The following is a 70,015-nucleotide window of genomic DNA, read 5'->3' on the forward strand; positions in this document are numbered from 1 at the left end:
TGGGACAGGGAGGCCATCAGGCAGATACCTCCACATTAATGGGGACATAAAAGGTAAAGGTAAAGGACCCCTGACAGTTAAGTCCAGTCGTGAAAGACTCTGGGGTTGTGGTGCTCATCTCTCTTTACTGGCCGAGGGAGCAGACGTTTGTCCGCAGACAGTTTTTCTGGGTCATGTGGCCAGCATGACTAAGCCGCTTCTGGCGAAACCAGAGCAGTGTACAGAAACACCGTTTACCTTCCCGCCGGAGCGGTACCTATTTATCTACTTGCACTTGACATGCTTTCAAACTGCTAGGTTGGCAGGAGCTGGGACTGAGCAACGAGCTCACCCCGTCGCTGGGGATTCGAACCGCCGACCTTCTGATCAGCTAGCCCTAGGCTCAGTGGTTTAGACCACAGCGCCACCCTACAGGGACGTAAAGGTAAAGGTACCCCTGACCATTAGGTCCAGTTGAGGACGACTCTGGGGTTGCGACCCTCATCTCGCTTTACTGGCTGAGGGAGCCGGCGTACAACTTCCAGGTCATGTGGCCAGCATGACTAAGCCGCTTCTGGCGAACCAGAGCAGCGCACAGAAACGCCATTTACCTTCTCGCCGGAGCGGTACCTATTTATCTACTTGCACTTGATGCTCTTTTGAACTGCTAGGTGGGCAGGAGCTGGGACCAAACAACGGGGATTCAAACTGCCGACCTTCTGATCAGCAAGCCCTAGGCTCAGTGGTGGACAAACCCTAAGAGTCAATGAGAGAGGAAAGGGGGGAGTCTTGCCATCTTGGATTTGGCCTCCTCAGACAGCAAAATGCCCTGGGCCAGTCCTGTCTAAATCTCCACAGCTCAAATTGTTATTGCCCTTTGCTGCGGGGTGGGGGTGGAAAATGCTATCTTGATATCTTAACCTGTTTGTCCCCGCCCCCCCCCCCCGAGTCTTATTAACAGTTGGGAAAGCTAAACCTGCCTCTCCAGCACTGCTGCCCCATTAAAAATGGAATATACTCACCCAAGACTCTTTTAAAGTTGAATTTAAAAACTTGGTCGATCTGATTACTGGTATTGTTAGTTGCACACACAGTAGGAATTGCGTTATTTATGGGCATGAAGAGGTATTTGTGGAAAGAATTGTTCTTAGAATAGGGCCTACTTGAACCTGTCTGTGACAGAGAGCTGGATAAACTATATGTCTCCCTGATCCAGCCTATCAGAGGGAGGGGTGTTGAGTGTACTTTTGCCCAACTAGTGTACTCACCCTGGTTTTAATACCCCTGCATATTCATATCTGCATAGTATTTCTGAATATAACATAAAATCCAGTGTGTGGGAGCAAAAAAAAAAAAAAAAGATTTTGGCTCACATGCTTTAGATTTTACTCTCATAAGCTTTTTGCCAGACATTATACTTCTACAGGGACATGCAGGGATGTTGGGAGAAAAGTCAAGTACGCACGCTCTGATCCGGCAATGGGCTGGATCAGAAGAGAGGTATCATTCAATCCGATCTAAAGAATGTGGACTTTCTAGTTCATTGTCATCTCCTCAGGAGATGGTATGGAAAGAAAAAGGTTGGCTCAAATAATTCAAATACCGAGCAAGCCAACAAAATCACGGGGGTGTTTAGCAAGGAATTAGCTGGTGTGTCCTTTTCTCAGACCAGTGGCAAGCTTCACGAAGCAGTCTTTGACCAGAGGGTATTAAGACATTTTGTAATATCTTGTTTACTTACAAATGTACAAACAGAGGATGTACCCAGAGATGGAGTAACTCTTTTGAAAGCAGTATCACTTCTCCAAAATCAACAACATGCCATCACAACTCCCCAAAACTGCTTCTTGCCAGTCAGCTGCAAAAACCAGCCTGCAATCCTGTCCACACTTACCTGTGGACATAATTAATGAGATTTATTTCTAAATTCACTGGACTCAGTGGGACTTATTTCCAAGAACACGTGTTAGATTTGTGCTTCCAAATAGCCTACACTCCAAAATATCCCTCTCTAACCTTTCACCCAAGTGGCTGGTGTTTATCCAATGAGCATCTTCCAAACCATCAATGCACTACAGAAGCCTAGAAAAAGAGTGGCCTCACTTTGTAGCACCATTAACAACATTAAGGGGATGATTGTGGGCGGGCACAAGAAACAACACCCATCTCAGAATCAGCAGACACAGCAGTGTTTTTTAGAACAGAAGCGATTTGATTCTGTTTCAGATAAATAGTGGCCTAATCAGAAAACATGCATCACCTTCCTCGATGCCACTACCAAACCCACCACCCTCCCCTGGCTTGAGGGTTTTTTTTCATGGGAGCTCTGGTGTGGGTATTAGCAGTGAGAGTTCCAGTAAGCAGTCTGTATTTAACTGCCCCCATGCAAAATGACACAGCAATTGCTTCATTTTATTTTCATTTCCCCTTTTCTTCTTCCTAGCAGTAACCGTTTATTTTTCTGTGGGTGGGAAGAGAGACTCCAGAAGCTGCAGGGAGGAACCAATGTTTGTGTGTGTGCCATAAAACCACATTTTTGGGACACGGCCACACGTATTTCCATATGGTTGCACTTTTCAATTTTCTTCATGAAAGTCTAGCCTGACAATGCTTGCAGTGGAACTCAAAAGTCAGCATAACTATGAATGCTAGTTGTTCCTAATAAAACACCACTGTGCTGACTGCATTGCAAGGGTGGCTCACTTGTGGCTCTCCATGATGTTGGACTGCTAGATCCTATTGATCCTAGCCAGCATGGCCAATGAGCAGAGGTGATGGGAGTTGTAGTTCAGCAACATCTGGAGGGCACCAGGTTCTCTATCCCTGCACTGAAGCTTCACATAGAATTTCCAGATTGTACCTATCATAGAATCATAGAATTGTGCAGTTGGAAGAATTTCAACTAAAGCATCCATGACAGATGACCATCCAACCTCTGCTTAAAAACCTCTGAGGAGAGCCCACAACCTCCTGAGGGAGTCCATTCCACTGTCGAACAGCTCTTACTCTCATAAAGTTCTTCCTGTTTACTCAGAATCTCCTTCCTTTAAACTTGAATACATTGTTCGAATCCTACTTTCTGGAGTAGGAAAAACAAGCTTGCTTCATCTTCCTTATGAAAGCCCTTTAGATATTTGAAGATGGCAATTAGATCTCCTCTCAGACTCCTCTTTTCCAGGCTAAACCTACCCAGCCCCCTCAACCATTCCTTAAAAAGCTTGGTTTCCAGACCCTTGATCACCTTGGTCATCCTTGTCTATACACGTTCCAGCTTGTCAATATCCTTTTTTTGTCAATATCCTTCTTAAATTGTGGCACCCAGAACTGGACACAGTACTTCAGGTGTGGTCTCACAAAGGTAGAATAGAGCAGTGCTGTACACTTACTTCCCTTGATTGGGACACTGTACTTCTGTTGATGCAGAATATTACTAGCTTTCTTTGGCGCTGCATCACACTGTTGACTCAAGTTAAGCATGTGGTCTGCTAAGACTCCTAGATCCTATTCACATGCCCTACTGGCAGGTCAGGTGTCCCCCATCTTATATTTGTGCAGCTGGTATAAAATACCTCTTGCATTTCATGACCATGTGGCCTCACTGTTTAATTTTTTTACTCTAAACCCCAGTTGCTGCAGCCCCTATAACAGTATCTGTACAAAACTGCTAACAATAAAATCGTTGGTCTTCAAACGAAACTCTATGTTGTTTTTCCTGAAACAGCTGGTCCAATGGCTACCTGTAGATATCGCTAAAGCTAGGGGCATAGTTATCTTTTGAATCCCTTCCCCTGCAACTGTCAGTCCTGCTTTGCCAGTGCTGTACAATCTTATCTAGGATCAGCAGTCCTGGTTCAGTTTGTTCTCATTTGCTAGAAGGAAGCAGAGGAATTATTAACTACAGTCAGAAGGCAACATGGGGAGCATTCAGGGGGGAAACCTTGGTTGTGGCTACCATAGCAGAGAAAATTTGATCGGTTATCTTTTTCCATTAACCCTTTTTGGGTGCCATTTTTATGGTTTCTTGCCAGGATTTCCTTTTTCTTAAAGACACTAGGCATTCTAGCCATGCCCACCACATCTTCATAAATTGCTTGTGATTCAGATCAGGTATGCAAGTCTTTAAAGCATTTCCCTACAATGTATTTCTTTCGCTTTACTATTTGATGGGCTATGCTTCCTTTTTATACATGCCACAGTTTAGTTTCCCTTTTGTTCTGATGATAGTATGCTGATAATTGTTCACAGCTTTTGAGTTCATTTTTTAGGAGAAAGCGGGGCACAACTGCTTAAAGCAAACGAGTTTCCCCCTCCAAAGAAACGTCTCACTTTTTGCATTTAGCTTCCACCGCAACCCCCTTTTAAATACTGCAATCCCGTACATACTTGACAGTAAGTCTGACTGTTATCCAGTGGGGCTTACTTCAAAAGAAGCATGCGCAGGAGCAAAAACTTCTCTGTCCCCAAAATGAGCTCTTCCCCACCCTTCTTGAAAGAAAGAACAGCTTTAATGGCTCTGCTATGCGCGTGCGCTGCACTACCCTCGAAAAGCAGGATTTAAACAGCCCCAGCCCCATCATGCTTTGCATTAAATGCCGACGGAAGAGTAGACCCGGAGGCCTACGCCCCATGGCAATTACTACAACTCCCAGGAGGCCCTAGTGCAGAAAGTTTCTCATTGGCCTCAGTCCTCGTTCAAGAGAATAGGCAGAGGTTGATTTTCAAAGAGTTGCAGGCAGCAGCAAATTACAAAAAGAATCACTATCGACAGTGCTGTGGGCGTGGGGTGGGGAAATAATCACATGTAAGGGCAAAATATGATACAAGATAAAAGGTGACGTTTGCAGAAAGGGAAGGTTGGCAGTTGTATATACATTTTTATTAAATATTTCTGTTTTACAATTTAGAATACGCATTTAAACATCTTTAAAATATCAATGACTTCCCTTCTCTTTCCATGGTTCATTTTGCATATCATAAATCTCTGCATATTTTACAAAAACTAAACCATTTGGTATTCCATTATTACATTCATCATAAGGGAAGGGTGGCAGTTTGAAAGGGCAGTTCGCTTCTCGCCATCGGAAGATTAGTGGCCTAACTCAGAGAGAGTTTAATCCCGCATAAGTAGGACAGTCATCAGCAGCTCGCTCAAGCGAAATGAGCCGTGGCAGATAAAATGGACAATATCCCAATTCCCTCTTTTTGCTGGAACCCATATGGAAAGCACACGCGAACTTCCACTTAGCGCCGCAGTAATGACGGACGCACTCAAGAAACGTCACTGAAGCAATTCCCTACCACTGGCAACGGGGCAAGGCTTGCCGGGGTTTAGCATCCGGGAACTCGAGCAGGCAGTTCCCATTATGCCAGCAACAGTATGCGGGGATGTGCGGTAGAGCTTTCCTCGACGCGCAAACAGCAGAACGTATGTATGGCTTGACGCGTGTTCAGAATATGTTTAGTGCGTGCACCCGGGGCACGTGTGCGCACGCCGCTTATTCAGGCGCGCCTGCAGCAAATGTGATTCAAGGATACAGTAAGATCGCGCACTGTCAGGCCGCAAGGCATGTTGGGATTTTGTCCTCTGTTCGGTGGTGCCCGGCCGTGGTGCATGCCGGGAGCCTGGTTCTAAGCGGGGATTGTTATCTTTAGCTCTGGTGCAGCATGAGTGTCTGAAACCTAAATAAATGAGGAACAAAAAGAAGCCAATGTGATAGTAGATGGCCAATTAGTCTCAGATTTAACAAATGATTTATGCTGTTTCTTCAAAACAACAGATTTCTGCCAGCAAATAGTATTGAAAGTGGGATTGTGTATGACAGTCCACCAAAATCATCATGAATGAAGGACAGTTGGAGGGGCTCTTGAGTTAACATGGAATCATTCCCAACACATTATTCTGCATTCTACTGCAGAATAGAATCCCTTCATCTATAAACGTGTTTAGGGGGAAAACCCTGTTTTTTTACCACTCCGCTTTGCATAATTTCCCATATTAAGAGCTATTATTATCTTGATAGGTGCTGTTCATTGAGGTCACCCCAAGCACATTTGTTCTGTATCCTATGTGTAAGTGCCTCCCAACTCTACAATTCTATGGTTCTAGGGATAAACCTCTTCTGCAATCCTGAAAAAAACAGGTCCACATTTGTGACAGACAGTCAACAAGCCCTCAATCCCATTCACCCCTCCTCCCAACTCTTAAGGAAATCTATTAGCTTTGCTATATGTTGAAGAGCAGAATTTCCACAGAATGAAATAGTACAGTCAAGATAAAGCACAACATAGGAAATCAATTTTTGAGTTAATTTTTCTTTTCTTTTTTATTCCTTTCAGTAACATGGCTTTGGTATCAGCCGATTCCCGCATCGCTGAGCTCTTGGGAGAATTGCACCAGCTTATCAAGCAGACACAGGTAACATGGTAGCTTTCCTGGAATCTGAAGCGATAGGAAGTGAGTTGGGTCAGATAAAGAGAGTCTTCTTTGCTTGTGGATGTCCAGCACAGGAGAAGAAAGGGCCTCTCCAGCAGTTTCTTGGGATGGAAGGAACATGGTAATTGGTGGCTGCCATTTTGTTTTGATGCTGTGTCAAGCGTCTGTATCCTGGTGGAGGGACAGAATCTTGGTTTGAGTGTGGCAGGTTGGGTGAATATGGTCTGTGTATTAAAGTAGGTACTCTGTATGGCTGGTAAAGTAACCCATAAGCTCTTTCCTTCCTAGGAGGAACGATCAAGAAGTGAACACAACCTAGTCAACATCCAGAAAACGCACGAGAGAATGCAGACAGAAAACAAGAGTGAGTTGCGACTCCACTCCACTTTAAAACATCTGCTTTATACTCTCCAAGACCTCAGTTCTTTCCTGGTTTTTCTATTTTAGATACCACTAGACCAAAGGGCTAGGGATGAGGGAAGAATTGTGGGAGACTGAAACCTTGGCCTCCTGTTTACTTTCTCATCTCCCTGTCTGCCTCCCTCTCAGTTTCTCCATATTATCGGACCAAATTACGTGGCCTCTATACAACAGCCAAGGCTGATGCTGAAGCAGAATGCAAGTGAGTGCAGCTCAGTGTTATGTTTTAGTGGGGGTACTTTGGCTCCCTTAAGAAATTCCCATTGACTCTTGCGTGGGGTTTCTGCCTCCTTTTCTAGCATCCTGCGCAAGGACTTGGACAAGATTGCTGAAATTAAATCTCTTCTGGAAGAACGCCGCATAGGTGAGTGCTGCAAGGTCCCAAGAAGGCAAGATCAGTTGTATTGGGTGAATAGCTTTAGAGCTCTGGAGCAAACAGCTTCAAACCATCCCAGCGTAAGCCAACAACATTTTAACTAGCCAAGGGAGCAGGAGAAATAGAGGGCCGGCGGTATATGGCTTTCCAAGCTATTTCGTGGGCAACCTTTGGGTGAGTTTGATTTCCCTGAGCGGTGGTGTGGTTGAAATAAGTCAGCTGAGGGCCCTCTCCTCTCTCCAGGAAGGAAATGGGGAAGCCAGGGGCTAAAACAAAGGCATCTTGTCAGCCATTGTGAGAAAAAGATGCTGGACTAGATGGGCCATTGGCCTGATCCAGCAGGCTCTTAAGAGCTTCCTGGACACTAACCAAGCCCTCCTTGTGGTTTCCCTCTCCTCTTAACAGCTGCCAAGATTGCCGGCCTCTACAACGACTCGGAGCCGCCACGCAAAACCATGCGCCGCGGTGTGCTGATGACGCTCCTTCAGCAGTCAGCCATGACTCTTCCCTTGTGGATTGGGAAACCTGGAGAGAAGTGATTATTCAGGGGGCGCATGGTGGGTGCTGGGGACCTCTCCTGTGTGTTTATCCTTCAGCCCTCCTTACAGCCCCTTCTCTCTCCCTCTCCGCTGCAGACCTCCCCCTCTCTGTGGTGCCATCCCTGCCTCTAGCGACTACGTGGCCAAGCCAGGCGACAAAGTGGCTGCTCGTGTCAAGACGGTCGATGGAGACGAGCAGTGGATCTTGGCTGAGGCCGTGAGCTACAACCACGCTACCAACAAGTGAGTGTGTCTGGTAGATCTGGGGCTACAGGACTGTGCTAGAAGGCAGTCTGGGGTTCCATGTCCTTCAGTCAAAGGTAGCATTCAGTGTGATAACTCAAAAGCATGCAAGAATAGGTGTGTGAAAATGACTTTCTAACAGAGAAGATTGTGACTTCAGTAGCTGAATGAGATAAAATAAATTATCTAGGCATTCTGTATAACCTAATCAAAACAAAATATAAAATCAAAAAATCCTTCCAGTAGCACCTTAGATACCAACAACAAACTTAGTTGGTCTCTAAGGTGCTACTGGAAGGATTTTTTGATTTTATATTTTGTTTTGGCTACACGGCTACCTACCTGTAACTGTATAACCTAGGAGACCTTACCACAAAACCTGTGTTGCATTCATCGTGTTAGGTGCAGAAACATTTTCTAAAGAAGGTGGATCCTAACTTTCCCATGGACACTGCTTGGTGTCCATGGGAAAGTTGGAATCCACCTTCCATTTCCTTGTACAGCCATATGGTTTTGCTTACATTGAATTCTCACTTGCTGTGTTCTCTTCCCCAGGTATGAGGTGGATGACATTGACGAAGAAGGAAAAGAGTAAGTGAAGAAAATACTCTTGAAGGGGATGAGGGAATGTCAGATTTGCCCCCCTTAATCTCTGCTTCTTCTCTCCAGGCGCCACACCTTGAGCCGCCGCCGCATCATCCCCCTGCCCCAGTGGAAGGCCAACCCTGAAACAGACCCTGAGGCCTTGTTTCAGAAAGATCAGCTGGTCCTGGCCTTGTACCCACAAACTACCTGTTTCTACCGAGCACTTATCCACACTCCTCCACAGCGGGTAAGGAAGAAGCCACAGGACAGAGCAGCTGAGACTCCGACTCTTTCTCTCCCATTGGTCTTGCACTGTCTCCTTCAGGCCACCATAAAAACCACCTTGCCTGAACGAGACCCAAAAGTCCATTTAGCCTGGCATTCTGCTTCTGACAGAAATCAGCCTGAAAAACCCGTCTATCCCTTGATAGCCATCTCCAGCGGTTTGTTGTCAACATCTGGCTCTGAACATGAAAGTTTTGCTTCTTCTTGCTCTGACTAATAGCCACGGATAATAGGCCTACTGCCCATGAATTTTGTCTAAACTGTTTCGGAAGCCATCTAACATGCTTCCCACATATAAAGCTGCCTTATATGGTGTCAGTTCATTGTTCCATCTAAGCCGAGCAACGCCTGCTCTGACTGACAGCCGCTTTCTGCCAGAGGTCTTTCTGTTCTACTGCTATCCAAGCATTTGAAATGGAGATACTGGGGGACTGAGCTTAGGATCTTCTGCATGCAAACAGTGAGCACTGCTGCAGCTATAATGGTCTCATTTGGATGCAGGGCTAAACTATGGTTTGGCATTGTGTCCTAACCTCGTTACACTGTGGTTAGTCTTACTGAAACAAGCACTCTTCAAACCATGGTTGAATCCCACAGCCATTGCAAGGAGGAGAAAAGAGAGCTCGCCGGGGCTTGTTCGTGAAACACTGAACTGGAGTTCTACCCTGTTTCTCCTAAAATAAGACATAGCCATAAAATAAGCCATAGCAAGATTTCTATGCATTTGTGAAATATAAGCCGTTCCCCAAAAATAAGCCATAGTGACGCGGCACCTCCCATTAAAACAGCCTGGAGAGGCGTGGCTATGCAGCGTACCGATGCGACGCGGTTAAAATAAGACATCCCCTGAAAATAAGCCATACTGTGTTTTGTTGAGCGAAAAAAAATATAAGACGGTGTCTTATTTTAGGAGAAACACGGTAGTTGCATCCAAATGAACAGAATGCATGTGTTGCTATCATCTAGCACTTCCCCAATGTGGGGCTTCATCCTGTGTCCCCCCCTGCTTCCCACCGTGGGTCTTTGTGCCTGTGATTCTGTGAATCACAAGTGGTGGAAGATCCTGGGGCAGGGAATAAGCCCACTTTGACCAAGTCATCCTACAAAGTAGTTGATTAACATTGTTCTTAAAGTGAATTTCCTCTGGAATTAATCTGTTGAGGTCATGGGACCTGGGGCCTTTCCCTTCCGTGGGATAATGCATAACTTTCTCCTCTGCCGTCCCCGCCCCCCTCTCTCTCAGCCGCAGGACGATTACTCTGTGCTGTTTGAAGACACCAGCTATGCAGACGGCTACTCTCCGCCCCTCAATGTGGCTCAGCGCTATGTAGTGGCATGCAAAGAAACCAAGAAGAAGTGACAGCGCCCTCTGGTGGATGCCGGTGGCGTGGCATGGCGAGGGACCAGATCTCTCAAATGGACTGTTACAATTGCAGAAACTGATAGGTGCAGGAGGCAGGTTTCTTAATCCAGAGTAATATAGATCCCATGTCCTCTAACCACAACAGCACACTGCAGAGGGATGGAAATGTTTTACGTGAATTTTGTACTTGTGGGAATTACGGCAGAGCGTTTGACTTGTGGGCAAGCTTGGGCTTCAGACCAAATGGATCCAAGGCGTTGGATGATGAGCAGGGAGACCCCCAGCCATTGAAGCTCATTTGGTGTCCTTGGGCAACTCAGCATCTCAGCCTGGCCTATAATAATTTTTATAATAATAAAAATAATTTTATTACTGGTATTTATACCCTGCCCATCTGGCTGGGTTTCCCCAGCCACTCTGGGCGGCTATATCAGTGTTGGGAAACACAAAAAGAGAGGGTGAGGAAAGAGCCATGTTTGCTGCCCCAAATAAAAATGCCATTCACAAAATGATGGGTCTTGCAAGCCCAACAACATCAGTGTGGCTGGCTTTGGATTCAGAGCTTGGGATTGTGAGGGTTTTCTCTTCGTGGGGAGTGGGATATTAACATTTTCAGGCCTGGTGTCTTTACCAGCTTAAAATGCACCTAAGTCATTCTTGATTTGGTTCAAAACTGGTTTGGTGGGAAGCTCATCAAAATTTAGCAATTAATAAAGAACAGCAGGATAGTTGTGAACTGTGGCTGACGTCCTGTGTGGATGCTTTCCAGACCAGCGGTTGTGGTACACAGGATACAGACTGAGCAAGAGAGTGCCCACAGCCTCAGTCTCTCTCTGAGGCCCCACCCCTCTCCATCACCCGATTCCTTTCAGCCATAAAAGGCCCTTGTTCATCTCATTTTTGGCCTCTCCTGTGTGGCTGTGAACTTTGCCAGTAAATTTTAAGCTTGTTAAAAATTCATTTAATCTTTACAGGGTTTGCTGATTAACACTGTTAAACAGATCCGCCCAGCCACCGATAAAAACGCTGCCAAGACTTGAGTAGGGTTTTATACCTTTGCCTCAAGTTTGGTTCTTTCGCATTTTGTCGAATAAACAAGGTATTGTTACGAGTTTGTGGGTGCCGTACTCCTTTAATCCCTGGAATCCGGCAAGTGTTAAAACCTAATCCAGCCAGACTAGTCTGCAAAGGCAGGGGCTGTGGGAGATGCAATTGGGTGGAGCCCCTCCCTCAACTTGTGAGAAGGAATAAAAGTCAGAGTTGAGAGGAGTTAAATGTGAGCTAGAAGTTTTATGCAAAAGCGGCATCCTGGAACAGCAGAGAGCACCATCCAAGATCTCTGCTTGAATCCAAGGCTGTGGCTATAGCAGAAACAAGATGCTTTGAACCCCTCCATTGTAGGCTCAGGCTGTATATACCGTATGTGTAAATAAGCCATATAACACAAAGACACCACAGTCTCCCCAGAGCCTGATTTCAAAAGGAAACACGAACCCAGGGTAAGTGCCTGGAATCTTCAACCACTCAGAGATTGGGGTGGCACAAACACACTTCTGAGTTGAAGTACTTTCAAGTTCCCACCACAGCTCCAGTGACCATAAGATGATCCTCTAGGCTCCATCCCTCCTCAAGTCAAAAACTCCAGTAGTTCCTACCCCACTGAGCAAGCATTTTTAAAAATCGTGTTGGCCAATCCATTTGCTGGCGGAGGCCTCTGGCTATCTAGATTCTGGATTTCTCTATATTCTGCTGCTGGATGATTCAAGCTTCTTTTAGAGAGAGTCTGTCATACCCAAAGATGCTTATGTATGACAATTCTACAAGAGAGAGCGATGCAAATCCTACGTTTGCTAGTTGGTTCAGCATTTGAAAAATGTAAATGCTTTTTTTTTTTTTTTAAGGAAAGCAGCTTTCTTGCCCTTAAGGCTTAAAAAGTATTGTTGTGCACAGCCTCAGTCTTCAAGCAGTGCAAGATTCCAGACCAACCCTCTCCTCTCAACAAGGTTCTTCCAGGCGGCTGAAAAATCGCTCGTGAGAAATTTCGGCTCAGCTCTACTTTGCAACATCAAATTGTTTTCGAAATTGCCAAACCAAAGCCAGCCCAGGGGAGATTGTGTTGCTATTGTCTCCCTCTGGGTTCTTGAAGAAATGTGTGTGTGTGTGTGTGTGTGTGTGTGTGTGTGTGTGTGTGTCTCAAGATAAATAAATTGTCCAGTAGCACCTTAGAGACCAACTAAGTTTGTTCTGGGTTGTGTGTGTGTGTGTGTGTGTGTCTCAGTCTCACCCCCACCCTGATTTTCTACCAGGATCTGCTTCAGTCTGTCAACACTTAACGGGAGCCAAGAAAAGACAGCAGGCAAGAAACGCAAACAACCGCACCCCAAACTGCGAGTAGCTCTGCAGCAGGAGAGGGACAGAATAGGCTTGTGGAACCATCTTGTCTCTAGGGTGGCTGAGGGTTGGAGCATTTGGGATAGGGGAAGAAATTCACATTATCAGTTCACATTATCGGGTGAATCCACCTTATTTGCCCTTTCCAAAGCAATGAGCAAAGAGAGACAGCTGTCCTTCACACTTCTTTGAATTTTAGTGTGCAGTTCTCCAGCCAAGTCGTGTGTACAAAAATGCACATATGTCAGAATAACTCTAAAATCCATTTTATCTGGGAAAGTAGAAATATTGGGGAAAATATGTGTTGCAAAAATATTGGGGAAAATTCTGTTCGAAGAGGTGAAATTCACACTAAAATACCATACTAATTAATCTTCCTTTTTTTAAAAAAAATTGCAAGCTAATCTGGAGGACTGAATTTAAGAATGAGAAACTGAGCGGAACTGAAATTGAGGGATTTGCCCATCAAAGGATGTCCTTCCCCCTTCTGGAAGGATTGTCTGGTCCAAGTTGGATTCAAAAGATAAATAACCTTCAGAAGGGAAAGCAGAGCAGCATCAGAAGCCTTGAAGTGTCCCATCAACAGTTAACACCTGTGGAGTAAACAAAGGAGTCCCATAGCAGGTCACCTGGTCAAAAGCCACTTCCAAGCTGTTGCCATTTTTAGGTGGGCTTCAACTGCAGATTGGTAAATTCAGGCTGTGCAATTCAAGTGGATTTGGCGCTCTTATGTAACAACCTCCCTCAGAAAACAAATTAAGAAACTCAAGAGCAAAGTCAGCAAAGTGACAGGAAACCGCACTGGATAACAATTGCCTGATGCAATGTCCTATTAATTTCCCTGCAAACAAGTCAGAATCAATGCTCAATACTCTTTATAAGCACCCTGCAAACTTTGTGCAAAGAAATTAGGAGGGATACTCAACAGGTCGCCTGGAAGTGGCCATAGTGTTTTGGTGAGATGTGTTTCGTTTATATCTAAAATTACAGTGGTACCTCAGTTTATGAACTTAATCCGTTCCGGAAGTCAGTTCTTAAACCAAAACCGTTCTTAAACTGAGGCATGCTTTCCCTAATGAGGCCTCCCGCCGCCAGTGCCCTTCCACCATTCGGCTTCTGTTCTTAGACTGAGGTAAAGTTCGCAAACTGGGACACTACTTTCAGTTTTGTGGAGTTTGTAAATGGAATCGTTCGTAAACAGGCCTGTTCTTAAACTGAGGTATCACTGTATAGTAATCCTCCTTAAGATTGCATCAATGCCTATAAATTGTTGTTTAGTCGTTTAGTCATGTCCGGCTCTTCGTGACCCCAGGGACCAGAGCACACCAGGCACTCCTGTCTTCCACTGTTTCCTGCAGTTTGGTCAGACTCACATTGGTAGCTTCGAGAACACTGTCCAACCATCTCGTCCTCTGTCATCCCTTTCTCCTTGTGCCCTCAATCTTTCCCAACATCAGGGTCTTTTCCAGGGAGTCTTCTCTTCTCATGAGGTGGCCAAAGTACTGGAGCCTCAACTTCAGGATATGCCCTTCCAGTGAGCACTCAGGGCTGATTTCTTTAAGGATGGATAAGTTTGATCTTTTTGCAGTCTCAAGAGTCTCCTCCAGCACCATAATTCAAAAGCATCAATTCTATGGCGATCAGTCTTCTTTATGGTCCAGCTCTCACTTCCATACATTACTACTGGGAAAACCATAGCTTTAACTATACGGTGATGTCTCTGCTTTTTAAGATGCTGTCTAGGTTTGTCATTGCTTTTCTCCCAAGAAGCAGGCGTCTTTTAATTTAATGACTGCTATCACCATCTGCAGTGATCATGGAACCGAAGAAGGTAAAATCTCTCACTGCCTCCATTTCTTCCCCTTCTGTTTGCCAGGAGGTGATGGGACCAGTGGCCATGATCTTAGTTTTTTTGATGTTGAGCTTCAGACCATATTTTGCGCTTTCCTCTTTCACCCTCATTAAAAGGTTCTTTAATTCCTCCTCACTTTCTGCCATCAAGGTTGTGTCATCAGCATATCTGAGGTTGTTGATATTTCTTCCGGTAATCTTAATTCCGGTTTAGGATTCATCCAGTCCAGCCTGATGAATTCTGCATATAAGTTAAATAAGCAGGGAGGCAATATACATCCTTGTCGTACTCCTTTCCCAATTTTGAACCAATCAGTTGTTCCAGGTGGATCATGTTTAGTCAAAACTCTCCACTATGACCTGTCCATCTTGGATGGCCCTGCACGGCATAGCTCAGGGGTAGGCAACCTAAGGCCCATGGGCTGGATGTGGCCCAATCGCCTTCTCAATCTGGCCCATGGACAGTCCAGGAATCAGCACGTTTTTACATGAGTAGAATGTGTCCTTTTATTTAAAATGCATCTCTGGGTTATTTGTGGAGCCTGCCTGGTGTTTTTACATGTGTGCTTTTATTTAAAATGCATCTCTGGGTTATTTGTGGGGCATAGGAATTCATTCTTTCCTCCCCCAAAAAATATAGTCCAGCCCACCACATGGTCTGAGCCTGAGGTACAGTGGACCGGCCCACGGCTGAGAAAGGTGGCTGACCCCTGGCATAGCTCATAGCTTCTCTGAGTTATTCAAGCCCCTTCGCCATGACAAGGCAGTGATCCAAATTTTACTCATGCCCGTGTCCTCTCTTGAAACGATGTGTTTCCTCTTTTCTGGCAATGCATAAACAGACACCTATTTGTCGCTCAATTCCAATCATGGACTGTTTTGCTGAAAGGAGGTGGCTGACAGCCAGACTGAAGCGGAAATTGAGGCTTCCCACTGGAACAATCTTTCTGAGACTTCTCGATTTACTCAGACTTTTTTTTTTAATGTCTTTTCTGGGCCTGTTTCCATGCTTCTGGTATGTTTGATTGCTGTCCTGTGAAATACGTTGCAGTGTTGTTTTTTTGGTTATTTTTATTTATTTGGATTGCAATCCTATAATCAGCAACTTGGCATTAAGTTCCACTGAACTCAATGGGATTTAAAACTTCTGAACAGAAGCAAGAGGTTGTGTTGTTGTTAACTATTCATTATAAACTGTCCCGGGAAGTGTTGAAACAGAAGGGTGGGGGTGGCATTCAGCGCTTTCCACCAAATAAATATATGATGAAGTAAGGCGTATTGCAAAAGCACAGTATATTTCAATGTCACCTAACCGCCTCTGTACTTGCAACAAGTTTATGACTTTAAAAAAAAAAAAAAACCCCATCACATGTTGAAGCACATCATTGTAATCCTCAAAGGGGAAAATCCAGTAATCCTCTGGTGAATTCTTTGCATCATCTGATGGGAAGGGTGAAGTATTAAGGTAGTTCCAACCAAATCCTCTCAGATCATGTGCTGAAAACCGTAGCTCTAAAACTTAGCAGAGGGCCAAAACAGGGTGTGAGATCAGTTGTTTCCCTACACGTACGCTTTGAAACAGCCTATTTGCCCCCCTCCTCAATTTTGACTGAAGCTATATCTCTGAGGGGAGCAGAGGGGAATAAGACAGTTGCAGTTCCTATCTGTGCTCCTCCTCACCCCCATTGTAGACCATAGAGGTCCATGGAAAATTGGGTAGGAACAGACTACCGGTAAATATTTCCTCCTCTGCCTGCCACTGCTTTGATCAAAACCCAAGACCATCCCATTGGCACCCACTTTATGAAAGTGTGTGGTGAGATCTCCTACATCAAATCTGTTCTTGCAGGTCCTCAGCTTCATCTGAAAGCCCACATCAAGTTCAATTCCAGCTCTGCAGTATACCGGTCTGCTAACTCATTTTCAACCTCCTAGCAGGATTCCACACACCCCTTCTCTCTCTCTCTCGCCCCCCCTCTCTCTCACACACCCCTTAAATTCCATTTCTCAATAATCAAGATCACAGCAGGGTGGCCATGTGTCCTACATTAGAGAGGGAACCCTCTATTTTTCTCTATTTGAATAGCTGCTGGGTCCAAGTCTGATGTAAATATTATTTATTTCATAACATTTACAAACCTTACTAATCCTTTGCTTTTTCTTTACAGGGCCATTTAGATGAATGCAACTGGTGTGCTGTTTCTGACTTTCTACACTAGTGTCTGTTTAATCCATAGCTTCCTTAAGTTTTCCCCACACTGAAGTTAATGGTTTAATTAGGGGGTTATGTTTTGCTGCCTGTGTACGTGTTTCAACAGCCTTTGAATAGTTTTGATGGAATACAATATTTAAAGTATTATTTAAAAAACTAAAAAGTTTGGCAATGCTTAGTGCTCTAAGGCTGTTTCAGTGTGAGGCGGTTAGTGCCGTTGGTGCTGGGTTTTGTTTCTTGTTACGCTCATTCCCCAAATGAAAGTAGGAAGAGCAGAAGGCAGGGAAATTCAGCTCATCGGACTCCTTTGCCCCTTGGGGTGCTCAGCAGTCCAATTTACAGAGCACCACCTACTTGGAGGAAACATAGGTTCTGGCTGGAAGGCTGCAGTTCTCTCAGGGTACGATGATAATTATTTCCAGATGAAACTGCACGTTCCAGATGTCTGGCTTCATGTGCTTTTTCTTGATTTTAGCCATCAGCTCAAAGATATACCTACGTACTTACCCTTGAAACTTTGCTTAGAGAAGGAAGGTCCCACAAAGCTCATTCGGCCTAACCCCCTGCTGATGCAGGAAATCATTTGCTAACACTCAATACTAATGTTGTTAAATTAATAAAGGACGAGAATGAGAAAGCTTTTCAATAAAGGTATTTATTATTGGTGGGAATACGAGATATGAGCAGAGTATAAACCTGATGATTTAGGACGTGTTTTTTTAAGTGCACATCGTGCACTTTGCTTAAGTAATGCAAAATATATGTCTTTGCTAAAATTCTATAAAAAGTGGGCTTCTTTGAGACCAGGTCGTTCTATTTTTAAAAAGCCTCTCCAGGGTCAAAGCAGGACATAGAGAGGAGAGAGAGAGAGAGAGAGAGAGGAAAAAAGAGAGACGTTCCTTTTGGAATGTAACAACCAGATTTTCTTGAACTCTTTCCCGCATCTGCTGTCTAGGAAGGGAGGTCAAGGATTCACAGCCTACTGAGCTATAAATTGAGCTGAACATTAGTTTGTGTTTGTTGTTCTAGACAGGCTGATAAGAATTGACAGCCCCAAAGCTACACAGTGGCTGGAAAAACTACATTGCAGCACTTTGGGAAACGGGCTGTTTCCTGAAGGGGTCATGAAGGCATCTTGGCTTGATCTTCATCTTCACAGCATCAAGGCACATGGTGGCATCTTCCAGAGACAACATGGGGTGTTCTCCTGGTGCCAAACAGTTTACAATCTAAAACAAACAATGGGGAGAGCAAGGGAGGGAATGATATGGGCAGATGCCATCGCACTCATATCCATACCATTTAAAAGGGCACTTGTTGCCCCAAAGAACTCTGGGAACTGTAGTTTAATCCTCTCAGAGCACTCTTGGTAAACTACAGTTCCCAGGACACTTGCGGGGGGGGGGAGTCATATGCTTTAAATGTTGGTGGGGATGTAGCTGTAGTTGAAGATTTGTTACAGTAGGGAATGAAGATTTATGAGGATATAACAAAGGCCCCAAAGGAAATATGGGTTTTGAAGGAAGGGGAAATAGTGCCAGCTCCAGATTTTGCAGGTACAATATATTTACAAGGCCCCCTCCTTGAATGAGCCCACCTGCTCATTTTCACGGCTGTTGCTGTTCTCCATTCACTAGTCCTCTTTCTCTGGGCGCTGCTCAAGCCACACAACTGCCCAGAGGGAGCAGGTAAGGGAGTGTAGCCTGCTGTCTCTCCTTGTTGGGGGAGCGGGTGGCGCTGTGGTGTAAACCACTGAGCCTCTTGGGCTTGCTGATTGGAAGGTCGGCAGTTCAAATCTGTGCAACGGGGTGAGCTCCCATTACTCTGTCCCAGCTTCTGCCACCCAAGCAATTTAAAAGCACACCAGTACAAGTAGATAAATAGGTACTGGTGTGGTGGGAAGGTAAACAGTGTTTCTGTGAGCTCTGGAGTCCTGTTGCTCCAGAAACGGTTTAGTCATGCTGGCCACGTGACCCAGAAAGCTGTGGACAAACACTGGCTCCCTTGGCCTGAAAGCGAGATGAGTACCACACCTCATAGTCGCCTTTGACTGGACTTAACTGTCCAGAGGTCCTTTAAAGGTAAAGGTAAAGGGACCCCTGACCATTAGGTCCAGTTGTGGATGACTCTGGGGTTGTAGTGCTCATCTCGCTCTATAGACCGAGGGAGCCGGCGTACAGCTTCCGGGTCATGTGGCCAGCATGACTAAGCTGCTTCTGATGAACCAGAGCAGCACATGGAAACGCCATTTACCTTCCCGCCAGAGCGGTACCTATTTATCTACTTGCACTTTGAAGTGCTTTCGAAATGTGAGGTTGGCAGGAGCAGGGACCGAGCAACAGGAGCTCACCCCGTCGCAGGGATTCGAACCGCTGACCTTCTGATCGGCAAGCCCTAGACACTGTGGTTTAACCCACAGCACCACCAGCGTCCCTCAGAGGTACTTTACCTTTTAACCTTCTCCTTGTTCCTGGCACTACTCACTTGCTAAGAGGGGACAACTGAATGGGCAGCAATGGCAAGGAGAAGCAGCACCAATGCAAGAGGCTCCAAGGAGTGGCAGTGAGCCCTTTGCTGGGGTATGACCCTCAGGAAGTACCCAACTATGTTGACCTCTGACACCAGGACTGAGATTTTGGGAATGGGTGAACCGATGAATCCTGAGGAAAATAGAAAGTGTTCTCTCTCTCTCTCTCTCTCTCTCTCTCTCTCTCTCACACACACACACACACACACACACACACACACACACGGCTCTGCTACACCAGTGCTACCGGTATTTTTCAGTGGGATTCAATCATATACCAACAAATACAGGTTGCACCATTATAGTTAATTAGGCAGTTTCGAACAACAAAACCACTTATCCAAAGATCAGACTTTTGCAATATGAAAAGTAATACAGAAATCCACTTTTTGTAGTAAGAAAAGTGATGGGAAGTGCAGAATAACACTTGGTTTGACACAGGATCGTCTAACCTCTCTGCAAACAAATCAGCACAAATGCTCAATAAACAGGTCTTCTGGAAGTGTCTACCTAAACACCAGCAGGGAACGTCAAGGCAGAGTTGTCCGCTAGGGAGAAAGCTAGCTAGTATTGTGCATGCTCAGGAGCATTTGTGGACATGGGAGAGAATCCAAGAATCACGGCTTCCATATTTTGTCTCTTTTCTATTAACTCACCTGAAGATCTGTTCGTCAGACAAGAAACCCCGTGGGAGGAATTGATATTAAGAATCTGAAGCAAAGGTAGTAGATTCCATAGAATGGGAATAAAAGGAGACTCACCCGAAAAGGGAAGTCAGAGAGATCAAATCTCTGTCCGGAAGTGCAGGGTCGTTCCTTCCATCTGCCTCTTGTAATCAGCATCAAAGCGCTCGTTTTGAGCCACTGTGAACTTGTTCTTCCAATCGCCAGTGATTCCTGGGTTGAAATGGGAGTCAAGACACTGGCAATTAAAGAGGGACAAGATAGACATGAACATTACTACCTAAAGACCTGTCAAATATGATGGATAAAAGAGGAATGGGGAGTTCCTGTTCCTGTCCTTTCCACCCCGTACTCCATGCAGCAACACGCAGTTGCAGATTCCACTTGTTTGGATTTTTAAAACAAAAAAATAAATAGGATTTTCAATAATAAATAAATACATAAGTAGAGGAAGTGATTTGTGATGATGTGATGACGATGACAGTGGTGATGCCCACTCCTTCAGCCCTATGATGCCTCAAGACCTCTTCTGAGCAATAGTATTGTTATGAGTTTGTGAGTGCCAGACACCTATAATCCTAGCAAGTATTAAAAGCTAATCAAACCAGGCTAGCTTCCTGATGAAGTAACCATCTGGCTGATGGATCATTAAGAGAACAAAGGAAAAGTGGTTTGTGCTAGACAGCAAATGGGCAGGCCCCTTCTCCAGCTCTTAGAGTTAGAAGGACAAAGCCTGAGATTGGGGGGCCGGATTTGCTGTGATGTGACCTGGAGGAAAAAGCTGCAGGCTGGAAAGGCAGAGAGAGAGAGTCATGGCTGATTTCTGCTTGAATCCAAGCCTGTGGCTGTGGTAGAAACAATACCCTTTTGAGGTAGCGATGCTGTGAACCCCTCCATCGCAGGCTCAGGTTGTATATACAGTGGTACCTCGGGTTGTGCACTTGATTCGTTCCAGGGTGCCATTTGCACCCCGAACAGTGTGCAACCCGGGTGGCGCTTCTGCACATGTGTGGACCGCATGGACATGCGAGAAGCGTCCGCGCTTCGTGTTGCACTTCCGGGTTAGCGGAGTACGCAACCTGAACGTACGCAACACGGAGCATGCGCAACCCGGGGTATTACTGTATGTGTAAATAAACCATATTTCATAAAGATACCACAGTCTCCGCTGTGCCTCATTTCCAAAAGGAAACACAGACCCTGGGTGAACCCCTGGGACCCCTGGAATCTCAGCTCTCTTCAGCCCATCCCTCCAGGTGTCAGTGCAGCTTACCTTTCCTCATGAAAGGGGAGATACTGTGGTCCATAATCGTGGCGGGGATGCTTGTGTAATTGACCATTTGGTTCTGGCGCATCTCTTTGAAGGAGGTGTGGTGAGCAATCTTCTCGACCAGGCGGTCATCAGGGGGCCTCTCCAGGAATTCCATTACTTTTCGGATCTCCCGTTGAGGATTCTATAAGATAAACAATGATCAGGGGTTGAAGCTGGGGGACTTGGGTTGGGAAAGGGAGGCAGGGGAGAAGGATGCAGTGTGCAGAATGGCAATGCCCAGGTGGACCTCCCGATCTCCCAACCTGGGAACCGTCATTTCGTCTGGTGCACCTCTTGAACGTGGCCAATGATGCTCCAGCCCTCTAGAGACCACAGTTCCTTCTGACACACTGCATGCATGCGTGATACATTCTATATGTGCTATGTTTACACTTCGAACATTTTGGTGGCTTTGTCTGAAAGGGTTATACTGGGAGGGGTGGGAACCTTGCCTCTTTCAAGTCTTCATAGAAAAGGTAGAGCATCTTATGTTCATTCCTCTTGTCCCACCAGCCTTTGACATGGTCATACCAGGATCCAAAAGAGACTGAGGAGAGAGGGATTATGGGCTTCCGTGAGAACCTTTCTAGAAACAAGGAAATTCTGGCCTCTGCTGGGTAAAGGCTGCAACTCAGTACTATAGCTCCCCCCCCCTTTTTTTTGGACTGCAACACCCATCTTCCCTGACCATTAGTCAGGACAGCTGGGGCTGATGGAAGTGGTAATCTAAAACACGGCACATTCTTCACACCCGTAAAGTTCAAGGTTCCATCTTCAGAACTGGGGAAAGTCTGACAGACACCTTGAAGACCTGCTGTCAGTCAGGTTATCATGATCTGACTCAATATAAGGGAGCTTCATCATTTGTTGATCTCATTCTACCGCTACCTGCCCAGAAGGAATGAGAAGCCAGAGGAGCAATGCCCGGATATGAACCCTCACACTCACAAGAAGAAGAGTTTGGATTTGATATCCCGCTTTTCACTACCCGAAGGAGTCTCAAACCGGCTAACATTCTCCTTTCCCTTCCTCCCCCACAACAAACACTCTGTGAGGTGAGTGGGGCTGAGAGACTTCAAAGAAGTGCGACTAGCCCAAGGTCACCCAGCAGCTGCATGTGGAGGAGCGGAGACACGAACCTGGTTCACCAGATTATGAGTCTACCACTCTTAACCACTACACCACACTGGCTCTCCATAAAGCTCCTCCACAAAGCTCCTCCAGATCAGGTAATATCTATGTAAAACACTTGCTCATGATTCCATACGGAATTTCATAATTTCTATATTGTCTGTATAGCAGGTGGGTCCAATAACATCTAGAAGATCACAAGTTTTCTGTCCTTGGCTTTCAGGGCCATTGTCCTTGCCTTCTGCCTCTGCCTCATCTCCCACAGTCCTTACTGTCTCCAGCCATAAACTTCTCCAGGAATTCGTCCCACGTTCCCGGATCAGGATGCACTTTTGCCATTTGGTAGAAGTAATAATACGAGACAGCCACGTCTTTGGCGTTTCTGGCCACGTAGATCATCTGTAGCGCAGAAAGTAGCATGCAGATTAAATGGATGATCGGCATAATTTATTCCGCTTCTGCCAGTCAGGCAGAAGGTCAAGGGGCAATGCAAAGGTTTTGAAACCGCTCCCCTTGGCCACTACAAAATGCTGCAAAACCCTTCCTTACCTCTGGTTTTTAAATTTTTACATTGCCCATAGATTTTCAAGCCTGTTTTCATATGGACTAGTAACTTAGATATTTTTTTAATAAAGTATTTACCGGTAAGTATCTTTCATATATAGACTAGAAACTTAGATTCGTTTTTTGAAAACAGTAACCTTCTTCTGCATAGAATACATAGCCCTGCTGGCAACTTTGTGATCCTCCTTTCAGATTAACCCTCCAGCCACTTTCTTCCACAGTGACCTCTTTCAGATCCCGCCCTTGCTAGAGTCAGGTGTCCACGCCCTCTCACCTTGCAATCCGTTTCCCAGAATGATTTTGGAAGCAATTGCACCGGAAGGTGTGTTTTAATTAGACACGGCCGAGGTGCTTTTCTGAGCAGATCAATGCCTGGAGGGAGGGAGGAAACAGAAGTCAATAGAGAGGCTTCTCCTCTCTCCATCTTTCACGAGCTGTCCCCACAGCATACCTTAGGGCGAGGGACTCCTGGATTGCTGGGCTTGTGGGGGTGTTTTTACCTTTGGGAACTCCTTCGACAGCAAACTCCAAGAAAGGGACTCGCTGGTAGATGGGTTCGTGGCTGCATTTCTCCACGTTGCCTTCTTTATAGATCAGGTCTATGACCTGGCTCACCCAGGTAGTTCCTGAAAGGGCATGAAGGGGTGTTTTGCATAAATTCTCGATTGCAGTGCAGTTAGGGAAACCCAAGGCTGAGTCTGCATACATTTAAAGCACATGCGAACTACGTTTCCCACTCCTCATATAATTCTGGGAGCTGTAGTTTGTTAAGGGTTTCTGGGCATTGTAACTTTGTAATGGGTCAATTACATTCACCAGAACTCTTTAAGGGGGCGGGGCAGTGCTTTAAACGTATGTATGCCCCCTGAGGGTACATATACAGTGGTACCTCAGTTTAAGAACAGTCCTATTTGGTTTACAAACTCCGCAAAACCGGAAGTATTGTCCCGGATTGAGAACTTTACCTTGGTCTAAGAAAGGAATCCAAATGGTGGAAGGGAACCGGCGGCGGGAGGCCTCATTAGGGAAAGCGTGCCTCGGTTTAAGAACAGTTTCGGTTTAAGAACGGACTTCCAGAGCAGATCAAGTTCGTAAACTGAGGTACCACTGTACACCATACACTCATGGCTGTAGCCAGGGTGGGGACAGCTGCCCTCCAAATCAAGTAAATAAATAGAAATACTTAACTAACTGACTAATTGCATCACAGATATCTTGGTTCTCCCCCCCCCAGCATAAAGCATGCCCCCCCACTAAAATAAATCCCATGCATACAGGTAAAGTACATATCCTCCCCCCCCAAAGAAGTCTGGGAACTGTGTGGTGGCAGATTGGCGCGGGGGGGGGGAGGGAGGAGGAGGAGTCCTGTTTTAACTATTTATTTGTGCTTTTATCTCATGTTTTAATCTTATGAACCGCCCAGAGATCTTATTATATAAATCTAATAAATAAAATAATTCTTGGTGTAAGGATTATTAGAGATATATTGCAACCGTAATATGGCACTCTGCGCGAGCCCAAAATTTGCCCCGGCTCTCCAATGGATCTCCTCTATTTTGTTGCCCCGCCTGCACAAACCTAAACCCAGCACTGACAACAACTGCACAGCCATGTCCCTGTTTTCACCAGGGAAATTACTTGCTTCCATCCCACCTCGACAACCGGCATATTTGTACAGCCACAAGTCTGCAAAGAACCTGGTCCCTTTTAAGCTGTCTTGGAATCCTTTGCTATTTGGAGGCCGTGTTAGACAGTGTACCATTTTTCACAGAAACCCAGAATTGTGGAGTTGGGAAGGGACCCAATGAGCCATTTCAGTACAAGACCCTGCAAATGCAGGCATCGCAACTTTCCTTCCCATTGAGTGGGACGCAGCCCAAGACATTAACTCACCAGACTTTGGATACGTGGAGATCAGCAAGTCCCCCGGATGAACTTGGAAGTCCTTCACCTCTTCCAAGACATCAGCAAACGTCTTGATCATGCCAACCCCCTGGACGTAAACCAGCGGCGGGCGCTCCGGCTCTGCATAGGGCTTCATCCTGGCAGAAAAAAGGGGGTTAAAGCGAAGTCGTGGGAAGCTTGCACCCTTGGGCAGAGTGAGTGCCCCCCCCCCAAATGCTGGACGGCGCCTCCCTCCCCCCGCATGCAAGGAAGGTGTACAATACATGAGTGGAATCTGAGCTTGAAATTCAACCAAACGTTATGCAACATACATCTGGCATGCATTACCTTCCCCTTTGATCGGAGTTGGCAGGGATTTCATTCTGAGGCTGGGCTGAATAATAGGATCAGATAATTGCAAGGAACTGGGATTTCACTGCGAGGGAACTGAAATGTCCGCTGAAGAAAAGGGAAAGTCTCACCCCATCCCTAATCCTTATTTGCCACCTGCAAGCAAATCAATTTGTCCTCTCTGTGCCCTTTTTCGACGGTCAGGGCGGACCAGGATTAAAAAAAACAGCCTCACAATCCCATCCCTTTCTACAACTCCTCCTGAGTTCAGTCGGTCTTTCTGCCTGGGAAATGGGTCGACGGGGATTGAAGCCTGCATGCAGGAAAATAAGACCCAGGCTCTCGCTCCCTCTCAGCCTTGAATACTAGTCGTCCACCAGGATACTAGACGGTCTTGTTCTGCCCTCATCATCCCAGGGAGACCAGGAGTCCTGCCTGCCTTGTGCCCTGACAGCTCCCCGCTCCTCCACTGCCCATAGTCCGGAGGCAGCTCAGCTTCCGCGGGTGTCGCTTACCTTGATCTTGAGGCGCTGGTGATGGTTCGGCGGCTGGCGCTGATTTGGGAGCTGAAGCGCTCCCGAATCCGGTTTGTGGGGCGTGGACCAGGAATGGGCGGAGAAGATTATTTCGGGGTGGGACAGTGGAGAGCTGGTGGCTTTGCCGAGGTGCCGCTGCGATCATCAAGGCAACCCTTCTGCTTCAGCAAAGAAGAGGGAAGGGTTTTCATTGTGAAACATTAAATATATATGGCAATCTTTGATGCTGGGAATTCCTACATCATCATCCCCCCCCCCAGAAAAAAAACACGAACCCAAAACAGTGCTGGCATCCCGACCAAGGCTTAAAGGTTGTGTTCAAGCACGGTGGATTAACGGAGTGCTGCCTCTTTAAGAGCGACCCAGACCCAGACCCCCAACTGCCCTCTCTTCGCTTAGCCCAAGAGAGAATATAGATCCCTCTTCCAGGTATCTGTTCGGAAGGCTGCCAGTGATCTTATGCAACAAACCTGTTAAGTAACCTGCCCCTTCAGAGTCACGGTTCAACAGCCAACATAGTTTGGGTTGGGCTTTCCCACTCATTTCTGTAGGAACGTTTATATATAATATAGCAGGGTTAAACTTTTCCTTATTTGAATTTACACAGCAGCAAGCGGATTGCTGACTAGTTTGAGTCCATTTAATAATTACGTCTTCTACCTTCCTGGGCTCCATAATCGCTGCAGATGGTGATGACAGCAGTCACGAAATTAAAAGACGCCTGCTTCTTGGGAGGAAAGCAATGACAAACCTAGACAGCATCTTAAAAAGCAGAGACATCACCTTGCCGACAAAAGGTCCGTATAGTTAAAGCTATGGTTTCCCCAGTAGTAATGTATGGAAGTGAGAGCTGGACCATCAAGAAGACTGATCGCCAAAGAATTGATGCTTTTGAATTATGGTGCTGGAGGAGACTCTTGAGAGTCCCATGGACTGCAAAAAGATCAAACTTATCCATCCTTAAAGAAATCAGCCCTGAGTGCTCACTGGAAGGGCAGATCCTGAAGTTGAGGCTCCAGTACTTTGGCCACCTCATGAGAAGAGAAGACTCCCTGGAAAAGACCCTGATGTTGGGAAAGATGGAGGGCACAAGGAGAAGGGGACGACAGAGGATGAGATGGTTGGAGTCGGACAGTGTTCTTGAAGCGACTGGCATGAGTTTGGCCAAACTGCTGGAGGCAGTGGAGGATAGGGGTGCCTGGCGTGCTCTGGTCCATGGGGTCACGAAGAGTCGGACACGACTAAATGACTGAACAACAACACCTTCCTGCCTTCTTGGTTGTTAATCCCTTTTGTCCCTCTTAAAAGAAAAATACACATGAATCTGAAGGATAACAAAATAAACTAGTTTACTGTCAGATTCATGGAGTACATACTTAGGTTACAAAAGACATAAACTATATATTAGATATTAGTGAGTCCTAAAAAGACTCCATCAGAGCATTTAGCCTACTACTTAAAACTTCTATCAGCAGCAGCCTAACCGACCAATGGACCAACCTGAATGTCACATAGAGGCATTTAGTCCTCTCTTAGAATGTTGGATTTGACTGACATATCCTACAATTCCTACAGGGGGGAAAAACTCTGCACATGCTCAGGAGGACAACTTTGCATGTTCTCACCTATCAGTGAGGACTGAAAATGGACTCAATTTAAGATCTGCGGATAGACAGCAGTTTGAAATGGTTTCGAGGCCCCTCCGTGTGCACATGATGAAGATGATGCCACACTCTCCCATCTCACCAGCACCACCACCAGCCCACTAGTGATCTCTTGATACCAGGCTTCCCAAAAACAATTTGGGTAGTTTTAATTTGAGCAATGGAAGAAGCCATTATAATGTGTTGATCTGGCTAGAGAAGCAACTTGGGTGTGCTGCGCAGGGGTGCTGATATGTCTCTGAAACTGCCATGCCTGCTTGACTACCGACTACTGTACTTGCTTCCCACCTGTTCAACTTGTATATTTCGAAGCACATAGATGTCACAAGCATGCCATAAAGTCTCCATTAGCCTCCCATTTCTGGTCCTACAAAGGTGCCATGGAATTTGCTAGCACTTGGAAAGTCCGTACAATGTGTTATATGTTTAGTAGTGTGCACCTGTCTCACACAGGTTTTTAAAAAAGCATTTCAATGCACAAACACACATCTTTAAACAGGCTTTGAATAAGTGCAAACATGGCAGACTGCACTCACATGATTGGCTCTGGTTCTCTATGGTATACACCCATATTTGGCTTAACAATCATGGATCACCCAGTTCAGGCAAGGTAGAGTAAATATTAAAAATGCTTGTTCTATGGTGTTATAACTTATTTCACGTTTATAGTTGTATATAAATGTTTCAGATGTGTTTATGAGGATGGGAGGAAGAATAACATATTTGTTCCTTTGCTCAAGGTGGTTGGTGGAAGGGGTTGAGAAACCTCTGGCTTAACAAGGCTGTAGCTGAGAATTTTCCAGAAGCTTCCTACCATTAGGCAGCACCATAGAAACTCTTACATCAATGATATTTTGAGGAATTGGCAAGAGTTAGGCTCTTGGCTGTTGGGTTCTGAAACCCAAGAGAGCTGGCTGTGAGCCTAAGTGGACCAAGAGCAGACACAGGAGTTAGGTTGTGAAACAGCAAACAAAGATCAGAGGAACCAGAAGAAGGTACTGCTTCAAAAGTTAGGAGTAAAAATCCCCGTTTAGGGCACTGCGATTTTGTGTGAGAGCATGATCTCGCATGTTTTGCCCCAAAACGTGTGTTTTTTGAGCTCTGTGATATTGCGCAGGTCACATGACTTGCTTGGGAGCATAGCTGGGAAGATGAACATCCCAGCTTCTGGCAACAACATGTACATTAAAATTAAAGCAGTATCATATCACTTTAAACAGTTGTGGCTTCCCTCAAAGAATCATGGGAACTGTAGTTTGTTAAAGGTGAGGAATATTTTTTAGGACACCCCTGTTTCCCTCACAGTTCTTAGTGGACTCGGTTTAACTGCTAAGTGAATACGGCTTACGTTGCTGAATTGGATGTAAACCGGTTTGAGGGGGAAACGCAGCAAATAGCATTTCTCAAGAAGGGTGTGCCAGAGTCAGTGTAAATGGGAACCTAGAACCCAAGTAGAACCTGAGACCCTTCATCTCTCAATCTCAAGGTTGTGGGTTCCAGCTCCACATTGGGCAAAAGATTCCTGCATTGCAGGGGTTGGGCCACATGAATCTTGTGATTCCTTCCAACTCTACAATTCTATGATTGTAATGTCTCAGGGAGAAATATATTGACTAATTTTAAGATTTATTTAACTTAATTTCTGGTTGGCAGCTAAAATAGTGTGGGTTAAATACTGAGCAAGATCTGCCGTCCATTGGGAAGAAGAATGATGGATCTGACGTCCTCAGCTGTTTTACTGAATGTGCTTGTGTTTGCTTTAACAGACAGTGTCACAGGGCTCCCACAGCTGTTCTTCTTGTGGCTACTGCCTAGTTCTCTGTGGCAACGAGACAGACGTGGCCCTAGCATGAGTGTATTGGCTACCCCTGTGTCCTTGTTGCACATTTGCATTGTCACCAACGCAGTTTCCTGATTGGGAGGCTGTAATGAACTTTGCTGTGAATCTCGTTCTTTACTTTCGCTGACAAAAAAATATGAACTGTCATCTTCTCTGGTCATCAGTAGATTGGGCTGGAGGGAGCCACAACCGCCCCCTCTTTGCATGAAAAGTGATTTGATCTTCCATGATTCAGCACCCAGCTGTGTGGTTGAGCCCTATGTTGACTTCTCAGTCATTCACCTTAACCTGAGGCCTTCATTCCACCAGCCAGAAAACAGCACACACTCAGAGTTCAGGGATTTTTAGACTGTTGAACTCTTGCCTCAAAATTCCCTCTGAATTAGAGACAGATTCCCAGATAGTCCACAGACTGACAGATGATTCAAATAAACTTGGTCCATTTATCCAGAGGACCATGGGCGTACCCGGGGAGGGCAGGGGGGGCAGCTGCCCCCCCCAGAAGCAAAAAAAATATATTAAATGGTTATTGGCAGCCTAAAGGGAAAAAAGCTCAAGACTGGTTTTTCTCCCCCTCCCAAAATCTCAATAACAATGGAGCTCTTCCGCTCTTGCCGAGGCAGTTGGCCACTGTGTGTGTGTGTGTGTGTGTGTGTGTGTGTGTGTGTTGCACTGACTGTTTCCCCCTCCCTCATGCCGACAAAGAGCTGGTGTGCCTATCAGAGACCGGATCCTAGCCTGCACCCTGCTTGGTCAAATGGGCATGCAGGCTGAGACTTGGGCAGTGTCAGGGGGTGAATTCATCGTTGCCGGGATTCATCGTTGCAAGGGAGCTTGGCAAACTGAGTTCCCTTGCATGGTGAGTAGTTCCTTTGCGAGGACTGAGGATCCTGGGAAACTGAGTTTTTCAGCCATTTGGGGCTTTCTGTTGGGGGGGGGAGTTTTTCTGTTTTTTGAAGCTGTTTTTGTTTTTTGAAGCTGTTTTTGTTTTTGAACCTGAATGACCATGACTTGCCCCCCCCCCTAGTTTTGATCCTGGGTATGCCCCTGCAGAGGACCCTGAGGGAATAATCAGAGCACAAAACAAAAACCAGCCATTACTTAATGACATATCACAAAATAAAGCAGCTAATTTTTCAGACTGTGTATATCAAAAGCAGCACATGTAAGTTTGCAGCCAATGAAGTATTACCTAATGCACAGCATGTGTTCTCTCAATATTTAGATGATTAAAGCCAAAGTAACCTTTATTTCATAAATTTTATACAGTGGTACCTTGGTTCTCAAACTTAATCCGTTCCGTACGTCCGTTCCAAAACGGACGCTTTCCCATAGAAAGTAATGCAAAATGGAGTAATCTGTTCCAGACTTTTAAAAAGAACCCCTAAAAACAGCAATTTAACATGAATTTTACTATTTAACGAGAGCAATGATCCATAAAATGAAAGCAATAATCAATGTACTGTACTATAAAATAAATAAGACAGTATTGTAGCTGATAAAAATTAAAATTAATTTTTTTCTCACCTGCACTGATGATAGTCAATGTTTGGATGGGGGGCTTTTACCCATGTCCCCATTCACACACTCAATTGATCAGTAGCTGAACTGGGTTCCACACGGTCACAAAAACAAATTAACCGAAAAAGCCTCAAAAACAAAAACGCAAAATAAATAGCAGAAACAAAAGCACCAAACCTAATCTGTTCTGGAAGTCTGTTTGACTTCTGAAATGTTCAAAAACCAAGGCGCAGCTTCTGATTGGTGCAGGTACCCCGGAAACAATAGCCGACAACTGCATTGGATGTTCGGCTTCCGAAAAACGTTCAAAAACCAGAACACATATTTCCAGGGTTTTTGTGTTTGAGAACCAAGGTATTTGAGTACCAAGGCGTTTGAGAATCAAGGTACCACTGTACACTACTTTATCATAGAAAACCTCAAATCAATTTGCAAACTTTCTTAGTGTTGTTGCACATCGCCCGAAACTCTGAGCGGTGTGAGATTCCAGGGGTTCCATTCCAGGCACTTACCTGGTGTTTATGTTTCCTTTTGGAATGAGGCCCAGTGGAGACCGTGGTGTCTTTAGGATATATGGTTTATTTACACATATGTACAAGCTGAGCAATGGTGGAAGGGTACACAGCATGAACACCCCAAAAAGCCTTTGCTTCCCCCATAGGCATAGCCTTGAATTCAAACAGAAATCAAATATTGCTCTGTCTCTCTCAGTTCCCGGTTTTCTGCTTTGCTTCTAACACACATCACTTCAAACTCTTTGCCCTTAACACTTTATTTGTCCTTCTAACTAACCATGAGTTGAGGAAGGAGGGACCTGATTCATTTGCTATCTCACATAGATCCACTTCCTTTGTTCCCTTTAATGGCCCATCACCCAGGTGATCACCTCATCAGGAAGCTAGCCTGGCTGTTCCCAAATATAGAAGGGGACCTAGATGTTCAGCCGGATGTCTCCAAAAAATTCATAACAATGTTATTTGTGTTGTGCGTTAACTGTGCATTCTTCCCTTCTGCAGCCAGACAAGGGCTGGTGAGAGGTGGCACCACCTACATGCTCAGAAAGGAATGATAATCTAGTGGTTTCTTTCTTGCAGAGTTCAGGAAAGAAAAGCCAGATAATATGGATATTATTGAGGAAGATGTCTGAATAATGCTGTCTGCTGACCAGCATAGGTAAAGGTAAAGGGACCCCTGACCATTAGGTCCAGTCATGGACGACGCTAGGGTTGCAGCGCTCATCTCGCATTACTGGCCGAGGGTTCCGGCATACAGCTTCTGGGTCATGTGGCCAGCATGACAAAGCCGCTTCTGGCGAACCAGAGCAGCGCACGGAAACGCTGTTTACCTTCCCACCGGAGCAGTACCTATTTATCTACTTGCACTTTTTTGGGGGGGGGAGCTTTCAAACTGCTAGGTTGGCAGGAGCAGGGACTGAGCAACGGGAGCTCATCCCGTTGCGGGGATTCAGCTGACCAGCGTAGTTATATATTAATTTGGGGATGTCATAGAAAAGCCTCTTGACTCTTTACCTTTTTGAAAGACTGAGCTTGAGTGGAATAGTCCTGTTTTATGTGCCTTTCTCCAGATATATCTTTGCTTGATGCAGGAATTAAAGCAAGTTCACATTCACTTCTGCAAGGACTGCTAGAGTAATCTCTTCAGCAGCTTCCTCAGCTAAGGGGTCATTTGATTACATAGAAAATAGACTTTGTACGCTTTTTTGAAACATTTTTTTTTTTTGCACTTTCCAAAACAACATGCTATCCGAAACACAGCCAACCTTCGAAATGCACTTCTCCGAAATTTGCAGCACCGTTCTCCAGCAATGCAATTTGTTGAAAAATGCTTATATGAAAAGTAAACTCCACACAACATTGTGTATATTAGTGAAAATAACATACAAAAGTACATTTTATTAGGAAAAACTGTCGAAGATGTGCACATTGGGCAAAACTGTATATTAGGAGAAATTCACAGGAAGATGATAACGAATTTTATTGAAGACTTTTTATTTTTATACATTACCATTACATTATATTTTATACTTTAGATTTACCTTTACATTTACAACTTCACCTTCAACTTTATATGCCACAACCTTCTTACAATACAGACCAACCAACAATTAAACCCCCCACACCCAACCCTCCCACATCATCCCCCCCCCGGCTTCCCCCCTTCTTCCTCTGTTTTATTCTTCCTCTTGATTAGTTCTCGTGGTTTTACACTTCTTTATTGTTTCTGTCTTATGATCTAAATTGTTTCCTTAATCTGTAATCTACATATTGTCTTTTTTTACTTTATACATTTTATACATCCAATAAAGAATTATATATTAAGCCATGAGTTTTGTTTCACAATTCATATTCCACACATCCTATTCAAATATGACCAGAATTTTCCCCATTCTTTTTCAAATGCTTCGCTTCCTGATTGCCGAATTCTAGCTGTCAGTTTCGCTATTTCCATATACCCCACCATTTTTTTTGCCCCATTCCTCTATAGTAGGGGTCTGTTGCTGTTTCCAGACTTGTGCTAACAAAATTCTAGCACCTGTAGTTGCATACAAAAATACCTTCACATCCTTTTTCTCGATGTCCTCTCCCACCATACCCAACAAAAAAGCTTCGGGCAGTTTCCTAAACGAATACTTATAAATCTTTTTTAATTCATTATATATATTTTCCCAGTATTGTTTAACCTTGTCACAACTCCACCACATGTGGATGAAGTTTCCCTCCTTCAAACCACATTTCCAACATTTTTTGTCACCCGATTTGTACAGTTTATACAATTTGGTTGGTGTGATGTACCATCTTTTTTTAAAAAAATTGCAGAGTGGTGTGGAAATGTGAAGAGTTTAAGATTCAAAAAATACGAAACTGAGAGTAACCCAAACTGACAGATTTGCCTACCCCTAGTCGTAGGCGTGGGACTGCCCAGCTCCAGCCCAGAATTCCACCTCTGGCACCTTGTGCTATGCTTGTTCTCGATTGTACTGACAGGAAAAATGTCTTGGCTGGTATCAGCTAGAGTTTTACATTCTCCTATTCTGACCAGGTGAGTAAAGATGTGTGAGGTTGGGAAGCAGCGGGGCCTTCTCAGTTGTGACACAGCTGCTGTGGAATGCCATCCCCTGAGAAGAAGACTATGTCCAAGTCAAAGCCAGCAAATGCTAGGTCCGCATGCACAGACAAATAAAACATCCTTATTCCCAACACACATTTTTAGGCCAAGGATTTAGGGGCAGATCTCTGTGTTCAGTTTGGCTTTTATCGTGTGGAATGTTCCTCGCATTGAGCTTTGTGACGTTTTACCTGATGTTTGGCTGCATTTTTATGGTTGTTTTGACAGCTGCTCGGCCTTTCATTTGGAAGGAAGGGCTGGGAAGATATTTCGAAACTAAATACATTAAAACATAATTTGTTCTAGACTTGAAGGAAGTCTAAATTATGTGGAGAAAAGGGTTTTGAAGCCATTGGCTCCCCCTTGTGGCCCAGAACTTGACGACAGTGAACAGCAGAGGCAGGCATGTGTTTGAAAAGCTAAATAAACATGTTAATGTTATTAATAATATCTATATTATTGTTGTTATTATTATATTTATATTATACTATTAATCACTATTAATAATATTTGATGTCATATTGTGTTTTAATTTGTTAGAAGCCGTCCAGAGTCTGGGCTAACCCAGACAGATGGGTGGCATATAAGAAGAGAAGAGTTTGGATTTTATATCCCGCTTTATCACTACCCTAAAGAGTCTCAAAGTGGCTAACATTCTCCTTTTCCTTCCTCCCCCACAACAAACATTCTGTGAGGTGAGTGGGGCTGAGAGACTTCGGAGAAGTGTGACTAGCCCAAGGTCACCCAGCAGCTGCATGTGGAGGAGCGGGGAATCGAACCCGATTCACCATATTACGAGACTACCGCTCTTAACCACTACACCACACTGGTAAATAAATTGTAAACAAACTGGTAAACAAATAAGTTGTTGTTGTTGTTGGTGGTGGTGGTGTTGGTGTTGGTGGTGTTGTTATGGCTGTGATCCTAAGCACCTATACCCACAAGAAAATGCTATTGCAATAAACAGGTTTATTTCTAATTTAAAAATGGATATGGGTGAAGAATATTAGACTTGGAGGAGTCACTTCTGAATGTTGTTAAAACAGAATACAAAGTTGCCAAAAGTTATTTGTAAGTCCTGTAGCTCTGGTCCCTAGTGAGGAAAGGTCTGGAGGGTGGCAACATAAGACATGGGACTTTTCTGCAGCAGCTACCCATTTATGGAATGCTCTCCCCAGAGAGGTTCACCTGGCACCTTCAATATGCTGTACAGCTTTAGGCACCAGGCAACAACAATCCTTTTTAAGCACGTTCCTATTGACCGTACATGTTTCTTTGATAGATTTAGTGTTTTTAGGATTTTGTGAGCTGCTTATGATTTGCACATGTGGTTTCAATTCTTGTAGAACACATTTTGAATACTATAGTAAGAAAAGAGGTAAAGGGACCCCTGACCATTAGGTCCAGTCACGGATGACTCTGGGGTTGTGCGCTCATCTCGCTTTACTGGCCGAGGAAGCCGGCGTACAGCTTCCGGGTTATGTGGCCAGCATAACTAAGCCGCTTCTGGCGAACCAGAGCAGCACATGGAAACCCCGTTTACCTTCCCACCAGAGTGGTACCTATTTATCTACTTGCACTTTGACATGCTTTTGAACTGTTAGGTGGGCAGGAGCTGGGACCGTGCAACGGGAACTCACCCCATCACGGGGATTCGAACCGCCAACCTTCTGATTGGCAAGCCCTAGGCTCTGTGGTTTAACCCACAGCGCCACCCGCGTAGGAAAGCAGGTTATAAATAACACTTAATAAGAAGTTTATTATTAAGATTGTTTACTAATCTTCATTTGAGGGGTGGATGGGGCTCGTGTAACCCGGGAAGGTAGCCCATCTAGGAGGACAACTCAGACCATAAATCTCTGCTACCTTGTGGGATATCCTTGGGAAAAGAAAAGGCAAAAGAGTGAACCCTACACAAATCTGGAGTAGAGTCCCAACGAGGGTAGGATGGCAGTTTGTATGCCTCCTTCTGGCAACTCCTGCAGCCAAGCACATCAGCAAGGCCGAGAGAGGGATCTTGTCACCTGGGCAGCCCAGGACCTCCATACACACTGCCCAGGCTTGCGCCTCAGGAGGTCACTTCAGAGTTGCTACCACCTTGGTTTGACTTCACCCCTAGAGGTGCACTCCATTGTCTTTTGTGACAGACACATGCCAACAACTACCCAAGTGGAGGGCCAGGAGCATGGGCTAGGCCAGAGGGTCTCTTGTTTGGGCCAGAAGCCGATGGCCTCCAGTTCCTGGAGTTAGGAACAGTTACACCTAAATGGCCAGTTACTTGAAATTTGTCACTTAGCGTTGAGGCCCAACAGGAACGTGGAAGCTGCCTATCGAGTCCTCAACAGGGTCCTAACCATGGATGGGATCACTGACAAGGCCAATTGCCAATGGTATTATGAGAAGCCCTGCCTCAAGAGGCAGCGGGAGGCGTACGAGACATGCCGGAGGATCTGTAACATGGAAATGGCTTGAAAGATCAACTTCCTCATGTGGAAGAACCACTCAGACCCCTGGCTCGGTTGCTGAGCTCGGAAGGCGTCTGAGCATAGCGACTGCTGCGAAACTGACCCTTGTGACATGAGCTGTTCATGACTTTCTGAGCAAAGCTGAAGGAATAAATGGAAGAGTAAAACACACACCAGTCACTTCAGTGGGATTTCCCAAAGACTGGATTTCCATTTTCTTTCTGTTTGAAAATTTGTGTATGTTAATTCCGCCGCCCACCCCACCCCACCCCCCGCAAAAAAACCCAGCCTTCTATAGTGCTTGTCAGCAACAAATTCCACTAGTATGTTACCCTTTGAGAACTTGTGTGTTAAGCAAGTCACTGAGTTGTGCATCCTGAGCCGAACCAGTTTTGCTTGGAGGTGTTGACTGCTTCAGAATTATGGGGAATTATTAGTTCTCCTTGTGTTGGTAGAACTAATACAGTACATGAGACAGACACCTTGTTGCCTACAGTTCTACATGCTGGTATGTTTGTTTTCTTGCATAAACTTTTTTTAAAAAATAAAGAGGGTCCTCCCCTGAGTTGTAGCTCAAACAAACAAAAACTAACTACCCAAGTGTCTAAATTAGCAGTGTAAAATCCAGCATTCTGAGTAGCTCGTCTTTTTCCCGTCTTATTATTTCTTGTTCAGGCAGGGAGGGGGAACCTGGGACCCTTTCGTGGACACCGGACTACACCCCTGACCATTGACCACGCTGCCTACGGGAGTCCAGTCCTGGTGCAATCATATAAACCAGAGGTGTGCCAGATTCCCAGAGCAATGAGACGTCTCTTTTACCTTGCACAGCTCTTTGAAATTCTCCCTACTTAGCAGGATAAAAGCTCTGGGTAATTTGGAACAATCCGTAGGGATGCAGAACATTGCTGTGTTTTTTTTTTTAAAAAAAGGGGGAGAAATGGCAGCTTTTTCTCTTTTTTTGCAACCCTTCCCCATCAGCAGTGCATTCATAACAAAGACTCACCTTTACCCAGCATAAAGCTTAGATGGCGCTCTCAGCCAATCGGAGCTTCAGATACCTAAATAAACAGGGAATGCTGGGAAGCACCTGTTCTTTCGCAGATCTTATTGAACTTGTTCTATTTTGGAGCCATTGTTGGGGTTTCCCGCCCCCCAGTTCCCCTACTAGTCACCCTCTGTAAACCAAGGGTGGGGAGCCTAAGGACCAAGCGCAGGCTCTCCCCCATCATTATCCCAGGCAATACCCTTTACCAGCTCAGCTTCCCACCTCCTCAAGTGTTATTGCCTGGCTGGAACGTTTCCTTGGACTCTGATAATGCTCCTCGCTTCCCTGGATCGAAGATAGAGAGGGGAGTGCCAGTGCAGAAACCAGCCGACCGTACAAAGGTAGAATTCACATTTATATTGCTCTTCCCACCTTTAACTCTGGCCCAGCATGCAGTCCTCCAGCTGAAAAAGTTCCCTACCCGCTGCTCAGAGTCCTATTAGTGATTTTTATAAGACGACCACCTTCTTGTGCCAACTGTTAAGTTTGGATTCTGAGGCAGGGGGGGGGGGGAAACCTGATGCTGCTCCCCTCCTCCTCCTCCCCAAGACAGAAAATTGCACACAAGAAGCCGTTTGTAGAAACCATTTATTTTTAAGTTATTTCCAAAAATGAGTTCGTTCTTGCTTCTGTAGGAGGTTCAGAGTCTCAAATGTGGACCCAAAAGAGGAAAAGAAGAGATGCAGCTAAAGTTTTTTTTGTGTGGGGGGGTGGGTGGGAGGGAGGGGTGCGCTGCGGCAGGAATACACTTTCCCCTTTCCTTCACCAGGGGTCAACAAAGAGAGAATCTGAAGCCTAGAATGGGACATGGGTCTTCTCCTAGATTCCAACCGTTGTGGGGTTATTTGTGAGGCAGAGCCAAGTTCAAGCTCAAAATGTCCCTCCCCGCTCACAAAAGGCAGCAGGGCAGGGCACACCCCAATTCCTCCCTGTTCATCTCCAAAGATCTGCTTTCTTAGGCTGCAATCCTAAATGCACTTACTGAGGAGTAAAAGCCCTATTTAACAGAGAGAGAAATACACTGCTCAACCTTCTCAGGAAAGCCTGTAACCGGAAGATCAAGATACCTCTGTCTTCCTCTCCAGCATTTAATCCAGGGTGGTTGTACTGATTTTCTGCTGAAACCTCTTGAAAACAGCCACTTATATACAGTAAGTGGCTGTAAAATAGCCCCCGTCCCCTAAGAAGGAAAACCTGCCCCCTTGATTTCCAAGAAGGGAAGGGAAGGAGGAAATAGAAGTGCCTATCAAAAAGTGCTCTGGAGGGGAAAGTTACACAGCCAGCCCTGCTGTTAGGCAGTGTGACAAAACTGCCTCAGGCGGCGGATAAAGAGGGGTGGGGAGCTGGCAGCGCTGTGCGCCACACGCCCAAGCTAATCTGCTGCCCTCAGGTATGCAGGATGCTGTCCTGTTGCCAGCGCTGGAGCAAGATGCAACCTCCAGCCTAACTGGCATGGGAGAAGGTGACCTTTTCCATTGCCGTGGGCAGCAAAGTGTCTTGGGCCAGCCCTGGAAAAGTACCGCTGATGACAAGGAAGGATCACTCCTGCTTCAGGCTCTTTTAAAAATCAGTTTTATTAGTTGGAATCTTTCCATAAGGGTGGGGAAGGAAGGAAGGAAAGGGAAACTGTTATTGGGAATTTGACAGATTTCATCCAGAACCAGGCTCTGTGTGGAAAGGTGTTGGGAGGAATCAGGGAAAGTGCTGTTTCCCCCAGTATTGCAGTGCTGCAACCAGAGAAACAGAGCTTGCCCAAATTCTCTCCCTTTTGCACATGAAACGCTCGGAAAGCAAAAGGCGCCTTGTGCCACGCAGACACCCAGCCGTCCTTTGGCTCCACAGCATGCGAAGTCACCCTTCACGGTCCTCTCATGGTGTGGACCCACTGAATCAACTCGCTGTGTGTGGCAAAGCAGTCAAACAGGAGGACAGAACTAGTTGGGAGAGGCGGGGAGGAAGGCTTCTGTCACATGATTCAGGAAATGGGACAGTAGTGTTCTAGCTGCTGCAGGTAGCTAGGGAGACCCCCCCCCCCCCGCAACCTCCCCACAGGTTTTAAGTGCTCCCTGTAAATGCTACATGGGGGCAAAATCTAGAGTTAGAGCAGCGGGGCCGAACCTGACTGCACAAGTATCCCAAACAGTTGCCCCATATTTTGGGCGACAGGAAAGTAGCACACGATCAGAGATGGGTGTGTGGGCATCCCTGTCCCAGAATCCTTTGCAACGTGATCCAACAAGGCTGGCTGTCCACAAGAGCCTCTGAGGCACTTGTGTCTCTGACCAGGTGGGGCAGCCACACCGAGCAGCAACCTTTCTCCGTTCTGCTCTGCATGGAAAGGATTCGGGTGGCCAGATCCTGTGAGCATCGTCCCACTCATCCATCCAAAGGTTCCTCCCCTACCCCTCTAGCATCCAAATTTCAGATTGTTACATGGATGGGGCTTTGGAGGTCGTCATCCAGGTTCTCCATGTCAGGCATGTCAGGCATGTTTGGCATGTCCGCTCCCCCGTTGGACTCTCTCAAGTGGATCCTCTGGTGGTAGATCATGCTGTGCCTTCGCCGGAACCTCACCCCACACTCCCCACACTGGTACGGTCTCTCCCCGGTGTGGATTCTCAAGTGCCGCGTCAAGTGAGACTGCCGGCCAAACCTTTTCCCACACTCGACGCACGGGTAGGGCCTCTCCCCGGTGTGCGTGATCCGGTGGCGGGTCAGGTGAGACTGCCGGGTGAACGTTTTCCCGCACTCGGCGCAGGGGTAGACCTTGCTCCCCAGGTGGGTCTTCTGGTGCCTGGTGAGCCCGTACAGGTCGTGGAATATTTTCCCGCACTCCATGCACTGGTAGGACTCCTTCTCCGTGTGGGTTCGCTGGTGGGCGGCCAGCTCCGACGGCCAGATGAACCCTTTGCCGCACTCGGTGCAGAAATAGCGCTTCTCCCCCGTGTGGATTCTCTGGTGCGTGGCAAGTTCGGACGGCCACCGGAACGCTTTGCCGCACTCCCCGCAGACGTGGCGCTTCTCGGCCACGTGGCCTCCCAGGTAGGCGCTGAGAGGGGGCAGCTGGCCGTTGCCGTTCCTGCAGTCGGCAGCGAGCAGGGAGTTGTCGCCGGTGTGGATTCTCTGGTGTGCCGCCAGCTCCGATGGCCACTGGAACCCTTTCCCGCACTCGGCGCAGAGGTAGTGTTTGTTTTTGTTGTGGGTTTTCTGGTGCGTGGCCAGCTCCGAAGGCCACCGGAACCCTTTCCCGCACTCGGGGCAGAGGTGGGGCTTCTTGACGGTGTGCGGCTTGGTGCAGTCGGCAGCTGGAGGGGTCTTCTCGCCTGTGAAAAGGCTCTGGTGCATCGTGAATTCTGGCGGCCACTGGAACAGCGCCTCGGAATCCACGGCGTAGTGCGGCTGTTCGCCTGCATGGATCCTCTGGTGGATGGCGAGCTCCGTCGACCACCGGAACCTCTTGCCGCACTCCGTGCAAAGATGGCACTCCTCGCCCATGTGCGTCTTCTGGTGCCTGGTGAGGTGCGAGGAACGGCCAAACTGCTTCCCGCACTCGGCACAGTGGTAGGACTTTGGCCTGGTGTGAACTTTCTGGTGCAAGGCCAGCTCGGATTGGCACCGGAACCGCTTCCCGCACTCGATGCAGGGGTGGCGTTTCTCTCTAACTCGGATCCGCTTTGGGTTCAGGTGTTGCACCATCCCGTTGAGCCTTTCTCCAAATTCGAACTGGGGGTCTGCTCTGCTGGGAGTCCTGGCACCTGGTTTGGGTGGTTGGGGTGGGGGGGGGGAAGGCAAGAGAGAATTCACAAATTTCATAGGTATGAATTCTAGAGCTGTCACTCAATTAAAGCAATGATAGTCGATGAATGCATGTGTTTTAGATGGAGGTTTAAGGCCTGCAGTCCTATTCACTATTATCTGGCAGCAAGTCCCACTGAATACAGTCGTACCTTGGTTCCCAAACAAAATCCGTTCCAGAAGTCTTCCAAAAATGTTCGAAAACCAAGGCGCAGCTTCCAATTGGCTGCAGGAGCTTCCTGCACTCAATCAGATGCCGCAGTAGCAGCATTGGATGTTCGGGTTCCAAAGAACATTTGCAAACCGGAACATTTACTTCCAGGTTGCGGTGCTCGGGAGCCAAAACGTACACGTACCAAGGCGCTCAAGAACCAAGGTATGACTGTACCGCAGGATTTACTTTGCAGTAAACATGAATAAGATTGCCCTGTAGCTGGATTAAGTCAGCATATGAAAGAGAGGGAGAAGGAGGAGAGATAAAGAATGCTAATTGCTTTGACACGATTTGTGACATGACGTTTTCCCTTCCCTCTCCGACATCAGAAAATGCATCTTCTAAGATCTGCAAGACCCACCTGAGCCTCCTTCATCTGCTGAAGAATCCCACGTTGCTTCGGTGTCAGAAGAACCTGTGCAGGGAGAGAAAAGAGTCAGGTCCGACTGTGACATGCATCCACACAGTGTAACAGGATGTTTTGGACAGAGTACTGATATGCCTTCATCTGGATACGTTTAACTCCACCCCACAAGTGCCCCAGAACTACAAAAGAAATTCATTGAAACGGGTCTACAGTACAGACTGACAACTGGAGAGCATCTCTCGAATGCACCTGAAGCAAGAGACCTTGAGAACTGTGTTTGTCTGTATGGTCGTGAAAAGTAGAAAGTGTACTGCACATGTGTAAGGTCCTTGGATGGTTGCTCATGAGAAACCAGGCAAAACTCCAGCCGTTTCTTTAGTAGTTTTATTGTGCATACTATGTACAGTGCAGAGCTCAAAAGTTCATGTCTGTATCAACCGTCTGCAGAATCCGGGAGTGGCCCCTTCCGGTTCTGTCCCCAACGTAAGAGTTTCGGTATACGAAATCTCCGCCTCCCCTCTTTTCGTCTCACTCCTCTGCGTACATGGGGCGACGGAAATAGCGTGTCTTCCTCCTCACCCGCTGAGCGAGAGGAGTGCAGGGTCTCTCCAACATCCCCAGACCCTCGGCTCTCCAGCTCCTGAGCTGCCTGCCCCCCCCCCACTGGAGACCTCGCTGCTCCCTCCGCTGGACGAGAAGGTGCTACTGGTCAGGTGGGGCTGAGGCTCTCTGTAGCACCCCAAGAGCCCTTCCGCCACCCTGCGCTGAGCCGGGGACAGTTCCCTGACCACGTGTTACTACTGTGTCATTTTTACAGAAACAAGAAGACCCAGACTTATTTGTCCCCAGGCTGTTTCCTTCCCAGAAAGGTCTTCAAGTGTTACACAATACAACCTTTCTGGTTATAGATACGCACTTAAGCAGCCTCATAGAAGTGAACCAGTTGCAAAATGTGCAAAAGCTAGAGAGATTCATATGCAGCTTTCCAAGAATTGCTGTGGGGTACTGAGATGGTTGGACAGTGGTTGGACAGTGTTCTTGAAGCTACTAACATGAATCTGGCCAAACTGCAAGAGGCAGTGAAGGATAGGCGTGCCTGGCGTGCTCTGGTCCATGGGGTCACAAAGAGTCGGACACGACTCAATGACTGAACAACAACAACAACAACAACAACAACTGCTTTCAATGTTGACGTTTGTTTAAACACCTAGCACTGAAAAGTGTACAGTTAGCATGCTTTCTCGTATCTTTTGTGTTTCTTTTCTACCAGTTGTATAGAATTATATATTTGGGTTTTTTTTTTGGAATTTGAAGGTCTGTGGGCTACTAAAAAAACTCTACTGGGGTTCAGTTAAGGCCCGAAGACCTAGATCAAGTAGGAAGGTCTAATGCTAAACCTTCTCGAACCAGAAACTCACTTCAAACTACGGTTTTCAGTTCTGGCAGGCAGCAGCCCAATGGTTTGCACAAACCGGTTAGGATGATTTGGGTGACACAGCAAAGTGGTTTGTACGAAACTAGAGAGTGAAATTAAACTCACAAAGGAGGGAGGGAGGAGACTTATGTCTGATCATCCAAGCCATAGTTTGGAGGATAATCTCAACCATCTGGGTGTGATGCTAGCCATCACCCTAACCTTGAAAGTAGGGTGAGAATAAATGTATAGCTCAAAGATGGGGTGTTTGTGGCTTTCAAGAAGTTGTGAACTCCCATTAGCCCCAGCCAGCAGGGTCAGCAGTTGGGTATAATGAATTGTCAGGTATGATGGGAGCTGCAGTTCAACAACAGCCTTGGCATACATAATAGGTAAAGGCATTTGTGTACCAAAGAGAAGGAGGTCAAGGAGCTAAGCCAGGCTTCCTCAACCTCGGCCCTCCAGATGTTTCTGGCCTACAACTCCCATGATCCCTAGCTAGCAGGACCAGTGGTCCAGGATGATGGGAATTGTAGTCTCAAAACATCCAGAGGGCTGCAGTTGAGGAAGCCTGAGCTAAGCACAGGGAAGAGAGGATTCTTACCCAGCAAACAAATATCCACATCGCCCCTCTGCTCGGCCTCCATGCATGCATCTCCCTGCTCGGCATCTGACAAGGCTTGGTCATCATCGGGGAAATTCACAACCACCTCCTCAAATAGGTCTGAATCCTGAAATAAGCAAAGAGACACATTTGACAAAAAGATCGATCAAAGACTGTTTTAATGTTAAGCTAGCTAAGCAAACGAACAAACAAAAAAGTAGGGCTTTTAGCATGGCTTCCTCTGTTCTGTGGAATAGCATTCCTGTCCAGGTAAGACAGGTGCCCACTGGCGGCACTTTCCAGAAACAGCTGAAGATATCTTTGTTCCGACAGGCTTTCCCAGCTGGCTAAGTGGGTCTTTGCCACAAGTGTCTAATATGTATGTTTTTTTTAATTCACCATTTTAAATTATCTGTAGTGCATATCACATTGACATGGCTGTTTAGAAAGTGATTAATAAATCAGTACAGTCGTACCTTAGAATTCAAATAGAATCCGTTCCAGAAGTCCGTTTGACTTCCAAAATGTTCAAAAACCAAAGAGCAGCTTCTGATTGGCTTCAGGAAGCTCCTGCAGACAATCGGAAGCTGTGGAAGACCCGCCGGACGTTTGGCTTCCAAAAATAGTTCACAAACCGAACAGTCATTTCCGGGTTTGCAGCGTTTGGGAGCCAAAACGTTCGAGAACTAAGCTGTTCGAAAACCAAGGTACGACTGTAATAGTGATTGTTTTGGAAGGGTGGGGAGAGGAAAGCAACAAAATCCAGCTGCCATCCCATGTACTACAATTTGGCTTTAATAATGTCTTTAGCTCTGCCTTGATTCATTAAGAGCTGCACAAAAAGCAGAACTCTATGGTACAGTTCTTACTAGACTGCACCATTTTACACTGCAAGCAGGGGGATACCCCAGATTATTTGTGCTTTTATCTTGTATTTTTGTGCTGTGAACTGCCCTGAGATCGATAGATGAAGGGTGGTATACAAATTTTAATGATGATGATGATGATGATGTACAGAGAAGAGCAGGAAATTTGGGAGCAGGCATTTGACTCAAATATGAATTCCCCTGACTTCCGGCGGCGACGCCATCGCGGAGCGGTCGTGGGTTGCCTCGGCTGCGAGGCGACCCAGTCCGTCCCGGGGGTTGGAGCCCCGCTACCGCAAAGCGGGGCTCCGGTGGGGTGCGGGAAGAGCGTCCCGCACCCCGGGCTCCCCGGCTGTGCCCACTATGGCTCTGAACCCTTCCCTCGCTCCCCCTGTAAAGGGGGAGTGGGGGTGAAGGGACAACGGAGCCGGGCTATAGGGGACATGCCCCAACCGGGACGCAGAGCGGCGGTCACCCCCGCGACGAGCGTTAAAGTTCTACCTGTTATGTTTGGAGCTAAAGAAACCCGGTGGTCGTGAGTATCTGATTGGACTAGTTTTTGTGCTTTTTTAACGACATTTGGAAAGGAAGCCTGCCTCCCTCCCTTCGGGGGAAAGAAAATAACCAGTTTAAGAGGCTGCTGTTACAGAGATGGTTACAAAGTATTTGAATTTTGATAAGTGAGACTCTTTTGATCTCCCTTTGGGGAGTAAGTCTGTGGAAAATATCCCCTTTTAAAGTTTTGGTCTTTGCGCCCTGGTTTCAGGGAAAATGGCTACGAAAAGTTAGAGCTGAAGTGGAAAATCACTGGCACAAAAGGGAGAACATAGAAATAGAAACTGAAATCTGATACCTATCCCCCTTCCCAACATGTTGGATTTTGTTTTTGAACTCGTTTTGAACTCTGGATTAACGGATGAACAAAGATTTGTTATCTTGAAGCTGGAACTGCTTGATCAGAAATTGAAGGTTTTGAGTGGGGACATGAAAAAAAAATTACTTCCCACAGAGGAGGCCTTCCAAGTTTTTTACACCATGGAAGAGAACCTTGGCAAAGAGCTGAAGGGGATGATTGAAGATTGGAGAGAGATGGTTTGGCGACTCCGGGAAAAAGGAACGTCCTTTGGGGGTGGCAGCCCCGGGACGGCAAGAACTGTTATATCCAGCCCCCGAGGTGAGAGCTCGGGAGTGAGGGGCAAAGAATTAAGATATCTACAAATACAAGAAGAAGGTAACATTGAATCGGAGAAGCTGAAAGAAGATGAACTGCGTACCCTGATGCTCGATGCAAGGTCTATTGGGAACTGTGTCTGGATCTGTGGACGTATAAGAAAAGAGGACAATTGGAGGATTGGTTCCGGTGATAGATGGAAATGGACAATGGACAGAGGGGGAATAGGGTGAAGTATTAAATGTAAAATTTAAATGGTTTGTTATGGTAATCTGAAATCGGAGGGTTAAGACTTTAAGTTTTATTTTATCTTTAACAAGAAAAGGGATATTTTGAATTTTATGTAATTAGCAGCAGTTTAAGGGATAGAAGAAGTTCGTTTAGATTTGATATAAGAATAATGTGTTAAGATTTAAAGATTTGTTATTAACTATTATGGATTAAGATAATTGTTTAGATTTGAATTTTCTTTAAATGAATTTAATTTTTAGTGAGATGATGTTATTAAAAGTAGATTCTGGATTTAAAACCGAAGGTGAAAAGGCAGGGGAAGTCAACCGTCAAGATTTGGAACTAGAAATTTTTATTTATGTATGTAAACAAGAAGAAGAATCCTGGCTATGTTTGTATTTGTTTTATATTTGTAGGTGTGGGTGTGGGTTTATGTTTTGTTATGAAAATGCCAATAAATTCTTTAAAAAAACAAAAACAAATATGAATTCCCCTACCAGCAGTCTAAGGATTAACCCAGCAAATTGTAACATGTGATTCTGCTGACAGCATAGCTTGGCTGCAATTCCACCCATATGAGCTCTTTTGGAAATGTAGATTTTATAAGTGCTCTTCTAGGATGTGCCAAGGCAGCTTCATTAGGATGGTTTTTAGAGACAATAGGACAGCCACCCCATGAACCAATATTCCTCAGCCTAGAGCTGAACATGATACATCGAACTGAACTGCCCTCAAAGTGGCTCACAGAATAAGATTAGCACAATAAATACACACACAGAGAACACAAAGAACAAGCCAGAATTGAGATCCTGGAATTTTTGCTAGGGCTAACAGATGCTATGTTATAGTCCATATTCTGCATTTCATTGCCATGCAGATTCCAGAACTCTGGAAGGGTGGAGGAAAAGGCTGGGAATTCTTTGCTTCATATCCTAAGAACTGGAAGGCAAAACTCTGCCTATTGTGTGCTCTCCATCTGCTTCTTGGTTTCCTGCAGGAAACCTGCACACACACAGAGAGAATTATGCCAGTTGTGCCCTTCTGTCAAATCACACAAATGACTGGTGCAAATCCATCATTTCTGATGCAAAGCCACAATTCCCGACTGCAACGGGGGTGGTGGGGGGAGGGCTCCCTTAGCAAACAGCTCTTTTCTCCCACCCCAATATGCCTCAGCCTGGAAGAGGAGACATCTTGCCCACAGTGTTGGCTTGTGGAGAATGGCAGATGGCCAGCTACTAGGAGGAAACTCTTTGTTTCTGGGCTGCAGGACTACAACTCCCAAAAGCCTTTGTGTGGATTTTGGTGAATCCGCTGCGAGCGGCAGGTGCAAAAGTCCTCTGGGGTTTGTAGGCAGCCGTAACAGTGTTTGTAGGAGACCAGGAGGACTGAAGAGGGAAAGCTGGGAATAAGAGATAAGAGGCGCAGCTATGAATTGAGAGCTAGGTTTGTAGAGGATGCCTTGAGGTCCTGAAAATAAGAGGAGTCTTAACGGCCAGATGTGAGACTTCAGAGATGATTCAATATATTTTGGTGCCTCACGCACAAACCTCAAGATGGAAAACTATAAAAATAAACAAAACTATTGACTATTTGTTCTCTTTAGTGTCACCCAGCAACACGGATTTTCCAGAAAATTTAAAATGGGGGGATATCTTCCTTTGTAAATTAGGGCAATTTGTGTTGGAGAATTCCCAGTTTGCATCAGAAAATTTCCTGATACCCTAGAGAGCAATCTAATTTAGCATGTTTATTTGACTTGTGTTTGGTAAACAAAGCTATTTTATTTATTTATTTATTTTAGAAAAAAAACCTTCTAAACAGCCACACTTGCAAATATTTATTTGCAACTGGCACCCATTGTTTACAAATCAACTTGCAAAATGGGGAGGGGGATTCTCTGTAAAAATTGCTTCCCCAAATACCTGATGGTAGCCCGCAAAGTCACCACTCCTTGAGGTAAACTGCCCTGCATGGATGAATGGAAGGGAAGCCCTGAGGGACACTAAGGAGGGAGGGCTGCATTTGATGTTAACAAGAGCAGGACAAACATAGCGCTGCCACTTACACCCTTTGACCTGGATTCCTTACTCCTGGAATCCCAGTTATTTGTGATTACTCTGCTGTTAAGGAAGAGACCCGCTAGGTGCCTCAGAAAGCAGCAGTCCCTCTCCCTACAAAAATCTCCATTCCTCTGCAATGCCTAATATAATGTGATGTCCACAGAGGGCCTGTTTTGTGACATCAACACCGTTTGAATTTGGCCTGTTTGGGTTCCACTCTGCTGGCTGCTACTTAGGGGCAAGTGGGAAAACGTGGAACGACGTGACGTCACGTCTGCCATTTTGTATTGCTAGGCAGTACCAGGAGAAGTAGGGAGACAAGACACGAGAGCTGTTGCTGTTGGAGGTAGCCATGACTCCTCTGTAATGACTAGTTCTGAGAAGGCTAAAGATTCGACAACTACACCAGCCAAGGCAGAAAATATGGGATATATTGTGTGTTATGTGAAATAATGAAAACAAAGCAAAAAATTTTTAAAGCACAGTAGTAATAATAACAGCAACGAAAAGCTTAGTGGAAGAGCTCCCTGGCATCTTGATTGGAGGGGGGGGGGAACCTCATAGCAAGTGATGCAGAAGATCTCTGTCACCTGAGACCCCAGAGAGCCTCTGCTAAGTCAGAGGTGACAATACCGGGCTACATTGACAAATATTCTGGCCACGGTGCATAACACTTTCCTATATCCCAAACCATCTCCACATCTTCCAAAGGGCAGAAATTAAAGCACCAAGCTACTGCTCTGTTTCAATTACCAAGCGTTTCGGCTCATTTTGAAAACTCGGCTCCAGGTTTTGATGCAGCTAATACGGAAGAAGCCACTGCCTTGGTAATTTTACCGTGCAATCCTATACAACAGGATTGGGGCAACTTTGGCAGGGGGGGGGCGTCATGAGGGCATCAAGCGGCTGATAGGCGTGTGGTCTCACCCACCTGTCAAAGCTGACCGATGGGGTGAAGGGAGGGGTCTGCTTCACCTGTGCATTCCCTGCAGAGAATATGCTGGAGAAACAGCAGGATCGAACCATGCCCCCTGCCTATCAGCTGACGTCACCCAGGTGGGAGGAAATGGCCTCATCGGCTGGTGGGCTGGAGGTTCCCCACACCCGCTAAACGTGTCTGCTGCTCAACCTCTCTGAATTCGAATAGGGCTCCCTAAATTTATTTATAAGCGTTTCTAAACTGCTTAATATTTAAAGATCTCTAGGCAGTACGCAAATACAAAACATAAAAAACACAGTATCCAGAAAAGAAACATACAACATAAAAAGCTGTAAAACTGTAGTATTATAAGAACAGGAATTTGGTCATAGGAAGATCCAATCCTATGGGTCAGAGAAAGCCTGAGCAAAAAAGGCACATCTTCTTTACAAGACATCTGAAGCAGATGACAGGTGATGCCTCACAAATGGCAGAGGGAAGGATATCCCACAGTGCAAGGGCAATGGTGGAAAAAGCTCGTTTTCAGGTCACCGCCCTGTGATCTTTCGTAAGGTGAATATAGAATAACAGACTTAAGAATCTGAAGACCTGGATCCTGGGCATTTTCAGGTCATGGGCCTCATCCTGTATGAACCTATCCAAAGTATTATGTTCAGCTGACAAAATGCTGTGGATGGGTCCAAATTATCCAGAAACTAAACTGGTTTACCCACAAGGCAGAGGTTTTTCAGTGACTGCTCCAAAACGCCCTTCCACAAGCTAAATATTTTAGTCCCTCCTCCCTCCTGGCATTCCAGAAGTAAATAAAAGCTTTGGGGACTTTGCTGTGCTTTGGGGACTTAGTGCAAAATACATACTCCCATTGATTGGTTGTTTTATTATAGGAGCTTTCAGCCCAAACACTGAGGTCCAGCTCCGAGGGCCTTCTGGTGGTCCCCTCACTGTGAGAAGTGAAGTTACAGGGAACCAGGCAGACGGCCTTCTTGGTGGTGGCATCTGCTCTGCGGAATGCCATCCTGTCAGATGTCGAGGACATAAATACTATACAACTTTTAGAAGACATCTGAAGGCAGTCCTTTATAAGAAATGTTTCATGCAATCTTTATAAGAAATGTTATGTTTTTATATTTGTTGGAAGCAACACAGATTAGCTGGGGCAACCTGTTCAGATAGGCAGGGTACAAATAATAAAATTGTTGTTGTTGTTGTTGTTGTTGTTGTTGTTGTTGTTGTTGTTGTTGTGTTATGTAGTTTTATACTATTTATATCTTTTTAAAAAATGTTTGTGAGGCTCATTGTACACGATTTTGAGAGCCTTAGCTGGAAAACAAATATGTCATCTTTAAACAGAGATTTTATATCATCTTATGCAAACTGCTGAGGTTCTTCTTATCAAGTTGTGTGTGTGTGTGTGTGTGTATATATATATATATATATATATATATATATATATATATATATATTGTATAAACAAAATAACCATTGGCCACAGCAATAACAATATTGTAAAGGGAGCCCATGCCCCAAGGACAAAATGTGCCCGTCACACCTGTCCCCCATCTGTTGCTAGCACCCCACCGCCATTTCCTTCCCATCTCCGCCATAGTTATGGGCCTATCTCAGCAGGTCAAGCCCTCACAAAGAAACAAGTCCCATCCGTGAGCCACAAGATGGTCCTTGGGGTGAGAAAGGGGGTGGGGGGGACGAAAACCATCTCACCTCCTCTTCTGCTCTCTCCGCCTCTTGCTGCCTCGACAGGAACTCTTCCGCCAGGGCCACGGCCCGGGCACAAGTGTCCGGGCTGCATTCCCACACGCGGCTCCGAATCCCCGGAGGGAGGACCGCCAGGAACTGCTCCAGGATCAGGACGTCCAGAATCTGCTCCTTGGTGCGGTTCTTTGGCTTCAGCCAGTGGTTGCATAGCTCCCAGAGCTGGCCACAAGCCTTCCGCGGCCCCTCCGTCTCTTGGTAGCAGAACTGCCGGAATCGCCGGCGGGCCGTCTCTAGGGTGAAGCCGCCCACTCCCGAGGTGGACGTCCGTGGCTTCCCGATGCTCCCTCGGTCCGCATTGCCTGGTGTACTGGGCTGTGTTTCTTGTTGGCTCTCCTCTGTGTATGGAGCTGTCCATGGGGGGGATGCAGGGTTCTCCGCTGGCTCTAACGCCGTAGTAGAGAAGGCCCCTGACTCAACGTTTATGGGTGCTGCCGCAGTCACTGGGGAAGCATCTTGCGTTGGTGGTGGCGGCTGCACAGTTGCAGGAGGTGGAGCTCGTGGGGCCTGAGACACCTCCTCCCACTGGACTTCCCAGCGCTGAGGTTGTGGGGTTTCTTCTAGGGCCTCCGGCTCAGCGGCAGGTGGCACCTCCAAGCCCAGAAGTTCCTCCACAGTCCCAGTGCACACCACAAGTAAGGAGTCATCTCCTTCCTCTGCTCCCACAGCCTCTCGTACAGGCCCAGTTGGATTCTCCTCATCCTCATCTTCCTCTTCCTCCTCCCCTCCTTCTTCTTCTTCCTCCTCCTCCTCCTCCTCCTCTTCTTCCTCTTCCTCCTCCTCTTCTCCCTCTACTTCTTCCTCTTCCTCCTCCTGCTCTTCCTCTCCTTCCGCTTCCACGACAACTTCCGCCTCTGCTTCCGGCTCCTCCTCCTCTTCTTCTTCCTCCTCCTCAATTGTGATTTCCGGATAGACCCCCTGCTCAAGCAGCACTTTAAAATGGAGATCCAGCTCTCCCGATCCCTGCTCGGGCTCCATTTTGTCTTCCAAAAGGTAGACCGACTTCTCCCAGTTGTAGACGGAGGTCTGGCCACCGAGGCCCCAAGTCTCACACGCAAACATGGCGGGAAACTAGGAAGTGTTTACAGGGGCGTTGTCTCCCTGAAAGGGGGTGGGGGAAGGAAAAAAAAAAGGAAAGCTATCACCCAGTTTTAAGAAACCTGAGCGGTTAAATCAACTGAAAGTCATTTTCCTGAATTGGATATATGAATAAGAGGAAGAGTTTTGAAGAAAAACAAAATACTTTTGTTTTTAGGTGATGCGATGCACGTGCCAGAGAAGGGCCATCTTAGGTAAAACATTCCCTCCTGTGTGTGAGGGAAGAGGGAAAACCTCTTCCAAGAAGGTACCAGCTGCCCAGTTTTTGTATTTATAATTATATAGTTTTGCATATAATAATAATCTACCACTTCATTAATGGGGGATACTTCAAAATATTTTTTATAACTGATTAACGAAACTGATTCATCAATGAAACGGTGCAGTCCATTAAAAAGGGGGGGCAGAGGAAGGGGGGAAGTTGAGGGGGGAAAACAGCCAGTGCTGAGGAAAATCTTCCTTACACAGTCACCCCTAACTCCACCGCAAAAAGCCCAGGGAGAAATTGTTAGGATGGCCATCAGTATAATCTCCCAGTTTGATTCTAGAAGAGAGAAAAAGAACACACAGCCACTGTCTCTCATGGCTTCACTCATAGCTCTCTCACTCTGAGCCATTCTGCACATTTAGAATCTTCACCTAGCCCACATACGGCACCTCTTCAAGAGGCAGGTAGGAAATCATACTACGGAGTGATTCCCCAGGGCCAAAAACGCCATGTCCCTGGATAATGGAATGTTAGACTGAAGAGTTATTACAGCCTAGCCTTCTGTGCACAGGGAATTTCTTATTACGGTGCGCATTCAAACATGCAACACCTCCACCCCCAGCATTCCACAATGGGACAGCCTTCGCAGGGTCTGTTTTTCTGAACATGTAGATCAGGTTCTGTGCCTTCTGGCCAGATGGATAAGAGAACGGCAAGTACGTCTACTGCAACACAAGACAATGTATTTTCCCAGCTTGGAAATACGGTGCAGCACTCTGGAGGCTATAGCAAGGCCAGGAAGTGCCATTCATTTGCCATTTAGCTACTTGCCCAACGAAAGCAGCAGACTTCATGGCTCTGCTGCTGTTGCTTCTCTCTCTCTCTCTCTCTCTCTCTCTCTCTCTCTCTCCTTTTCAGAGGCTCAAGTTCCCATTTGTTTGTACAGTGCGATACACAGTGCTGATAGGGTGGTACAAAGAATAATAATAATTTACCAAGGCCATTTATTAAGCCAATGTAGCACAGTGGCTGGAATGTCTGCACTCCATTAAACATTAAAATTTTAGAGTACAGTACTGGGTTTGACCTCAGGTGATTTCCCCGATTTTCAAAATTATGCAAAATTTATTTGCAGTTCTGTTTTAAGTCCTCGGTCACATATGATCACACAGACACCCCGTTTGGTGTGACTTAGCATTACGTCCAAACCTAGGACTCATGGTTTGTCTTGCTCCAAAAAGCTGTAGCCAAAGGTTTGTTATTGGCTTACTGGCCCATGGTTAGTCTGGAGCAGGCTTCCTCAAACTCGGCCCTCCAGATGTTTTGAGAGTACAATTTCCATCATCCCTGAACACTGGTCCTGCAAGCTAGGGATCATGGGAGTTGTAGGCCAAAAACATCTGGAGGGCCGAGTTTGAAAAAGCCTGGTCTGGAGGAACTGGGGTTTATTGTAACACTAAGCCAAACCATGGCTTAGCTCTGTATAGCGCAGCAGGAGGAGGACCACTGGAAGAGAGACGTGGCCACTTTTTCCCCTCCCCAAGTACCTGCACACTCATTCATTCATGTTTAGCCACGGTTTGGCTTAGTGTTACAAGCAAATGAGGCCACGGATGAATTCCCCCCCCCCTTCTACTCCCCTTAGGATGGTGACACCTGTTGGCATTTGGTAACTACCTCAAATACAGATGCCTCCATCACCCTTCAGTATCAAGAATATTCACAAATATCCCCTCCTATTAACTATGACGCACCTCTGCATGTGGTCTGTCTCACAGCTCCATAAACAAAGCAACTGTAAGCAGCAATGGTAAGTTGTATAGAAATGTAGGAACTTTATACTAGCAATTGATACATTGTGCTTACAGATGACTATGTACCAAATTCTAACTTCCAAAAAAGCAACAAAAATGGAAACTTTCCACATTTACAATTAGCTAAAGGACAAGTACTAGGAAATGTTCCCACCCTCTCACCATACTTTTTTCATTTTAACAAATGCAATCTTTCTTTCCCCTATCCCCACCAGGGTTGAAAAAGTGTTGTTCATCCTCAGGTGTATAAGCTAGGCGCCAAATGGCTCCTTAAACAGTCATCAAAACAGAATGTCTACTTGCCATTTTGGGGCAAGATGGATCCAAAGTCTTATTTTTCAAAAGACTGCCTGACTGTTATTGATTATCAGTTAAACACCTGGCCAGTTCAGATGAAAACCTTGAGTTAGGTTAAGAACTCTAAGAACTTAAAGAAGAAAAGTCATTTTATCCAGGGACAGTCCACATATATATTGCCTAATTCTTTTTCTCAGTGGTGACAGGGACAATTCATAACGTAAGAATATTATTCACAGCCATGAGCAGGGCAGTGGGGTGGGTTAAGTGAGGGCAAGATACAACAATTAACTATAACACTGTTCGCTGCTCTTGCACAGGCTGCACAGAAAAAGCATTTTGGTTCCTGAAATTCATTCTGATTGTGTTGCAAGTGGCCAGTAGCAAAATGTGCCTGACACCTGGCTAATTTCAAACTTGAAACTAAAGTATGGCAATCAGCTCTACAGTATTGGATAAGAGTGAAAACGTCCCCAAATGGTCTTCTCCCCTTAATCAATACTGATAGTTTTCAATCCACTTGGGAACAGACTATTCAAAAGAAATTAGCCTTGTATGGACTGCCGGTGGCGACTACTCTATCTATGGGAAGCGATAGGGCGAAAAAGATTATTAGGGAAAGAATCGCTGATATCGCCCGCCAAAACACCTTAACTCGTCTTCCCTCAACGTACAGACAACTGTATGAGCACCGCCCAAACCACCCAGCTATCTACCTAAAGACGTTAGAAAACCCGAGACACCGATGGGCCTTTACTAGGGCTCGTTTTAATGCATTACCCTCGGCGTTACTAACTGGTAGATATCTTCGGATCCCAATAGAACAGAGGCTATGTCCTTGTGATCTCAAGGAAATCGAATCTATTAGCCACGTTCTCCTACACTGCACTCTGTATCGAGATTTGAGGAAGGAGTTAATCGAACCCCTGCTAAAAAATCTACCAGGCCGTTCAATTGAAATGCTGACTAGATACTTAATTGAGGACACCAACCCAGAGCGAACTATGACTGTAGCTAAATTTTGCTATCATGCGGCAAGACTGAGACGCGTCATGACATCAACCAACAACAGCGATAAAGCCGTCCACCAAGCCATAGCAGATAATACTTAAATGCAATTATCTCCCATTAAATTTTAGCTTAATTTTAATCTAACATGGGATCTGAAATAGTATTGTTAAAAAACGATATTTAAGAAATATTTATATTATGTACTATCGTTTTATTTTCTCTTTTGCTGGTCCATGACCGTAATAAAGTTTATTATTATTATTATTATTATTATTATTATTATTATTATTATTCAAACACTGTTCATCAACATGTTTTCATCAAACCTCACACGGCCAACTTCAAGTGATTATTAATTTGATAAAACAGGGGTTTTTTTACTCCAAAATTGAGTGGTGGCATATGCGCCCTTTCAATTAAAGTAACTCTATATTCATCAATATTAACACTGGAGGTTCCCTTCCCTCAATATTTCTTTAAAAAGATTCACCTAGATCACACATGTCCAACTGGTTGATCGCAATCTACAGGGCAACCGTGTGTTGTCTGTGGTCGATCATGGTTGATCACGTGATCCTGAGCGATCTCCCCCCTCCCCCCAAAAAACTCAACAACTCTGGTCAATCCAATAGGTAGATCACTCCCAGTTTATTTATAGCGGGAGTAGATCGCAGTCTCTTGGAAGTTGGACATGCCTGACGTAGATGTTTCCAAATCTGCCTGCCCCCCCCCTAAAAATTTCAAAACATGAACAGAAGCAAGATCAGCACTAATAATCTTTCGGAAAACAAAGCAGATGTTACAAAAGGAGCACCTTTTATATGCACATTTGGACATACAAATTTATACATAAAGGGAGATAATTCTTAAAAACAGAAATTGACTGCACTGAATCCCACTCATCTTTCCAATGGGTATCAGCTGCAAAATTCACACGGACAAATCTTCATAGAGGTCTTTAAGAAATGAGTCAAAGTATTGGAACCACTGAGAAGAATCAAAGACTTTTCACCTGGGAGTTATAATAGCAGACTTGAAGCACAAATATTTAGAGTCAAATCTATGCCCAAAAGATTCCCAAACTACATTGCAAGTCATCCAAGCAATCCCTGCATGGCTGGGCCACTAACTAATGAACACTAATGCCACGAAAGCCACAGAAGTGGAGGGGCAGCAAGGGGAGGAGCCACGGCCTCTTGGGGGAAATGAGCATGTTTACTAATGGTGAGAGAACACAGTTGATCTATTACTGCCTCCCTGCTCACTCTAAGGAAGACTTAGACCAGACATTCCATTACTGTATTTCTTCACTATTAGGGCGAATCTCTTGATTGATCTATTAATTAATTATTTGGCAAAAGGATTACTGTGCTAACACAAAAAGGGGGGGAGGGGAGCTGAAGTGGTGGTTCAGCCTCCTTGTCATTTTTGTTAGGTTGCTTCCACTAAACAGGAAGCACCCACCTCTTCCCAAAGACCAGGATAAGGCAATCAGTCACCCACACCCCCTATACAAAGTGGGGTGTACCCCGCTCCCCACCATCGGATGCAGAGAAACAGCCCCCCACCTCCATCTTTCTAACAGTAAACCTCCTTCCTTCCCATATGGCTCAACTTTCCACCTCTCACTCCCCCCCCCCCCACCAGCCAGCCACATCTTAGCTTCCTGTCCTCTTTTCTCCTACAATAAACATTTATGCCCAGCCCTCCCCTGATTAACCCCTTCCCCTCTCCCAGGAGAAGGGTCTTGCCCCCCACCTCCCATGTGGCTGAAAAAGACCACCTCCCTGCGACCACCACCCTTCCCAAGAACAAAAAAAAGGACCTTGACCATTCATTGCCCGGCCTTTCCCCCGCCCCCGAGCCCATCCCTTCGCCCTTACGCGCAGCTCCCCCTGCCTCTCCACCCCATCGCAGCAGAGAGAGGCCCTGGTGCATTTGCCAGCCCTCCCACTAGACTCGCCCCCCCCCGCCACCCCGAAACCGAGACAAGGGGAATGCAGCCATTTTGCCTCTTTGATGTGGCTGGGGGTGGGAGGGGCAAAGAGATGGCTCATATTGCGCTCCTCGCTGGCTCTCCCCTGCGCTCCCAGCAACCAACCCACCCCCCTTCCAATCTGTGACATCTACCTAGGATTTGGGGGGAGCAGGAAAAGCCCCCCCTCCAAATCCAGCCCACCCACCGCCCTCCCGTCCCCTCCCCTCCTCCCCCACCCCCCCCGTCCCCGCCTTGCACGTGGCTTTGCAAAATGGGGAGGCCGGCCGCTGCAACTCACCCCTCGGCGAGAAGAGCCGGTCTTCCCTCTCCCGCCCCCTTGCACCAGATGCGGATACTTGGGGGTGTTGCAACCCCGAACCTCTCTCTCTCTTCCTCGCCCCCCTCCTCCCCCCCAAAAAGGCGGAGCAGGAAGGCGCCTCCTCCTCTTCCTCCCTCCCCACGTGGGCGCCAGGGCATTAACTCTTTGCGCACTTCGGACGACCAGCTCTCGCCCCCGCCGCTCAGCAACGCGCAAATCAGATGCATGTTCCTCCAGTTTATGGTCATTTTCTTCTTGTCGTGGATATATAGGAGCCGAACCAGTGTGCAAAGTGGCATTCTTTTTTGGGGGGGGTGACCCCCCACCTTTTCTAATGCAGGAAAACGTGTTTCGAAATAAAATCCCTACCATAGCTGTCAAGTTTCGGATTTGAAAATAAAGGATCAGCACCCTCACCCGTCCGGGGACAGTCTACTGGTTCTCAGGGACAGTCCACGCCGCGGTAATCCCCCCAGGCTACAAATTAATTTACACCAGGCTACACACCATCATCTTTCCCCACATTCATATGTGGGATTTGGAGTAACACATGACTGGAAAGGTTTGCAGTTCCACAAACATAGGTGTGCACTGCCTCAAAATAAAAAGAAGAAGAAAAGGCGGCTCACTAGGGGGCATTGCTAAAAAAAATCAACTTTGTAACCAGAGGTTCAACTGAATAGAATGTGAATCACATACACCACAAGGCCTATGCAGCCTCAACATAAGGTAGCTTTTTACAGGTCCCAGCTGACTGCACAACCTGGCATTTGGAAAGGCCATATAGACAGATACGTTTAGTTTCTGCACCCCTCCTTTGCACACCTGTCAACACAACCACATAGGCATTTTCCACAACAGCTCCGCAGCAAAAATCCTTTCTGCAGCCAGGCACCCGTGCGCAAGAAATGCGCTCCGCTCCCCACAGCGGACCCATGCTCCCTCGCCTTCTTGAATTTCCCCTCTGCAAGCTGCATCCGTGGATAGAACAGTGCACCTAAATATTTCCATTTTGCACAACATGCAGCATTTGCACAACCCCCTCCTGACAGCACCACACACGGAGGGATAATACCCACACACCGCTCGATGGGCACATGTACAACCCCCCCCCAATATATATCTGCATCATAGGGAATGGCACATGCCTCTTTATCAATTTGAGCATAGTTGCGCTCCGTGGGCGACAACGTATGGGAATAGAAAGAGATGGGCTTGGCCTGGGCAGGCCGGGTCGTCCTCTTATATACCTGCTGGGATTGGTTACTGAGGACAAACAAGACTGTACAAAAATAAAATTGGGTGCAGGCCATGCTGTAGTGTAGTGCTTATGTGACTGTGAATAAAAGGTGGCTGGGCTCCTTGTCTCGGGGTTTGGGGGGAAGAGGTGACAAAACTATTTCCAATAAGTGCCCCCCTTTATTTCCATAACACGTCTTTGAGTCTGTACTCTGAATGGTGACACCAGGGACCTAGAAGGTGCAGGGCTTGTCAGTCCAACCCCTACACAGTCTCATCAGGGCTGACCTTAAGGCAATTGCAGCAATTGGGCCAACTTGGGCCCCGCGGGCCGCTCCTAAGGGGGCCCCTGCACCAAGGCAATCTAGATGGATTTTATTTATATCTATAAGATTTTGCAGACTTTGGGTGTGAACTGGGGCCCTACCAAAAAAAAAAAAATCAAGTTGCGCCTGACTGCTTCAAATTGGGCCCCACTAGGTAGCCCTGAGTCTAATAGTTGCTGGGCCTGAGTTGCCCTGCCCTTGCATGAAGTCTTGGGTTTACAATTTTGGGAGAGGGGAGACTGCAGCACTGGAGAGCAGGCAGGCTGGCGAGGCCCCCTAGATTTAGAGGCCCTAGGCTTCAGCCTACTTACCCTATACATAAATCTGGCACTGATTAAATCCCAGTCTGTAGTTTCAAGGAACGGCCAGCAGATGGCAATACAATAAAAAGGAAAGCAAATATTTATTCTTGATCTGCTATTTTTGGACAAATGGATGGATGGATTTCGCTCCTCTCTCTCTGCATGTGCCATTCCCAAAAGGTTCTCTCTTACGGGATAAGGGACCGCTACACCTATAAAGCAGGATTTTGGGGGGAACCATAATTTGCAATAGGCTTCTCACCTCTCTCCTCTTGTCAGAACCATCCAAATCCCTTCGGCCCTGACTGGTTTGGCAACACACACACAGTTCCCCCTTTTAGGCTTATTCTCAGATTGGGAAAACCCGATTTACAAGTGAGAATGTGTGAGATAGGGGCTGAGTGGGGAAGGGCATCATGAGGGCATTGCTAAATAAACAGAGACATAAGCAACCTTAAATCCCCATTAAACTCCAGTGTGGACAACCCCTCAGGGAAGAACATTGAGTTGCAACCAATGTCTCTGCCTGCTTTGCTCTTGCTGTCCCTGCGAAGATGATGGGGGCGATGGAGCAAGAAAGAGGCACGCGTGGGTGGGGTGGGGTGGGGGTTAAAGGTCCAGGCAGCTTCACGGGCAACCCACGGAGCCCACCTCTCAGTGTTTTTCTCCTGCACGCTTTCAGATCCAGGAGAACGTTTAAGGGTCTCTGACGCGGCTCTCTCCTCACTCCTCACACTTGGCGCGTGCTCTGCAGCCAGATGTTGAGGAACGTGGGGCAGGAAGTTTGGGAAGCATGGCCTCTTTCCCTAGCATGGTCCTCCAGCTGCGCGGGCGGGGAGGTGGGTGGGGGGTGGAATCTCCTCTGGCTTCTCCTCCTCCCTCATGGGCGCTCTAGGATTGCAGAGGGGGAGAAGCTTTGCTCTCCCCGGATTCCAACTCTCCTTCCCGGACACTCAGCTTGCCGCCCGGCCCTGGTTCCCCATGCCATTGGCACCACAGGGTAAAGACGTGCCTGGGGAGAGGAATATTCCCTTTGAAATAAGGGAAATTTAAGGGATATAAAAAATCAGGGATAGCAGCGGGAAACGGCTTGGAATAAGGGAGTTTCCCGCAAAAAAGGGAGACTTGACAGCTATGATCCCTACGCATTAGAAATAATAATAATAATAATAATAATAATAATAATAATAATAATAATAACATTTAACTTCTAATATTTTTCAACGCTGCTCACAGGAAATTCTTTCTCCAGCGTTGAGTTTTATAATCCTCCCATGGAGATCACACTTCATTTTGTGCGGACACAAGCGTGCAATTTCTTCCTTTGTAACCATTTCCAGAGGGACAGGCTGTGGGTCTGTTGCAGCTGACCCTACAAAGGAAAGTCTTGTGGCATCCTGAAGACTTAACAAATTTATTATGGCATAAGCTTTCATTGATGCTTTTGAATTATGGTGCTGGAGGAGACTCTTGAGAGTCCCATGGACTGCAAAAAGATCAAACTTATCCATCCTTAAAGAAATCAGCCCTGAGTGCTCACTGGAAGGACAGGTCCTGAAGTTGAGGCTCCAGTACTTTGGCCACCTCATGAGAAGAGAAGACTCCCCGGAAAAGACCCTGATATTGGGAAAGAGAAGGAGAACAAGGAGAAGGGACGACAGAAGATGAGATGGTTGGACAGTGTTCTCAAAGCGACTAGCATGAGTTTGGCCAAACTGCGGGAGGCAGTGAAAGATAGGCGTGCCTGGCATGCTCTGGTCCATGGGGTCACGAAGAGTCAGACACGACTGAACGACTGAACAACAACAACAACAAGCTTTCATCTCTGGACTACAGACCTTTTGATTAAATGGACTCCATAAAAGCTTATGCTATTTTTTAAAAATGGTTATCGTTTCAGCTGCCACAAGGCACTCTGTTAATTTCTCCTTTTACACAGCCCCCCACCCCTCCACACACACCAACCTCCCCCACCCCCCTAACTAGCTGGAGAAACATAACTTTTTTAAAGGTCTAGCACAGAGTAACAGTGATTGAAACCACTCAAACACAGCACAATAAAAATGATTAAAATAAAATGAACAGAACCTGTACATTCAAAACAAGCAAAACTGTCAGGCTGGCACTAACTTCAATCAAGGCTTTTTATAGGAAACAGTTGAAAGTTAATAAAATAAATAAATGATATTAATGCTAGTTATCACTATGCAAATATGTCATATAATCTATTTTTTCCTTGAAAACTTGATTTATTTATTTTTTGCAATTAGGAAAGTGACCGGAAATGCACTGAAAAGTATGGCAGTGTTTTTCAACCTTTTTTGGGCAAAGGCACACTTGTTTCATGAAAAAAATCACGAGGCACACCACCATTAGAAAATGTTAAAAAATTTAACTCTGTGCCTATATTGACAATATATAAAGTAATTGTCTTGATTTTTTCAATTTTTCCCACGGCACACCAGGCAACATCTCGCGGCACACTAGTGTGCCGCGGAACAGTGGTTGAAAAACACTGAAGTATGGGATGATGTATAAATGTCCCACAAGTGAATTACAATGAATGCTCAATAAAGGGGCCTTCTGGAGGAGCCCTCTCAACACATTTAAGCCACATTCATACTGATTTAAATGTCATGGCTCCCATATATGGATGAGTGAACCTGTCAGTTCTGGTTTCTCTGTTTCTCATTTTCCCAGTCTCAAATTCAAATCCCCGCATTTCTGCAACAAAAAACCCCCAAACTCATCAAAATTTATCAGCATTTTTAGGATGAATTTCTCATAATTAGCATATTTTTGTATGCTGTTTTTGTGTGCGCACACACAGCAATTTCCCCCCAATAACACATACTGTATTTGTGTGTTATTTTGATTAATATGGGCATTTTATGGGCATTTCCCTCAACATAAGCATTTTTGCACACACACTTTGGCTGAAGAATTCAGAGAAGTGTGAATTTCAAAGGGCAGCTGTGTTTTGGTTCGCGTATTGGTCCAAGAAGTGCCAGTTAGGTAGCTTTTCATTAAAGGGCAAGCTAAATCAAATTTCTGCCCCATTCCTATAATTCCCAGGCATACAATACTCTCATAGAGCAACAGTTCCCAGGTTGATGATAAGGAAGCTTTGATAGTTAAACCAGTGTTCATAAGGAGACTAGATTATTATTATTATTATTATTATTATTATTATTACTACTACTACTACCGTGTTTCTCCTAAAATAAGACACCGTCTTATATTTTTTTTCGCCCAACAAAACACAGTATGGCTTATTTTCAGGGGATGTCTTATTTTAACCGTGTCGCATTGGTACGCTGCATAGCCCCGCCTCTCCAGCCTGTTTTAATGGGAGGTACCACGTCGCTATGGCTTATTTTCGGGGTATGGCTTATTTTTGGGGAACGGCTTATATTTCGCAAATGCATAGAAATCCTGCTATGGCTTATTTTATGGCTATGTCTTATTTTATGAGAAACAGGGTACTACAGCACAATTACTGCTACTGCTACCACTACTATACTACTACTATCACTACTACTACTACTACTACTACCACCACCACTACTAATACATTACTACTACTACGGGACGTGGGTGGCGCGTCTAAACCACAGAGCCCAGGGCTTGCGTCTAAACCACAGAGCCCAGGGCTTGCCGATCAGAAGGTCGGCAGTTCGAATCCCTGCGACAGGGTGAGCTCCTGTTGCTCGGTCCCAGCTCCTGCCAACCTAGAGGTTCAAAAGCACGTCAAAGTGCAAGTAGATTAATAGGTACCGCACTGGCGGGAAGGTAAACGGCGTTTCCATGCACTGCTCTGCTGGCCACATGACCTGGAAGCTGTCTGCAGACAAACGCCGGCTCCCTCAGCCAATAAAGCGAGATGAGCGCACCGCAACCCCAGAGTCGTCCGTGACTGGATTTAACGGTCAGGGGTCCCTTTACCTTTACTACTATTCTACTACTACCACTACTACTATCCATTCTACAATTTCCAGAGTGGATTAACAGTCAATCCCTCTTCCCAGGGAACAGCCCTGTAATATAGATCCTTCAGGAAATAGCATTGGGATTTTAGCAGAGGGGATGGTCCACTTGGGGGAATGACATTTTGCCCCCTTAACCTCAGCCTGCCCTCAGCCAACCACGACCTGCCACTTTCCTCTTGCCCAGAGGGTGGCACTGCCTGCCACTTTCTCCCTCCTTAGTCCCAGCACAACTATTCAGCAGGGAGGAGGTGGAGGAGGCGGGTGGGGACTAAACTATAATTAGTGATTTGCCCCCCATCGGCTCTAGAGCCAACTACTATTGACCTTTCCGTCTTCCTCCCTCGCAGTCCCGGTGGGCACTAACCGCCACTGGCATTCCTCGTTATTCTGTTATAATTTAGGGCTGCTGTGTGGGAATTATGGTTGCATTCGCTTCCGCACGGCAGTCCTGGGCTCATTCAGACATTCGGCCTGGATTTAATGTGCTTGTGGGCAAATTGTGGTCTTCGGGGCATGAACACCCTAACGTAACGTGTGAACGGGGACTCCCGTGCACGCACACAAACCGGTGTTTCCGCGTCGAAGAGCCAGGTTATCGCGCATACAAAGGCATTGGCTCTGCCTGGGCTGCATTTTTGAACCTGCTTTCGCTTCTTAAAGGGCAGATCTGTCCCCCCACCCCCTCTCTTTTGTTTTATTGTATGGAAAGAGCGCGAAAAGTTAGATGATTTGAGCCAGCTTTGCGGCGACGCCGATCCGGTTTCTCTTTTCTGTTGATAACGTGGTGATGAATGAGATTTTCCAAGGGTTAATATGATAGAGCAGGGGAGCGAGAGAGGGGCTTCGGAGAGGAACCTTCCTGCTCCGCCTCTCTGGCGATGGAGGTGGGAGGGGGGCAGTGTTTCAGCAGGAGAATCAGGAGCTTGTGGTGGAGGCGAGGCAGCCCTGGGGGTGAGTTAAAAAGAGGTGCCTGGAAGATGGAGAACGCAGCACCTATAGGGAGAAACCTTTAGCTGTAGAGAGAAAAGGAAAATGTAAATCCATAAAGATCGGGGGGTGCTTAGCAGCTACCCCTGCGATTATTAATTTCCCAACCATACATGCTTTCTAATCAACATTGTTACCCTCCTCCACCATCCCACCCCCCCAGCCCAAATTCTCCTTTAGTTGCTTGAGTTTCCAGCCTGTGCAGCCGAAAGGGATGTGCTTTACTTTCAGAAAAGTTGTGCAATTCATGCATACAAATGGGCAGGAGAACAGACCTTTTATCATCTAGATAATAAACAGACACCCCTTGGATATCTCTACCATGGACAGAACTGAGTGCGATCCTGAGTCAATGCTGGACTCATAAATACCCCATCCCTTGCCTGAGCCATTTCTGGAAACAGTTTGAAGCCAGGTTAAATGCCCTGGATTCCCCCCAAATGACTCTGAAAAGTACTGGTTATGCAAAGAGTGATGAGGACATCATTAGAAGCCTCTCATTCCTTCCAAGAACTACATTACCGAAAGATCCTTGGGCGGGAACTCTGAGATTAAACAGGTTTCATTTTAAAGCATAGTTTGAGAGTGTTGAGAGAGGGCCAACATTGGTTCACTAGCTTCTCCCTAATCTATACCAATATTTCTTTTTTTAACCATATCTCATCATTTCAGGCACAATTGGTTCTCATCGCTTAGAGATGTCACATTACTCTAGAGATCATCATATCCTAATTAGGGCACTCACTTGATTCAAGAAATGCTAGTTGATCCATGGTAACTGTTTTAATTGATCAAATCTGCACATTCATAAAACAACAGCCCTGGAGAAAAAACTATTTTGCTCTTCATTTTTCAGTAATGCACACACATGTTGCAGCAGGCACTTTCTTAAAGAGACGTACCCTGTTACATAAGACAGAAAAGGAAAATGCCTTTCCTGAGATGGTTGCCTGCCAGCACACATGCTGTTTGTAATTCCTTGCCTTAAAAATTGTTTTTATTATTTTTTAAGAAAGGAAAAAATCTGCTACCTGATTCGTTCACACCTGTTATTGTGCAAAATAATTTGTAACTAGCTGATTTGATGTCTATTTAAACAATATTGCTGTTACGATTCTTCCGCGGCTGCCTCAAACCGCCTCATGTAGTCACTGATGGATGTGAGAGAGGGAGTTTTGGGGAGCAAGAATGCAGGTTTGAAGAGAGTGTGAAGGTGCTACCATGAGAGAGAAGATGGCCACAGAGGAGGGGGCCGAGGCAGACCTGGGGGCTGTGACCCAAGCACCACTGAGCCTGCAAGGCATTAAAATGGAAGAGCAAGCACCATCAGCCCTCAGAATGGGAGAAGCCCTAGAAAAAGCAGGGCAGGCTTCTTGTGTCCTTCGTGCCAGGAAGCTCTGGCAATGGAAGGTGTCTCCACTGGTCAAGGAGGAGCCAGATGCAGGAAGGACCCAGCGCTGGGAGGTCCAAGGCCCAGAGACAGAACATCCCCTTTCCTTTGGATGGGGGAGAGCAAGGCCCATTGAGGCCGAACCTTGGGATGACATCCTGGCGCTTTTCGCTTCCTTCGAGCACGTGGCCTACGCCTGCCAGTGGCCAAGGGAAGAGTTGGTGGCCCGGCTTTTGCCAGCCCTGGGCGGGGAAGCCCAAGAGGCTTACCTCAGTTTGGACACTAGTGACAGAAGGGACTATGGGAAAGTGAAGGCTGCCATTTTGAAGAGGGAACCCGTGGCGTCGGAGAAGCGGAGGAGGCACTTCCGGCAGTTCCAGTACCAGGAGTCAAGGGGGCCGAGGGATGCTTGCCGGTGGCTCCGGGAGCTGTGCCGTCGTTGGCTGAGGCCGGAGAGCCGAACCAAAGAGCAGATCCTGGAGCTGCTGATCCTGGAGCAATTCCTGACCATCTTGCCAGAGGAGGTCCAGAGCCAAGTTTGGGAGCAAGTCCCAGAAACCTGTGCCCAGGCGGTGAACCTGGCTGAGAATTTTTTGGCAAGGCAGCAGGAGGCTGAGAGGCAGATACTCCAGGTGAGAAGATCCTGCAGTTCCTTCTTGATCCCTGGGGTCCCATGTTGGTCTAACCATGCGGGAAGTTTTCCTTAGGCACTTATGCAAGGGGAGACAAAGCACCTCTTTCCTCCTGATCACCACCTAATAAAATCCTTCTCATGTAAAATGTCTTCCTAAAGACAAAGATGGTCAAAGCTGCTTCATGAGCTATGAGAATCTGGTGCAGGAAGGCTTGGAATAATATATTTAATTTGTATAGACTTTAGCTGTATGGAGAACGATGTAAGTGCTTTGCCCAAAGTTAGAAGCAAAGAGTGTTCCTGTCCAAAGACATAAAATCTAAACACAGGACACAAAAGGCAGGGAAGATAATTGGGAGAACCTGCTGCCCCCCAGATGTTGCTGGACTCTGGCTCCCATCATCCTTGACTATTGGCCATGCCAGCTGGGGCCGATGGGAGCTGGACCCCCACAGCATGGGGGGGAAACCACAGGTTCACCTTTCCCAGCTTACCCATTGTGGTAGTAAAAGTGTAAAATCCTACTGCTTCTTAATGTTTTAAAACCTTCCTGACTGTAAGGAGTCCCAGCTGAGGCTCCATGTCATGGACTGGCTGGATGCAGAGGAGGGGTGGCAGGCACCAGTTGGGAACCCCCAAGGGAAGAAGGCTCAGAGCCAGGGGACTGGTGGTGGGATGACGATGGGAGATCAGAGGGAGGCAGTGTCAGAAGCTGAAGAGGTAACAGGATTAGTGAGCAAGGAGAGTCTGTGGCAGAGAGAAGTCTAGAAGCAGAAGCAGGAGAGGAGGGAGGCAGAGATAAAGAAGTTAGGGGGTCTCCCCCTCCTGCTGTGACCAGCTCCCTTCCCCTCTGCTCTCCCAGGACCAGAAGGGGTTATGAAGAGGGAGGAGCAGAGACAGGCATACCAGCGGAGTCTCAGATTGCTTGGGAAGGACCCAGAGAGGAGGAGATTTTGGCATCTTCTGAGTAGGGACAAAACCTACTCAGAAGAGTTGCTGTGCTCATTAGGACTGGCTTCCCTAAGCTTATAATTTGTATGATTTATTGCTGGCTGGCTTCCTGACATTCCGATATCAAATCAGGCTGACTCATGAGAGTCTCCAGTTCTGTCTCAAACCCAGTGAAGTCCTTTGCTCCCCCAAGCTGTTGCAGGGAGTCTGTGCCAGGATGTCGAACGCTCATTCCTACCAGCCCTGCACTGAGCGGGACCTTCCCTGCAATTTCAGGTGTCAGGGCCATTCGAGGACATCCTCGTGAGTTCCCCAAGGGCAGAGCTGGCTCCATCAGACACCAGGCAGAGCCTCCTCTGCAGGAAGGCCAAACAGGCAGGTGGCGGAGATGCCAGCTCTCTGGGTGAGTAGTTGCTGCATTTTTGAAATTCAAGTTTACGTAGGCGTTGCCATCTTCAGAAGTGCATAGCTTGTACTGTTGTTTTAACAGCTGAGTGTTGAGTTTAACTTAGAGTGTTGTTCCAAGTGTTGAGTAGCATGTAATTGGTGTGCCCCCTCCACAAGCACAGAACTGCAGATGATCAACTGGGTCACCCCACCCCTACATTTGCCTCCAGCTCTTCCCTTGAGCTCTCCCCTGTTCTGTAAAATTAGTGTGCAGCAACCCTGTTCACATAATTATTTATGGGGCCATCCATACCTGCTGTTTCCTCCATGTCTTGGGAACAGCAGTACTATGTTCCAGTTCATGTGATGTCCCTTATTGGAGTTCCACTTCCTGGTTTTTAGGCCAGGGCTGATATTGTTCCTTGTTCTCTTCAGCCAGTTTTGGCCAAACCACACTGTGTTTCTTTTCTGATGCAGGTTCTTCTGACACAGAGGCGACATGGGACTCACTGGCAGACGAAGGGGGCCCTGGCGGATGTGGGAAGCGAGACCCTTCTTCAGGGGCAGGTGGGTAGGCTACTAGACTGCTCTGATATACAGGAGACATCCAAATCCTTACAGGGGAGGGTAACGGCTTGAGAATTATGCAGCACAAAGTTTTACCTTTGTCGTGAACTTGCTAGGCCGTCTTAGGCAAAAGCCACTCACCATTTCAGCTCCTTTCCCCAAGCTGAACACGGGCAAAATAATGTTGAGATTCCTGCATTGCAGGGGGTTGGACTATGTTTCTGTCATTTTTACAGAGTTGCTATAAGAAAGGCAGTATGGTTAGTGTTGGATTAGGACCTGGGAGATATCAGAAAAGAAACACAGTGTGGTTTGGCCAAAACTGGCTGAAGAGAACAAGGAACAATATCAGCCCTGGCCTGAAAACCAGGAAGTGGAACTCCCAAGGTTCAGATCCAGATGCAGCCATAAAGCTTACAGGGTGACCTTGTGCCAGTCACACTCATTCTCTCTCCTCTATTCCCCTTTATAGAGCTACAAGTCCCTGTGAAGAGGGATTGACTGTTAAACCACTCTGGTCATTGAGAGCATTGCAAAGGGAATAGAATGGTCTCCCAACAACTCTTAGCACCCCGAATAAACTGCCCTTCCCATAATTATTTATGGGAAGGCATGACCATTTAAAATGGAATCACAGCGCTTGAGATGTGGGAGGAAAAAAAGGAGAATTAATTGACTTGGCCATTCATTCTCTTTGACGCTACCTGCTGTTGGGCTCCCTGCTTTCTGCCTTGCCAGTCCAAACGGGCACCAGCTGTTCCTTACATTAAACATTTGTTTTCTTTTTATTCATTAGTGCATTTACACCCCACGCAGGAATGGCTGGCTGCAAATACTCGGCTGTATCATTTAGAGCCTTTCTCCTGCCAGCTTCAGGCCTTCAGTCTTCTTTTCTCTCTGGCAGCTGGTAGCTGTGGAGTGGCGTCCAGATTCTCTCCCCTCCCTGCACCGGCCAGAAATGAAGAGTATGGAGAGAGGCTTGCAGGGGCTGAGAGGCTCCCAGCGCACCCGGGCGCCGCCAGCAGGGACAGCGCGTACCTGTGTTCCCAGTGTGGGAAAGGGTTTCGTTGGCCGTCGGCGCTGGCCGTCCACCAGAGGACCCACACGGGGGAGAAGCGGCACCGCTGCGCCGAGTGTGGGAAGCACTTTGGCCAGCGCGGGCATTTGACGGTGCACCGGAGGATCCACTCGGGAGAGAAGCCGTACGGGTGTCCTCAGTGTGGGAAGCAGTTTGTCGACTCCTCTCACCTCACCAAGCACAAGAGGACACACTTGGGAGACAGGCCCCACCACTGCGCTGAGTGCGGGCGAAGGTGTGCCAATAAACGCTCGCTTGTGCAGCACCAGCGAATTCACAGCAGGGAGAAGTCCTAGGCCTGGGGCCTCTTTTGAGATTCATGGACTCAGTTATTTTGCTGTAAGGCGGAGATTTAGCCCTTCAGGTATCACTGGTCTGCAGCTGCCATCATCACTGGCCATGCTGGCTGTGACGGAGGACCAAAGGTTCAGATCCTCATTCCTGGTGTAACTGAAGAGAAATGACTCCCTTTTTCCACCCTTTGTCTCCCTGGGGGAAGAAACCAACAGATGCTCAGGGGTCTCCTTCCATTTACCTCCAGAGCCCCATTAACCTGTCCCCCTATCCAAACAAAAGCAGCACCTGCTGCTCTTACTCAATTAGCCTCTTTGTCTTTGGTCCACCATTTTGTTTCCATTGCAGAGGTTTTATGAGGTAGAATAGGTAACTCTCCCCA

General features: G+C 46.4%; 4 protein-coding genes across 5 annotated transcripts in view; 2 read left to right on the forward strand and 2 right to left on the reverse strand.

Moving 5' to 3' along the window:
• The first annotated feature begins 5,250 nt into the window (after positions 1-5,250).
• SGF29 (SAGA complex associated factor 29) lies at positions 5,251-11,334 on the forward strand. 2 transcript variants are annotated; one of them, XM_033170077.1, is made up of 10 exons: positions 5,251-5,404; positions 6,316-6,394; positions 6,701-6,776; positions 6,962-7,034; positions 7,132-7,196; positions 7,614-7,743; positions 7,844-7,990; positions 8,546-8,581; positions 8,660-8,822; positions 10,104-11,334. In XM_033170077.1, exons 2-10 carry the CDS (start codon positions 6,320-6,322, stop codon positions 10,218-10,220), a joined length of 882 nt encoding a protein of 293 aa, XP_033025968.1. In that variant the 5' UTR covers positions 5,251-5,404; positions 6,316-6,319; the 3' UTR covers positions 10,221-11,334. The 2 variants fall into 2 exon arrangements, with proteins under 2 accessions (XP_033025968.1, XP_033025969.1); XM_033170078.1 differs by lacking the exons at positions 5,251-5,404; positions 6,316-6,394 and adding an exon at positions 6,413-6,533.
• A 5,980-nt stretch (positions 11,335-17,314) lies between these two features.
• On the reverse strand, positions 17,315-25,769 carry LOC117058709 (sulfotransferase 1A1-like). The gene is made up of 9 exons (XM_033170047.1): positions 25,645-25,769; positions 24,788-24,936; positions 23,395-23,520; positions 23,169-23,266; positions 22,603-22,729; positions 21,652-21,746; positions 21,161-21,341; positions 19,966-20,100; positions 17,315-17,906 (listed from the first exon to the last, which is right to left on the reverse strand). The coding sequence occupies exons 2-8, from the start codon at positions 24,933-24,935 to the stop codon at positions 19,988-19,990; spliced, it is 888 nt and encodes a 295-aa protein (XP_033025938.1). The 5' UTR covers position 24,936; positions 25,645-25,769; the 3' UTR covers positions 17,315-17,906; positions 19,966-19,987.
• Positions 25,770-38,049: 12,280 nt separating this feature from the next.
• On the reverse strand, positions 38,050-51,526 carry LOC117059437 (zinc finger protein 501-like). Its single transcript, XM_033171179.1, has 4 exons — positions 50,714-51,526; positions 43,724-43,850; positions 41,700-41,753; positions 38,050-41,084 (listed from the first exon to the last, which is right to left on the reverse strand). Exons 2-4 carry the CDS (start codon positions 43,764-43,766, stop codon positions 39,751-39,753), a joined length of 1,431 nt encoding a protein of 476 aa, XP_033027070.1. The 5' UTR covers positions 43,767-43,850; positions 50,714-51,526; the 3' UTR covers positions 38,050-39,750.
• A 13,887-nt stretch (positions 51,527-65,413) lies between these two features.
• Positions 65,414-70,015, forward strand: part of LOC117059439 (zinc finger protein 24-like) — a 4,633-nt gene continuing 31 nt past the window's right edge. Inside the window, exons 1-4 of the mRNA XM_033171182.1 lie at positions 65,414-66,354; positions 67,584-67,710; positions 68,172-68,261; positions 69,166-70,015. The exon at positions 69,166-70,015 is cut by the window's right edge and continues 31 nt beyond it. Coding sequence (XP_033027073.1) covers positions 65,554-66,354; positions 67,584-67,710; positions 68,172-68,261; positions 69,166-69,635 — 1,488 coding nt within the window. The 5' untranslated portion in view covers positions 65,414-65,553 and the 3' untranslated portion in view covers positions 69,636-70,015. The remainder of the gene's footprint in view (positions 66,355-67,583; positions 67,711-68,171; positions 68,262-69,165) is intronic.

The sequence above is a fragment of the Lacerta agilis genome, chromosome 14, assembly GCF_009819535.1.
Source record: "Lacerta agilis isolate rLacAgi1 chromosome 14, rLacAgi1.pri, whole genome shotgun sequence".
NCBI lineage: Eukaryota > Metazoa > Chordata > Lepidosauria > Squamata > Lacertidae > Lacerta > Lacerta agilis.

Bases quoted from the DNA above. Each gene is read 5' to 3' on its own strand.
- LOC117059437 (XM_033171179.1), bottom strand. From the start codon at position 43,766: ATGGAGGCCGAGCAGAGGGGCGATGTGGATATTTGTTTGCTGG. The intron at 41,754-43,723 runs GTAAGAATCCTC...CTCCCTGCACAG, and splicing joins TGTGGATATTTGTTTGCTGG to GTTCTTCTGACACCGAAGCA. The intron at 41,085-41,699 runs GTGGGTCTTGCA...CACCCAAACCAG, and splicing joins AGCAGATGAAGGAGGCTCAG to GTGCCAGGACTCCCAGCAGA.
- SGF29 (XM_033170077.1), top strand. From the start codon at position 6,320: ATGGCTTTGGTATCAGCCGATTCCCGCATCGCTGAGCTCTTGGGAGAA. The intron at 6,395-6,700 runs GTAACATGGTAG...TTTCCTTCCTAG, and splicing joins AGCTTATCAAGCAGACACAG to GAGGAACGATCAAGAAGTGA. The intron at 6,777-6,961 runs GTGAGTTGCGAC...CCTCCCTCTCAG, and splicing joins AATGCAGACAGAAAACAAGA to TTTCTCCATATTATCGGACC.
- LOC117058709 (XM_033170047.1), bottom strand. From the start codon at position 24,935: ATGAAGCCCTATGCAGAGCCGGAGCGCCCGCCGCTGGTTTACGTCCAG. The intron at 23,521-24,787 runs GTGAGTTAATGT...ATGCCCTTTCAG, and splicing joins CTCCACGTATCCAAAGTCTG to GAACTACCTGGGTGAGCCAG. The intron at 22,730-23,168 runs GTGAGAGGGCGT...TCTGCGCTACAG, and splicing joins TCTGGGAAACGGATTGCAAG to ATGATCTACGTGGCCAGAAA.